The 72,089-nt window shown below is 34.1% G+C and overlaps 1 pseudogene; it reads left to right on the top strand.

Annotated features, from left to right (window-relative positions):
• The first annotated feature begins 37,348 nt into the window (after nucleotides 1-37,348).
• On the top strand, nucleotides 37,349-71,132 carry LOC114498513 (annotated as a pseudogene).
• Nucleotides 71,133-72,089: the final 957 nt, after the last annotated feature.

Here is a 72,089-nt window from a genome sequence, read left to right as displayed (position 1 = left end):
GGCACTGTTGTGAAGATTAAATGAGCTATTATACATGAACAGCTTAGACTCTTTCCTGGTATAGACTGAACAATTAATAAGCATTAGCTATTATTTTTACTGAGCCATGGAATGGAAAAATTACAAATGTGAAATATTTATTGAAATGCTGAATTTACAGAAACAATTATGAATATAATTCTCTCACTAGTTTCATAGATTCTCTGTTATAAAGCTAATGACCTAATAATAAATGTGTTATAAATGCTTTGAACAGCCACTATTGATTTAATGTAATATTTTATTCTTACTTTAAGCATGGTGTGTTATTTGCTGTTTTCAGTTGTTTAAATTTTTGACTGCAAAAGTTGAGACTTAGCAGACAATTGCAGAGAGCATAGAATGCATCCACAGCAATGAATAAACAATTTTAGGCATTACAGAAGGACTATAAAAAGAGTTTTTACAAAAAAAATTGAGTAACTCATTGCAGAGATAAGACTTCAAATAACAAAAACAGAATGCAGAAAGAAACATTGATGGTAACCAGAGCAACACCATTTTATGAATGGAAAACTGAGGCTCAGCTCTACTGATCATCAAAGACTAGTCATTAGTGACTACATTGGACTGATGATGTGCAATAGAGTTTTCTTTACCTATTTTTGAAGTAGAGATCAATAAAAAAATAGTATGGTATATCATAGTTTTACACATGACAATTTTCAGAGAGCTTTTAAAATTCAGTTTTCAATATCATTTTCATTGCTGGCTTTCCTTCATTACATTTATGTATTCACAATAAAAGGCTACTAAAATGGCATGCTTTACTTAATGATTTATTCTTTATGGCTATTACAATTTTCATTTAAAAATCTTTGTGTGTGTGTGCATGTGTATGTGGTTCATGATAAGTTGTACCTCAGATGGTAAAGCCAGTCTGCAAAATGTAGAGTAAAACCTAATTAAGTTTCTTGAGTGAAAGGTGTATTTGAATTGAAACACATTGTTCTTTCTTTCCACCTAAATTGAAAAAAAGAATCTAGAGAAATGCTCATGAAGGAGCCCTTTTGTGGATACAGCTGCATGGTTGCAGATTGAACCTTTTGCAAATACTTAGTTCTGTATTTTTACACAATTACAAATAGTTTTCCCTGATGAAACAAGTTAAATTTGCCAGTATGATTGTTAAAAGATTCTTAAATTTCCCCATCACATATGTAAATTTCAGAAGCTGTGAAATGAATATAAATGAGAACATCTGAAGAGAATGGATTATGTAAACAAGCCATTAAATCCAACATACAAAATTGCTACTTTCTTTAGGGTTTAAAGAAAAGACCTGGGCATTTTCTATGACTTTCATCTATCCCAATAGGTAACTTTATATTCTTTAAAAGAGTTGGAGTCACTGTCTTCTGTTCAAAGCCAAGTACAGGTTTTTATAATTACTGGCATTGCAGATTTATTTTTAATTATTCATCAAAATGATATAAACAATGGAATCCCCAAATGAAAACACAGAGTACTGATTTAGAAGTCATCTGTTTGTTTCAAGCACCAATGAGATGCCAGTTTTGTTTTCCTATCAACTCAGGAATATATCAAATTGATGAGCATTTTTTAAAATATAATTTTACAACAGGGATAGTAAACATTTTATATATAAGATAAAAATATCAATGCTGAGCGCGAGCTGGGAACCAAAGTGTCCCAGGTTCGATTCCCAGCCAGGGTACATTCCTGGGTTGCAGGCCATAACCCCCAGCAACCGCACATTGATGTTTCTCTCCCTCTCCCTCTCTCTCTCTCTCTCTCTCTCTCTCTCTTTCTCTCTCCCCCCTTCCCTCTCTAAAAATAAATAAATAAAATCTTTAAAAAAAAATATCAATGCTCCTGTGATGCTTCAATGGGAAACACTTAATAGAGATTTGAAAGCATGAGCTCATTTGATGTATTTAGTAATAATTATTTTCTACTTCAATGTTGAGATTTGGAAAATGTCAAAAAAGAATGGCTAAGAGTTTAAACAATCAACTGGATGTAAATTATTAACAAGTATTTCCCCTTGTCTACTGGAGGAAAGTTTCAAATGGGTCAGGGAATTGTCATGAGCTGCCATCAGGCAGCAGGGCGATACTGAGCCTGGCATGCTAGTCAACAATATGCCGAGTATGATGAGATCTGTTTTTACATTGCATTTTTTTTTTACATTATAAGTATAAATCTTGCTTCTTAAATTAAGGGAAAAACACAGGAAAGTACATGAGAATAAGTATAAATAATCTACAATAATGGTCCCATCATCAAGTTAATTAATCTTAATAGTGTGATGTATTTTTCTCGGCTTTTTAATATGCAAACTATACATGTATATTTTGAGTAGATTATTTTTACAGAAATTAAATAGTTTGTTTAATATGCTTAGTATAAACATTATAGTGAAATGTCCATGTTATCGAACAGTCTTTAACACTCTTTAATAGTTTTCTCATAGAGAGATGAATCTAATTCATTAATAATTTTTATTAGAAATTTTTACATTTTAATAGATAAAACTTCTCTTCAATGAATATCCATTTATATAATCATTTTGACATTGTGTTTTCTTTGGATAAAAATTGTATGAGTGAAACTAGGATCAAAATGTTTGTGTGTGTGTATATACACAGATTTTATTTGATATCAGTAAATTTTCTTAAGGAGAGTTTATATTTATTTATAGTTCCAGCAAATCTGTACAAGAGTTCCTTATATAAGTATCATCTGTTCATCTTTCATACATAAAATGTGTACATGTCTATTTCATTAATTGAATTTACTTTCATATGTAAAGTTTAAGGAACATGATACTACAGGGGAGAATATCACCCACAGAAATAAGAACACCTAACCAAGAGCTGGATAAAGAGAAGACTGACAGCTGGAGATGGGAACTAAAAAATGAGGAAAGGATATTGTGTTCAATAGAGTGTTGGGAAAACTGCTTATCTGTATGTAAAAATAAAATTGAAAATTTTTCTTATATTATGTGTGAAAATTACCTTTAAGTGGATTAAGAAGTTAAACACAACATCTGAAACTATACAGTTCATAGAATAAAATAGCAGAAAAGCTTCATGACATTGGTCTTAGCAATGTATTTTCTTTATTTTTATTTTTGGTATGACATCAAGCTTAGGCAACAAAAGCAAATAAAGATAAGATTATATCAAACTAAAAAGCTCTGCACAGCAAAAGAAAAAATACTGTAATAGACTGAGAAGGAAACATACAGAATGAGAAAATATTTGAAATCTATACATCTGATAAGGGATTAACATTCAAAATACATAAGAAATTCTTTGTACACCCTAGCTGGTGTGGCTTAGTGGATTGAGTGCTGGCCTGTGAATTTAAGGGTCACTGGTTCAATTCTCAGTGTAGAACACATGCCTGGGTTGTTTGCCAGGTTTCCCAGCAGGGGGCACATGAGCGGCAACCACACATTGATGGTTCTCTCCCTCTCTTTCTCTCTCCCTCCCTTCCCCTCTCTAAAAATAAATAAATAAAATCTTTTGAGAAAAGAAATTCCTTATACTCAATAGCAAAAACAATGAAACAATAAAATAAAAATAACAATGTTTAGAAAATGGTCAAAGAACTTGAGTAGACTTTCTTCAAAGACATACAATTGGACAACAAGTATACAAAAATATGCTCAACATCACTAATCATCAGGGTAATGCAAATCACAACAATGAGATATTACTGGCAACTGTTAGGATGTATGGAAATACCATTATTGTGTTATGAAAAAAAAACAAACAAAAAGATAACATCTTGGCAAGAATGTGGAGAAATCTGAACCCTTGTACTCTGTTGGTGGGCATGTAAAATAGTGCAGCTGCTATGGAAAACTGTGTGGAGGTTCCTTAAAAATTATCTAATCATAGAAGAGGGTCACTCAGTCTTTTTTCTGTTAAATGTGTTGCTAACTGTAAGGCTTTTTTTGAGTCCTTATATCAATATGTGGATCTTCTCTATTACTATGTTGATGAGATGGATGAGGGATTTTGTCTATTTCTTGTATCTCTTGAGAGTCATAAGGTTTTTCTCCATAAATGTGTTAAAAAGTGATTTTCATTTATTAATTTTAAGATGTTGAACCAGCCTTGTGTTCTTGGGGTACATCCCATTTGGTCACCATGCATAATGTTCTTTGAATATGACTAGATTTACTTTATTAATACTTCATTAAGGAGTTCTGGAGTAATATTTCTAAAAGGTATTGGTCCCTAGTAGTTTTCAGATTCTCTTGTAAAATCTTTGAATGTATTTGTATTAGGGCAACACTAATTCTAATCCTTGTTAGGTAAGCTATGGCAGTTTATGTCTTTTAAGGAATTTATTCATTTCACTTGAAAAATACAAAATTCACTGGCTTCACTACATTACTACATTGGTCATCTTTTAATGTCTTTAAGACCTACAGAAATTTCCTTTCACTTTAATGTTAGCAATTAGAAAATTATTATTTGATCTTAATAGAGATTATCATTATTGACCAAAGAAGAAAATGTTCAATTTCATTGACTTTTCTATTATTTTTTTCTTATGATCTTAGTGATTTCTGCTCTTATCTTTATTATTTTCTTTCTTCTGCTTGCATTGGATTTAATTTGTTGCTTTCTTCCCCTAGATTTATAAAGTGGAACTTTAGATTGAAATATTTTTCTTATTGTATTACATAAGCATTTGAAGTAAAACTTTTTTCTAAACACTATTTTTTTCTTTTTCACAAATTGTAATATTTTGTGTTTTTATTGTTGAATTAAAATATTTAAATTTTTTCTTGTATAGTGTGTCTGTGTAAAGAGACAGACACAGAGATACACACAGACCAAGAAGAAGAAGAGCAAGAGGGATTCCTGAGTACATAAAATGTTGAATTGCCAGCCTTTTGAATACTGCAGGTGTTCCAGCACCTATTTTACATTCTTCATGCAAAGAATTCTCACAACAAAAAAAGGTGTAGATGCTATAAATACCCATGTTATATAAATGAATAAAAGTAGACTTACCTAATGTCCCATAACTAGTGACTAGTAGAACAGAACATTTTATCTTAGTCTTCTGTGCAGCCCATTCTTTTAGACACTGCAGAACAGTCTATTGCCCCACTTCAAGTTCAAATTCAGGAGTTTCATCTGCTTATGTCTATTTGCGGGTTCTGCTCAAAATTCCTGTCTTGACATTGGTAGATCCTTAGAGCAAGAAATTTAAATATTATTTCAGGAAAAAATTCTTTGATTATACCTTAAGCCATTATCTTCTGGGAATTATACAAATATTTTTTATCTTTTAGATTAACTCATATTTTAATACTTATTTCTGTTTATTTGTTATTTTAATTTTGATAGAAATTCTCAAGTTGCTTTCTAATTAACTCATAAAGTTTTCAGGAGTACTCATTTTTATTCTGGAATTTTATAAGGAAGAAAAAATAGGAAAGAAGTAATAGAAGTTTATTTTCTGATTTCCATTGAAATATCTAATGATGGCCACATGAGGCACATGGTAATGCAAACGTTAAATGGATGGGATTGGTTCCTATGGGAGGGCATTTCCCTGGGCCTGGTGTCATGTACTCAGCATTAAATTATTAAAATCCGGTATTTAAAATTGCTCCCATATTGTTTTTGCTCAATATTCTCTATGATTTGTCTTTTCATTGTTCTCTAATTTCTTCTACTTTATTGAAATCTGTTTTTTAAAGTCAATATATCCTCTTCTTCAAATTACAAAGAAAGTTTTCTCATGTTCTCTGTCATGGTTTTTTGTTCAATCTTTTCCTCTTGCTCTGACTTTTAAAAGTTTTCTTAAAGCACTATGACTATTCCCAGAAGATCAAGAAAGTAAAATGGTTTTTGCATTTTTTTCCAAAAATATTGTTCAGCTTATTTTGAAAGAAGGAAAATAAATTCTGACTCTTTTGATGGAGAATGTGGAGTGAATCCAAAATTGTTTTGTACTAGTCAGTAAGACATGACCACATAGAATTTTTTAATTATAGTACTAGTAAAAATATCTTTTATTTTAATTAAGAAAACATACCTGTGCCCCAAACTCACTAAGATGAAAAGGAGACTGCCCACCTCCACCCTCCAACCCACCCATTTTTGAGGGAAGTTCTGGAGAAGTTTAGGTATGTGAAAAGATAAAAGTAATTTGGGAGACAAAACATACCAATTATCTTATTTGTATTACTTCAGCTTGCCCTAAACTCACAAGACCTCTTTTTAAGAAATAAGAGAATGCTCTTCTGTAAGAGATATTTCACTTTTCTGAAATGAGAATATTTCATCCTGTGTTCCTGTTGAACTGTAATTCATATACCATGTTCCTATAATTTGTAACCATTATAGACATATTCTTAGGAACTCCTGTCACTTTAGTATTTTCATCCCTTAATCCTATTTCAGGTGGAACCATTACTTTAAAATAATTATAATAATTATTGAATATTTTTATTAGTAAATTGGTATTCTTATTTTTTGTCCAGAAATTACATGTTTCATCAAAGATTATACCAGTTAATACTTTTCTTGGCTTATTCCTGTGTTAATGTAGATGTTATGACTAGTATTTAAATGAAGTCACTATTTTTATTGTTAGTATTAAACAGTCTATAGTTATAGTCATCATCATAACCACTTTGTTTATAAAACTTAGATCTTTGCCATTCTTTATTTATCATCAGTCTCTTAAATCTATTTTGTATAGATTATATATGTATATTTATAAATTACTTCTCCATATGTTTTCCTATAGTAGGTGTTCAGGAAATGTAGTATTAAGCACTCCATAAGCTTGAAGATTATTTGTTGATGGGTTGACCATATCAGGCATAAGACCTCTGTAGTCTATCTGTGTCTGATATTTGTTCCACATTCCTGGAATCTGACCTTTAGATCTCTATTCATATTGAGTGAATGGTGGGATATAAGCTGAGTTTGTAAAGCACGCCCTGCAGGGATCTTTTTCTGTGGAGTGTTTTCCTTTGTTCCTCAAAGCCACTGAATCCAATTTCTGTATTTTTTTGTTTTACTCTTTATTTTTTTGGTTTTGATTTTATACAGAACTTAATTTTTACTATTAAACTTATAGCCATGAAGAAATCAGCCTTGCTCCTTTTGATACTGCTAGATTTGTCCTTGGGTTTTCTGTGGCTATTGATTTTTGGTTTTCTGTGGCACATACACACAAATGAGAAATCTTCATTTGTCCAATGGCTTCCACTGATGTCTGAAATTAATGATTATAATGGTGCTCAACCATAGTCTCCTTTGTTGATATAATACCATATAGAAACACTGTATCACACTTGGAGAGTCATTTTAATATTTTCTTCCATTTGGAGTCTCTGAATCCAAGTCTAAAATAAACTATTTAAAGCAGATTCTGTCTGTGGAATTAAAAAAAAAACTACTCTGAGAGCTTATCTATTTTAATGTATTCCTTAGTCTCTTATCAGTCAGGATTTGGGGAGAGAGAATTTAAATGCTTGCCCTTAAGTTGTCATTTTTCATAAAAGTATAATTTTTCTTGTTTTGATGTCTCATCATCAAACACAAACATCTATTACTAGTCTGTGCTGTGTGACTACAGTGACAGTCCCAGGAGCTGTTGAGGTTTATGGAACTATTTTATCTTTCCACAAATTGTTTCAGAGCCGTGTGCTTGTTCCTGTGTCCAAGCTGCCACTTCTCAGTGCTCTCGTGTCTCCAGACACCAGTCAATCTCCTCCTACTATTTTTCTGATTCTAATATGCTGAGGGATTAGAGAATAGATATCAAATTTGTCCTTCTTAGAGTGAGCTTCAAAAGCCTCTTCCAGAATAAAGAACATTTTCTTTAACATATACACTATTATGTCTATTTCTGGTGGTTTTTAATAAGAATTTTTGTGAAGACTTGTTTTTTTTTGGTTGTTGTCACATGAGGTTTTGATCAAAACTCAGATCTAGTTTGGGGAAATATTATACAGTTCTTAATTACAGTTCATAATGAGCAAATAGTAAGAGATATGGAACTTCATCTGTGATAAGTGCTAAAATAGGAATGACAAAATACTGAAGTTGATTCAATACTAACATGTCCAAATGACTGCTCAAATCTGTAGTAATCAGTAATCAGTGAAGGAATTTTTACACATAAACAATCTTATTTAATTTAATAAACAACCTTGTAATTATTGATAATACACTGTCATCAGGACACATTTTGCTAGGTAATGGGGACACAAAGATAAATAAAATAAAATGTATCTATATCTTATGAACAGCTAAACTGCTAATGGATGCTGTTAGTTAAGGTTATTCATAGAAACAGAACCAGTGATGTATGTGATCACGGTCCACACTGAGAAGGGCAATCTACAATCTACAAGGACAATCTGCTTTTACAGCAGTTATGGATTTAATATTACTCTCAATTGGAACTGCCGTCAACACACACTCGGAAACAATGTTCAATCTGGGTATCCTGTTGGCAGTCAAGTTGACACACAAATTTAACCACTACAGAGAGTTAGGTACATTTAGTGAGTGAGCATTTAAGTACAAAGAAGGAAAATTAGCAATACAAATGGCTTATTGAGAAATAAATTAGGCTCCTGGTCAAGATGAAGGAGTAAGCAGCTAAACACAGCACTGGCCTCCTCCACAACCACTTCAAAATTACAACTAAAGTACAGAACAACCATCATTCAGGGCAGCCTGAAATCTAGCTGAACTGAAGGCCTATAAATAAGGATATACAGAAGAAGCCACACGGAGTCTGGTTGAAAGGGCAGAAATGTAATGAGGCTGGTCCCACATCCCAGTGGAGCAGTTAAAAATCAGGAAGGATATCTTGGCTATGGAGGTCTCCTCTGAGGAATGAGGAGTTCCAGCCCTATACCAGGCTCTCCAGCCCAGGGATCCAGCACTGAGAGAGAAGTGCCCATAACTCCTGGCTGTGAAAACTGGCAGAGAGCATGACTGAGAGAGAGGTCTACTCAAGTCCCAGGTATTTCTCTTAAAGGGCCAGCACATGAACTTGCTTGCATTCACTCACTCTAAACTCCAGTGCTAGGACAGCAGCTTGACAGGCAGCATGGACACATGCAGAGAAACTAAATTGGCTTCATGCAAGGACTGGAAAGGCAGATTTCTCCTATTGCTCAACAGTGCAACAACAGTGCAGCAGAAGCCATTGTTATTTATTCAGCCCCCTGTCCTGCAGGTACAGGCTGGTGCAATATCTAAGTCCCCATCAACTCAACACGGTTTTCTGCCATGGTAATTCTCTGAGATGCTACCCAACTCAACTTTCAGGTGCAACTAAGTTGAGTGACTTTGCCACACAAACACAAGCAATAATATTGTAAAATCTGTGTAGTGTCAGATGGGTACTAGCTTTTGGGGGTGATTCTTTTGTAAGCTATATAAATGTCTAGTCACTGAGTTGTACACCTGAAACATAACATTGTGTGTCAATTGTAATTAAAAATAAAAAAATTTCCAGTCAAGCTGGTGGTATAGGTAAATGTAGTACTCAAATCTTCCTATAGTCACATCAAAATTACAACTAAACTACAGAACAACCATCATTCAGAACAACCTGAAATCCAGGTGAACAGAAGTTATATGACTAAGGATATAAAGAAGAAGCCACATTTAGACTGGTAGAAGGGGAGAAATGAGTAGGGCTGTTCTCAAACTTATACATGCTGGATCAAAATTGGGAGAAATATTTCAGCCGTGGAGGTTCCCCTGAAGATAGAGTCTCAGACTCATACAAGGTCTCAGTCCAGGTGTCCAGTGTCAGGAAGAGGAACCACCATATCTTCTGGCTGTAAAAACCAGCAGGGATTGTGGCTGAGTGAGATGGAAGGCTTCTGGAGTCTTAGCGTTTCTCTTAAAGGGTCCAACTTATTCAGACTCACTCACTCTGAGCTCCAGCACAGGGGCAGCAGCTCCAAAGGCACCAGGGATTTATGGGGAAGAACTAAATTGTCTACCAGCAGGGTGAGGGCTCAAGAGATATCTTTCTCTCAGACACAGGTGCTGAGAGAGGCCATTCTTTCTTTTTCAAGCCTGCCATATCTGAGTCTCCATAAATCTAGCTAACACTACTGGCCCTGCTTAGTAATTCTGTGAGAGCTGGCCCCACCCAATTTGTGGGACGACCCAAGATTTTTCCAGGGGCTTTTCCATACAAATGACCTGTCTTGGCTCATGCTTCAGATTTTCCTAAAAGATCTCAAACAAGCAGAATCTGGCCTTGGCTTGCCCAGTACATCTCGTTAAGTGGCCCTGGGCCTGACACTAGCAGCAGCTGGCCTGGATTCTCAGCTTGGCCTCTTCTGGGCACCTTCAAAGGAAGCACAAGTAGCAACCATCTATAGATTGCTTTGTAGCTCATACTGGGTGCCCAGGCAAGGCACAGATGGCAGCTGCTTGGCCTGTTCTTTCAGAGAGGCCTCAAAGCCAGCAGACCTGGCAGACAGCTTCACACCATGTCAATGAACCACCTAATCACTCCCACAAGTGACACATCAAGGGGAAAATTCAGTGGGCACGAGAACCACACCAAAGTAAATCCTGCACTCTGGGGTCAACCTTGGCACAGCTGATCCTCCACAGTGGTTGCAGCCAGTCCTTGCCCATTGGCCTGGGGCAAATTCCTCATACTGAATTGTCAACAGCAATCAAGGCTAAACTATAACAAGAAATGTACACAGGAAGGGGGGTGTACCTAGAGTGCTTAGCTAGGGTGATCAGGGAGGCTGTGTCACTGGACACTAGGACACCTGGTACGTAAGACCACTCAGTCAAGCCCAGAGACTAGCAGCTTTACCTGATACATAGAAACAAATGCAGGGAGGCTGCCAAAATGAAGACACAAAGAAACATGGCCCAGATGAAAAAACAGAACAAAACTCTAGCAAAAGAACTAAACAAAATGGGGAACATCAATCTACCAGATACAGAGTTCAAAACACTGGTTATTAGAATGCTCGCTGAATTTAACAGAAGTACGATGAACTTAGAAATTCACTAAAGAGATAGGAAACATAAAAATGGAAATAGAACACAAAACAAACAAGACAAACAAATAAGCAAACAGAAACAAGCTCACATATACACACATCATTTTGACATTTGACAAATGGGAAGGGGTTGGGGGAATGAGTAAAAAAGTAAATTGAGATGTACAAATTAGTAGTTACAGAGTGGTCACAGGAATGTAACAATGTACAGCATAGGGAATATAGTCAATAATAGTGTAATAACTGTATGGTGCCAGGTGGACACTGATTTTTGGGGGTGAACACTTAGTGATATAATGTCCAATCACTGGCATGTACATCTGAAACAAGTATGGTATTGTATGCCAACTGTAACTGAAAATAAAAATTATTTAAAGTAAAAACAAGAAAAAATATTTCAAAACAATAAAACAAATAAAAGAGGTTCAACGTGTAGGGGAAAGAAAACGGTACCAAATGTCAGATTAAATTACAGAAAGCTGAAAGTAATCTCCAAAGAAATTCTAGACTCACTTTTTCTTTTGTTTTAATTTTGTTTCATGCTTAAATAAATGTATCTTAATAGCAGAAAAAAGAACTTGAGTAGAAGAAATTAAATCACAAGAAAAAAGGATAATATATATTTTTGAAAATAGCAGATAACTAGAAATTCAAGGTTTGAATTAAAAAAAAAAAAACATATTCAGGTGGCCAGTTCAAAGGCAAAGGATTTTGAACAGTTTGTGGAAAATAGATAATAGATTGGATACATGGAATGGGACCAATAAGATGTTGGTGTCTTTGAAGTTTTGTTTTTTTAATCTTCACCTGAGGTAGAGAGAGACAGACAGAGAAAGACAGAGAGAGAGACAGAGGGAGACATTGATGTACTCACCCTGTCAAGGGATTGAATCCATAACCTAGGTATGTGCCCTGGCTGGGGATTGAACCCACAAACTTTTGGTGCATGTGACAATGCTCCAACCAACTGGGCCACCCAGTGAGGAATAAAGTTTTTAACAAACATAATTCGGTGCTTTGGAATGAGCATTAACTAGATATTGAAGGTGAATTATATTAATAAAGCAGTACGGTAAAGAACAACCTACTAAAATTAATCATGGAGAAATAGAAAATCTGAACTGAATAATAATGAGTAAGGAGTTTGTGTCAGCAATCTAGTACTTCTCAACAAACAAAAAGCCTGTAGAGGGTACTTCATATACAACAAGTGCTTCTAAGCAACTTGCTTTTTTAAAAAATATGTACTGCATCTTATCAATTTTTTTATTGATTGATTTTATATAGAGAGAAGGAGGACAGAGGGAAACATCAACTTTGTTGTTCCACTTATTCCTGAATTTATTGGTTGGTTCTTGTACATGCACTGACTGGGTTTGGAACCTGGAACCTTGGTATATCAGGATGATGCTCTCACCAACTGAGCTAACTGATGGGGCCTCAGAAATTCTAATAGGGGATGGTCCTTCTCAGGTTTTCCTACTTACACAAAGGCTTCATACAAATACTTGATCCTTTTTTAAAACTGTGTTTTTCATTTACTATAAAAATAGAGCAGTTTGGGGAAGAAGTTTAAATTAAAAAATACAATTCAAGTCACTGTCATCCTACAACTCAGTTAAACAAACTATTAATATGTTGTGAATCTAGTGCTAGTTTTCTTCCTCTTAGGATATACAGACAAATACAGAGGTTTACATATTATAGATAGGTATATTTACAAGATTGATATCATATTGTATTAAACTACTTTGAGATATGTTTTTCCCACTTACATGACGAAAATTTCCCTGTTAATAAATATTTTTTGAAAATAAAAAATGCTCAGGACTAGATGCCTTTAATGACACTATCTGCAAAACATTTACAGAAGAATAAATGCCTATTCATCTCAATCACTGCATAAAAATTTAAATGAGTGAACAATTCCAAGTTAATTTTTATTGGACAAGCATCATTCTTATACCTAAGCCAAGTAAAGACAATACACAAGAAGAAAATTTTAGGTCCCAAACCAAATGAACATAAATGCAAATACCCTTAAAAAAATACTAGCAACCTAAATTCATCAGTCCATTAGAAGAATTATGCGTCACAATCATGTGGGCTTTATCCTTGGGATACAAAATAGTTCAACATATGAAATCAATTAATTAATGTTATATACCACACTGACAGATGGAAGAATAATAATTATATGGCCATCTAAATAGATGCAGAAAAAGCATGTGACAAAATGTAACATATTTCATAATAAAGGTTTTCAAAATTTATTTATAAATGTACAAGGGATACCCAGAAAACCCTAGAATTCATTTATACAAAATGTGTATTTATTCTTTTTTTAGTTTACTTAAACCTTATTTATTTATCCTTAATATATAAAATGTATATATTTAAAGTTTGCAATATGATTTAAAAATTTTTTATTGTTGTTCTATTACGCTGTCCCAATTTTCTCCCTTTGCCCTCCTCCATCAGCCTACCCCCAACTCCCACAGTCAATCCCCACACTGTTGTCCATGTCCATAGGTCATCCATACATGTTCTTTGACTAGTCCCTTCCCCTTTTTTCCATCATTATCTCACTTTCCCCTTCCTTCTGGCCACTGTCAATATGTTCTATGTTTCCATTCCTTTGGTTTTATTTTGCTCATTAGTTTATTTTATTCATCAGATTCTGTTTATAAGTTAGAGCATATGGTATTTGTCTTTCATCAATTGGCTTATTTCACTTAGCATAATATTCTCCAGTTCCATCCATGCTCTTGCAAAAGGTAGGAATTCCTTCTTTCTTTTTGCTGTGTAGTATTCCATTGTGTAAATGTACCACTGTTTTTTTATCCACTCATCTACTGATGGGCACTTAGGCTGTTTTCAGCACTTGGCTATTGTAAATAGCACTGTTATGAACATTGGGGTCCATAAGTTCTTTTGAATTGGTGTTTCTGGATTTTTAAGGTATAATCCCAGCAGTGAATTTAATGGGACAAAAGGCAGCTCTATTTTTAGTTTTTTTGAGGAAATGCCATACTGTTTTCCACAGTGGTTGCACCAGCCTGCATTCCCACCAACAGTGCACTAAGGTTCCATTTTCTCTGCATCCTCTCCAACACTTGTTTATTGATTTATGATGGCCATCTGACAAGTGTGAGGTGATATCTCATTGTGGTTTTAATTCGCATCTCTCTGATGGCTAGTGATGTTGCACATCTTTTCATATGTCTATGGGTCCTCTGTAGGTCCTCCTTGGAGAAGTATGTATTTAAGTCCTTTGCCCATTTTTTAATTTGGTTGTTTGTCTTTCTGGTGTAGTGTGTATTTATTCTTTCATGTTTAAACTTCAATCACCTTCCAAGTACTCTTCATTTGATAAAATACGCCTATCAAAATGTTTTTCCACCCCGGCTGGCATAGCTCAGTGGATTGAGCGTGGGCTGCGAACCAAAGCATCACAAGTTCGATTCCAGACAAGGAACATGCCTAGGTTGCAGGCCACGGCCCCCAGCAACCGAATATTGATGTCTCTCTCTCGCTCTCTCTCTTTCTCTCTATCTCTCTTTCTCCCTCCCTTCCCTCTCTAAAAATAAATAAAAAATAAAATATTAAAAAAAATGTTTTTCCTACTACTCAAAACAATTTTGAACTCATCAATTTTGATGCCTTTAGTCTTTCTGCCATTTTTGTTTCAACTCTTCTACATTGGCAAAACATTTCCCTTTGAGAACTTTTTTCTTTTTTTTTTAAGATTTTATTTATTTATTTTTAGGGAGGGAAGGGAAGAAGATAGAGAGAGAGAGAGAGAGAGACATCAATGTGTGGTTGCTGGGGGTTATGGCCTGCAACCCAGGCATGTACCCTGGCTGGGAATCGAACCTGGGACACTGGTTCCCAACCCGTGCTCAATCCACTGAGCTATGCCAGCCAGGGCTTGAGAACTTTTTTCATTTGAGGAAACAAACAAACAAAAGTTGCTCTGGGTGAGATCGAGCGAATAGGGATGGTGGGACACAGCAGTCATACCATTTTTGGTCAAACACTGCTGAACATTCAGTAAAGTGTGGGCAGGTGTGCTCATAAATCACTCATCACGAGATGGCCAAACACCTTGAAAAAGTCTTCAAAAAATTCAGTGAAGCCTAACACAGCCTCTCGCAGCAATGTCAGCTGGCTCACTGATACAGATGGGTTCCTAGAATACTCACTTAGTGGGGGAATCCTGTACTACAATGGACCCACCCTCTAGGATATAATTCCACTTCTTGGGGCCCCCACTATTATGTATCTCAACATAATAAAAGACATATATAACAAGGCTATGAGCAACACCATAATCAATTTTAAAAATGTGAAAGATTTTTTCTAAGATCAGAAATAAGAAAGAGGTTTCCAATATTTCTATTCGACATGATACTGGAGGTCTAGCCAAAGTAAAAGACAAGAGAAAGAAGATAAGAGGTATCCAAATCAGAAAAGAAGAAATTAGGTGTTCTCTGTTAGTAGGTGTTAAAATTTTATAAATAGAAAATGCTAAAGATTCCACAAAAATAAATATTAGGAATAATAAACAAATTCAGTAAAGCTGTAGAAAGCAGAATTAAAATACAATAATCAGCAGTGTTTCAATAAACTATCTAAAAAATAAAGAAAATAATTCTGTTTATAATATCATCAAAACAATAAAGTACCTGGGAATTAGTTAAACCAACGAGATGAAATATATGTACACTGAAAGTTATAAGATATTTATGAAAGAAATGAAGACACAGATAAATGGACAGATATAACTTTTATAGACTTAAAATATCCATACTACCCAAAATGGTTTATGGAGTTAATGCAATCCCTATCAAAATCTCATTGGTATTATTTTTAAAGAAATAGGAAAAGTGTACCATTCTGACATACATGATCTGCATGTTGCATTTCATGCTTACCACTCCAAGTTAAATCTTCTATCACCATATATTTGACCTTACCCTTTACTACCTCTCCACCCCTCTTCTCTCTACTGCCATACTGTTGTCTGTGTCTATCAGTTTTTGTTTGTTTTCCTGATTTGTTTATTTGATGCTTTCATTTTTATATTCCACATATGAGTAAAGTCATATAGTTTTTGGCTTTTTCTGCATGACTTTTTTTAACTTAGCATGATATTCTCAAGATCTATCCATGTTGCCACAAATGGCAGTGTTCCAACATTTCTTATGGCTGAGTAGTATTCCATGGCATACATGTACTACATTTTCTTTATATAATCATCTATTGAAGGACACTTTGTTTCCCTGTCTTGGCCACCTTGAATAATGCTGCAATAAACATAAGGGTACATATATCTTTGCAAACAAAAGTTTTTACATTTTTTTGTGTAGATATTCAGAAAAGGGATTTTGGCTCATATGGTAATTCTATTCTTAATTTTTCAGGGAACCTGCATATTGTTTTTCATAGTGACTGCACCAGTTTACATTTCCCCCAGCAGTGAATGAGTGTTGCTTTTCTTCACAACCTTTCCGGCACATGCTATTACATGTCTTATTGATAATAGCCATTCTGAGGCATGTGAGTTGGTATCTCATTGTAGTTTTATTTGCTTTTCCTTAATAGCTAGTGAAGTTGAGCATCTTTTCATATGTCTGTTGGACATTTGTATGTCTTGCTGGGAGAAGTGTCTATTCCGGTCTTCTGCCCATTTTTCAATCAGATTGTATTTTTGGTATTTATATGATTTCTTTATATATTGTGGATATTAATCCTTTTTCAGAGTTGTTCACAAATATCTTCTTCCACTTGATTGGCTGCTTTTTGTTTCATTTGGTGTTTGGTTTTCTTTTTCTGTACAGAAGCTTTCAGCTTGGTATAATCTTATTTATTTATTTTTGGGGTCAAATTCATAAAATCCTAAGATGAAGGTCCATAAGTTTAATACTATGTTTTCTTCTATGTAATTATTGTTTCAGTTCTTACATTTAAGTGTTTGATCCACTTTGCGTGAATTTTTGCATATGGATACAAACAATAGTCTAGTTTCTTTCTTTTGCATGTGGCTATCCAATTTTCCCAACATCATTCATTGAAAAAGTTTCCTTCTTTATTTTTTTTTTTTGCCATTTCATGTGTTTGACTCCTTCATAAAAAATTATTACCCATATACCTGTGGGTTCATTTCATGGCTCTCAATTATGTTCCATTGATCTGTTTATCTGTTTTTCTGCCAATACCATGCTGCTTTGATTATTGTTGCTTAGTGATGTAATTTGAAGTCAGAGAAGTGTGTTACCTCCAGCTTTGTTCACTTTTTCTCAGGATTGCTTTGACTCTTTGAGGTTTTTTGTGGTTCTATACTAATCTGATGGTTTTTTATTCTATTTCTTTACAAAATGCCATTAGGATTTTGATGGGGATTGCATTAAATATATAAATTGTTTTAGGTAATGTGGTCATTTAAACTATGCTGGTTTTTTCAATACATTAACACAAAAAATCTTTTTTTCTGAAATTTCATTTTTAGTATACAAGAATGCAACACATCTGTGGACATTGGCTTTGTATCCTAAATCTTTACTGTATTTGTTTAGTGTTTCTTTTAGGTTTTATTTTTTGGTGCAGTATTTAGAATTTTCTATACAAAGAATCATGTATCTGAAAAAAGTGACAATTTTATTCATTCATTTTCAATTTGGATGGCTTTTTGATGTTTTTTTTGTTGTTCTTTTTATCTGAGTACAATTTTATCTATCTGTCTATCTATCTATCTATCTATCTATTTATTGTTGTTCTATTAGAGTTGTCCCAATTTTCACCCATTACTCTTCACTGCCCCACACCCCCTGCTCCCAACATTGTTGTCTATATCTGTGGGTCATTTATACCTCTTCCTTGACTAGACCTTTTCCCCTCTTTCTGTCCTTCTCCCTTCCTCCCTCCCCCCAGTTGCTATCAGTCTGTTACTTGTTTCCATGACTTTGGTTCTATTTTGCTTGTTTGTTTGTTTTACTCATTATATTCCTCTTATAGGTGAGATCATATGGTATTTGTCTTTCACTGTCTGACTTATTCCAGTTAGCATGAAAGTCTCTAGTTCCATTCATGCTGTCATGAAAGGTAGGAGTTCCTTTTGTCTTTCTGCTGTATAGTATTCTACTATGTAAGTGTACCACAATTTTTTGATCCACTCATTCACTGATGGGCACTCAGGCTGTTTCCAGCACTTGGCTATTGTAAATAATGCTGCTATGAACATAGGGGTGCATAAGTTCTTTTGACTTGGTGTTTCAGGATTCGTAAGGTATAATCCCAGCAGTGGAATTGCTGGGTCAAAAGGAAGTTACATCTTTAGTTTTTCAGGAAATTCCATACTGTTTTCCACAGTGGTTTCACAAGTCTGCATTCCCTCCAACAATGTACTAGGGTTCCCTTTTCTCCACAACCTTGTCAGCACTTGTTGTTTGTTGATTTGTTTATGACAGCCATTCTGACCAGGTCGAAGTGGTATCTTATTGTGGTTTTAATTTGCATCTCTCTGATGGCTAGTGATGTTAAGAATCTTTTCACATGCCTGCAGATCCTCTCTACGTCCTCCTGGGAGAATGTCTGTTTGGGTCCATTTTTTAAAATTGTATTGTTTTCCTGGAGTGGAGTTGTATGAGTTCTTTATATATTTTGGATATCAAAATACATTGGCAACTATGATTTCCTATACTGTTTTGTTCCCTTTTCATTTTAATGATGTTTTTGTTACCTGGACAGAAGCTTTTTAATTTGATGTAGTTCCATTTGTTTATTCTTTCCTTTATTTCCCTTGCCCTAGAAGATATATCAGCAAAAATATTGCTGCATGGGATATCTGAACTGAAGCAGTAATCAAAAAACTCCTGGCACACAAAAGCTCTGGACCAGATGTTTTCACAGGTGGATGGATTTTATTTCTTTCTTCTGCCTGATTATTCTGGCTAGGACTTTCAGTACTCTGTTGAAGATGAGTGGTGAGAGTGGACATCCTTATCTTGTTCCTGATCTTAAAGGAAAAGTTTTCAGTGTACCACCATTGAGAATAATATTAACTGAGGGTTTATCATATATGGCCTTTGTTACGTTGAGATACTTTTCTTCTATATTCATTTTATTGAGTGTTTTAATCATAAATGGGTGTTGTATCATGGCCAAATGTTTTTTCTGCATCTATCAGTATGATTACATGATTTTATCCTTTATTTTGTTAATGTGATATATTACATTGATTGATTTATGTGTGTGTTGAACTATCTTTGTGCCCCTAGAATGAACCATCCTAGAATGTAAATTGTGGTAGAGAAATTGAGAGGTGGTAATTCTAATTTTGGTATTAGGTATGACTAGTTTTAAGAGAGAAGGATGAAAAATTGCACTAGCACACAATTTGTGAGGTGTAATTGCTATCTCAAAAGGTAGGGGAATTCTCTAGAAACCCTCCTCCAGATATACACATACAACAATACAAAGGGACATTAACAAAGGATCAGGCCTGCAGCTCCCAGAAGTCATTCAGGGAGTGAGCAGATGGGGTTTAAATGGTCAGGAAATGGTATAATAGTGCCTAAGGGCCAGGTAGGAGCAATAGGGAACCAGCTAGAACACTGAGGTTGTAAGATAGGTGTGGGGGTGACAAGAGTTTCAAGGAGACAGATCAGAAGAGGTGAATATGGGCCACAAGATCCAGTAATGAGGGAGATGCCCCCAATGGCACTGCTGTGGGATTCAAAACTTGTGGTAACAATGTTGTGAGAAAGGTGAACCTGTGAATTGTATACTGAGCTAAAACCAGTAAGGAAAAGAAAAGACCATGGATTGGGAGACATTGACAGAGGAAAAGCAAATTCTCTCTGAAGGTTTACTTCCCAAAGTTGTCATCACTGACTGCTCACACATACATTTGCAAAAAAGATGGCTACAAAAAAGAGAGGACAAGGGAAGTTATTATAATGGAAAGAAAAAAGTATTAGTTTGAATATGTGAGAATGAGAGGACAATTAAGTATTGCTATAAGGGAAGTAGATATATTTATATATGTAAATATAATTACTGTTATATATGTATATATAATTATCACTATATATGTGTGTATACATATGTATTATACACACACATATTTATACATGCATACCCATACACAAATAGAATAATTACACATATGTATTTGTGTGTGTATATTGGAAGAGGACAAATTGGAAGGAATAAGAGATAGAAGGAAAAAGTAGGAGGAAGAGAGGCCAGGAGGAAAGGGAAAAGGTGAGAGAGATCGCTTGCACTTATGTTGAAGAAAGTCTTCAGTGCTGAATTGCTGATGTTCACCATGGGAACAATTACCTTTGAGAGGTTTGCTTTATTGGTACTGCTACTTTTAACCTCTAATTTAGTGGAAATCAATGTCTATATATTACCACAAGCTTATGAACTTTGATTGCTTGCTTCTTATTTAATGACAAGTGTAAATAAGTAATTGTTTGTTATTTACTTTTAAAATAAATTAGGATCTATTATTAAATGGATTGATTCTAGGCTCTGGCCCCACGATGGTCATTTAAGTCATTAAGGTGATTGTTTTGTCGATGGGTGATGATGTAATTAATGATTTAAGTAGGCTTTATCAATCATATTCAGGGAGTCAATTCTTAATTTTCTCAAAACACAAATGGGATTCTCACTTCCTTTTATTCTGTCCTATCTGCTGATGAAAAATAGTTCAGAGTTTCCTTGAAAGGAGATGAGAATGCTTCCCCCGCTTTTTTTAAGCCAGTTAAGTGATACAAGCAGGCACACGGTTATTGTATAGAAAATGATTGTAGAATTGATTAAGTCATATCAGTGTTAGCATAACTCCTGGAATATTCTAAGATGTATTTCTTGAGGACAATTATTTCACAACTTGTGTAGTCTTGTAGCTAATTGACAGTAATATTTATTATACTGCATTCTGTTATTTGTTGACATATTATTCTTATGACCATTTAATATTCCATGTTTTTATGGAAATCAATGAAGTAAAATGTATGCAAAGAGTGTATAGCACTCTACATTAATTCTTTTATAGCTGTCCATAATCACAAAAGTACATCTGATTTATAAAGGTTCATGGCCTACATTTAAAATTGTTGATCTGATACAAGTGAGGGGCATTTCAGTGTGATTTGGGAATCAATGCCAATATTTCTCTCCTATTCCTCATAAAAATATTCAGTATCCACTTTTTAAAGCTGTGACATATCAGAACTTAATCTGATAGTTTAATAATGGATATAACAGTTTTTCTTTAAAGGAAGCTTTGTGACATCTTTCATTGGCCTCAAATGCTTCCTTTAGTTTTACTTATTTCAAAATTGAGAGTATTTCACAGAATTTTTAAAATTTTAATGGAAAGAAGACATTTAATAGTATGAAAGATAATGAAAACTAAATATTTACAGATAAGGAAGATTTCCAATAACAGAAAATGGCATGAGAAGGTGCCAAAAGAAAGAGGAATATCTAGGAAAGAGATACGTAGTTTAGTCAATGTTTTAACAGTTCAAGCAATAAAATTATCATAAAATACCTGTTAATTCTTTATTGAGCCCTTACTCTATGCCAGACACCACTCTTACATGTTTTACTTGGATTAATTCATTTAAGCCAGTATTTCTCAATATTGGCACTATTGACATTTTGGGCCAGAAAATTCTTCATCGTGGACAGTTGTTATGTGCATTGTAGAATGTTTAGCAGTATTCTTAGGCTCCACCCATTAGATGCCCATAGCAACCCCTTATCTCCAGATGTAACAAACAAAAATATCTGCAGACATTGCCCAAAAAGCCTGGGCATCAAAATGTACCCACAGTTGAGATCCATTGACTTAAACTCTAAAACAACTTTATGAAGTATATTATTGTTCTGTCCATATAACCTTTAATGAAATGGAGATAGAGTCTCAGTTCCTTGCCCAAGGTAACCCAGAGAGTAATCATACACATAGGTATTAAATCCAAGCACTTAAATGCCATTACCCATGTTCTTAGGTACTACATTATATATAATAGTGTTCTCCAGGAGAGGCAAGGGTTTATGCAAATGAAAAAAGAAATTAACAAAATAAATATTTAATTAAAATCAATTTGTGTCACTTCTTATGCTTGTCACATGTATTCTAAGAAGGGAGAAATTAGTGAGAGTAGGGGCTGAGAAAGGTTTGAGATGTCACTTGGGCTGAATCTGGATGAGGAAGTTGGACAAATTGGGCTGGGACCCAATAAGAGAGACGGGTTTAGAAAACAACTTCTCATTTTATAGCTATCTTATGCATAGCTATTGCCTAGCTATTTGTGAGCTGCATGTACTTCCGTAGGCTTTATGCAAGTGAAAAATAAAATAAAAATAACAACTAAAAAAATAAAAATAATCTCAAGGTCAAAACAATTGGCCCAGTTATATTTGGCTTATCACATAAATTACATTGTTTAACTTCCTTTTTCTAAAAGATTTTATTTATTTATTTTTAGAGAGAGAGGGAGGGAAGGAAAAAGAGAGAGAGACTTTGGTGTTTGGTTGCCTCTGCCATGCCCCATACAGGAACCTGGCCCGCAATGCAGGCGTATGCCCTGACTGGGAATCAGACTGGTGACTCTTTGGTTCACAGGCTGGCACTCAATCCACCGAGCTACATCAGCTGGGGCCATTGTCTAACTTTCTATCATTCACACTATAGTCTGGAGCTCTGAAAGTAATACAGGTGGTGGCATAAGTTGTACTTGTTAATTTTTTTCTTTTTTGCTATACTGATTTTTAAAGCAGTTCATACATTATGTAGATATATTTTTTCCAGTCTAAGTAGTTATAAATCCCTGGGGTAATGTAAAAAACTTAAAGCACTAGCTTTTAGTTCCTAAATGACATGCATAGAAAACATTATAGACATTGATGAGTGATAGTAACACATCCACAAAACATTCTGAGAAACTAATTAACGAGGAGCTACAATGTCAGCCCACTTTGGGATGGAATGCAGCCAATTCTTTCAAAATTTGTATTCTAAACATAAAAGGCTTCCTGCACTCACTTTTAAGTTAAGGAATCTCTATCACTTGCTATTAGTGTTGACAGATTTCTGTCTGTTTTAAGTATGGAATGAGATCAGCATCGAAGTTTACTTGTCTGATCTTCATGTGCTTGGCAAATATGCTGCAGTTATGAGTGGAGGAGAGATTACGCACAACTGAAGTGGTGAAAGTCAATCTACATGCTCAAACAGCAAACAGGCTGCTTTGCCTCCATTTTTCAAAAATCTGGCAATTAAGGGATCTAGGTCCCAATTTCAGTTCCACAAATGTCTACATGGGCCATCCTGAGAATAGACTTGACCTCTTTGAAATGCAATGTCCTCATCTTATCACAGGAGTTTGATTTTTGTATTTTTAAATTTCTAAAATGTTATAATATATGGTTACTCATATCTTTCAGTTTGAAGCCTTGTCTCACCTTTCTTTAAGGTCATTTCTGAATATGTATACACACATGCACATATATAAATGTGGTACAACTGTATTTGGAGGAAGAGATGACCTTTGGAGGAAGAGTCAAAATGGTAACATGGTATTGTTGAAATCTTAGGTGAACAAAACATTGAGTCACCAATCTTTAACAATATCTAAACTTTCAATCACAAATCTTGAGTTTCTTTTTGTTTCTAAGACACTGAATTTTTATGAATTTTTTTTCTTGGACTCTATGCTGGGGAATGGATTTTGTTATTATATTATTCTGTATTTTCATTAACTAAAAGTCTGGATCTTGAGAGAATAAAAACATTTTTAAGAGCCTATTAAAACTCTTCCATAACAGAATTCTGTAAAATACTAGTCCAAAGTAACCTCAAAAGAGGTATGGATAAAAATAAATATTGAACATGAGTCAGTACCTGCTTTTGATATTGGCTATTTCTCATTAGTTTCTAATTCACCTTCATGTTGGAAGTTAAAATTTCTGACTATAGGAAGCCACCATTACTCCAAGGCTGAAGTAGGACCATTGATCACTAAAGAAACTAAAGACTCTGTTGCAAGATATCTAGGACTCCTAATGTGGGTGATGAATCCAGGAAGTAAGGTCATCCTCAGTGTAGCACACAAGATACAGGAAGGGCTAAGGGAACAAGTTTTAAGTAAGCCTTTAAGTCATACCCAATGGGAGGAAACCAGCTGACTGCTTATATTAAACAAGTAAGTCTTTTCATGTTAATGGCATATTTCAATGATGCAATCAATTATACTGTAAAATAATATACATCCAGCAAAGTATCATTCAGATTTAAAAAATTAAAACTAATTTTTTCACAGTTGCTACAGATATTTTTACAGTAATAAACATTACAAATGCACTTACGTACCTTTGAAATATTTCCGAATCTCCTTTTCCTCCATTACTGCCTTGATATTTTACTCTTTTTACTGTTCTTCTGCTGCCCATAATTTATCCACAGTTTAGCTAGAGTAAGCCAACACACAACTTTATATTGATTTATGTTATTAAATTTATATTAAAGGTATAATTTTATAATTTTTGCACTCAACATTGTTTTGGGGATGTATTCATATTTATATATATATACAAAATTCAATAATTATATACCTGTATAGCATTTAGTTGTATGAAGATACTGCAATTTATGCATTTAAATATTGGTAGGTATTGAGATTATTTCTAGTTTGTTGATTTAGCAGATATTGCTGTAGTGAATATCCTTGTGCATACCTTTTTATTGGAATGTGTGAAAGATTTCTATAAAGAACAACTCTCAAAATCACATCTTTGGTCATAAGGTAAGCACATTTTTAGTTGTAGGGTGAGTTTACAAATAGCTTTCCAAAATGTTTTTGGCAACTTGCACTTCCTGCAATAGACTGTTAAAGTACCCTCTCTCTCTCTATCAGATCCTTATCAATAATTGGTGTTATCAAATATTTAATTTCTCCAAATCTGAGAGCTGTGAGATCTTATCTTGATATTAATATCTCACCTTGATATTACCTATACTGTTATAGTTGATTTCTTATGAATGTTAAATTCTAAACAATTACTTCAATGTTTTATTTTTGAATTTAGCTAAGAGTTATTTTACAAAAAAGAATTTGTACTTCCACCAAGAAGTAGATGAACAGCAAAACATGACCCATACCCCCGGAGCCCACCATGGCCGTGGCTGGCCACTGAGTGTGGCGCCTCAGTGTGCCTGCATCCCTTCCTGGGGATCCCAGAGACATGTTGGACTTGAGGGCAGCACTCCATGAGGACCCAGGGAGAAGAAAAATAATGGGACACTGGGCAGAGCAAATCACCCTTTGGGAAGGTTTACTGGTCTTTTCTTGTGTATAGTATAAATAAGAAAAACTTCCCTTAACTTTCCTCCCAACTTTTTAAAAAGAAACTTACTTTGCCACATGTAGGCCTTCTGTATCTAAATGATCAGAAACATATGATAAAAAAGTTAGAAAAATCACCTTGTAAATACTCTCTTTAAAAAAAAAGATCATACGAACCAAAGTGCCGCAGGTTCAATTCCCAGTCAGGATACATGTCTGGGTTGCAGGCCATGACCCCCAGCAACTGCACATTGATGTTTCTCTCTCTCTCTCTCTCTCTCTCTCTCTCTCTCATCCTCCCTTCCCTCTCTAAAAATAAATAAATAAAATCTTTAAAAAAAGGATAATAGAAAACAAATTCATTTGAAAATAATTATTGGAGATGGAATTGTTACACCATTTCTAGAAGAAACACGAGGAGCTATAGCACAGTGTTAGAGGAGATGGGGCAGAAGGTGGCAAAGAGGAGAGAAGCAGAGTTCTGGGGCAGACTGCTCATACTTAGGAGACATTTTTCTGCTGTGGTTATTGCTGTGCATGTATATTTTTTCTCATGACCATGCATGTGGCCAAAGCTAGGTATCTAAAATACACATCTAATATTTCTAGATATTCTGAAGTGCCTGATGTATAGTAAAAATAGATGACTAATATACAAATTTTGTAGATATCCCTTTGTTTAAATTCAAATGAAATACCGAGTTTTGGATATAGATTCCCTTGATGCTGACCTAACACAAATAGGTGTGTACAGTTAGCTCCAGCTCATGGGCTCCCAAATGCTCCTAGTGGCTGGCCAAGTCTCTCAGAAGTGCCCTCTTTCTTCCTGCTGTAGTAGCAACAGACCTCCTAAACCTTGCCAAGTTAGGAGCAGAAGCTGTCATTAACCTGGTGGGGGTGCTGATAGATCTTGATCTGATTTTAGTGAGTCCAGTGAGTGGTTCAATGTTATGTCTTAATGTGGTACTTGGTACAAAAATTTGTCTCCTTCCTCCATATGCTGTGTGGATGTTCTAGTCAGTTCTCTAATTGTCAGAAGGAAAATTAAGCCCTGGCTCACATCTGCCATCCTGGCAAGTGCAGAATTTGTTACCCTCTCAAAGTGGAAACTCTGAAATGTCTAAATAGAAAATGTCGAGGAACACAGATGAGTGTCGATACAGGTGCAGAGAAAGGGAATTTCTCTTTTAGCTGCATTGCATAGCCAAACAAAACAAAATCAAAACAAATCACAAATTTCATGTTTATTTTTGGTGGGTGAGTTTGGGATGAGTGAGAGACATTGAAGAGGCAAAAGCCATTTCTAAAGCATAGCAAAAGTTCCCCAACAGCCTTCCACTTTGGTAACAGTTTCCTAAAAAGACTAGAAAATAGAAGATTTGCATATATATCATTCAAGGAAGAACTTTTTGGTAAATATGCCATCCACAATGTCTAGCATTAGAAAGAGGACATTTCCTCAGGTTACAGTTCAGTTTAGTAGAGCAGAACAGAGTGGACGTGTTATAATGGATGCTCCAGGGAAAGTTTTTGTGCAGGGCGGGGAATGCAGAGAGAGGGATTCCCACTAGAAATAGACCTCTTCTCACTCATCAGCCAGTCACAGAATAAAAGCTTGACAAGTAAGTCCTGCATAATATCTCTGAGGATTGGGGAGAATGATACACAAGTAACTTAGTGTTTTCCTGTATTCTATACATGTAAATAATAACATGTTAGAATGGAGATTTTTTAGTTCACAATCTATTTTTCTCTCAACATTGTATAGCTATGCTCCAGATTGATTCTTTTGCCTTGTGTTTGTAACCATTGTCCAAAGTTGTTTTTTTCCTTTCATTGTTTATTTTTAGCATATGCATGATTTATTTCTTTAATATTGCAATTAAAATAATTCAGTAAGGAATGTTTCACAGAAGTGTCTCTTACTGAGTTTGTCTTATAAAAATTGCCTATTTTCTTCAGATAAAAATTGTTCCCCAATTATTGCTTTAAATATAGTGTCTCTACCTGTTCTTTTCTCCCTTAAAACTATAATATCTATATATTGAATTTTTTGTCTCTTTACTCTATTTTATATTTTATATGCATCTATTTTCTGAGTTTAATTTTGTCTTCATAGTAAACTGCACTCCATTCATTATCTCAATTTTATTTTTCAGTGCTGTATTTATATTTTTATAGGAAAGACATATCTTCTGATTTCTGAGTCATCACATTTTATGGCTATAATGACCTTCAGGCATTGTTGAGAAACATCCTTTAAAAAAAGAGATGGCTACATGTCACAGGAGGGTGTCTTGATCTGACACTTTTGACTGTTCCCCTTCTTTTGAACTAAGTATTTTCAGGAGTCTGACATTTTTTCCCTCTTCTCTCATTCACATTGGCTGTGTCCAAAGGATATTGCATTCATAAAAACTCTACTTAAGACTGAAAGTAAAGGAAAGATGTTTTCACATACACAGGGTCACTGCACGTGTGCTACTTTCTATGTAACCTTCTTGAAAAAACTGTATTAGTGTATCTTAGATATAAGAACTCAAGAATAAGAACTTGAAAAGAAAAATATAGCTATTGTTTTTGTCAAAATAAAGGTATGTTTAAGATGAAGAAGATGAGATTAAGTAAGAAATGATAAAATGTTTCCTGAATAGTTTGATTATGGACTAAAATACTTTATTTTATTTTTTTAATATACAAAGCCTAAATTTTGAGACAAGGATGAATTGCAGTATCTTGTTACCTACAAATTAAAAGTCCCCCTTTTTAAAAATGTATTATTGATTATACTATTATAGTTGTCCCATTTTTGTTTCTCCCCTTCATTCCCCTCCACCCTATACTATCCCACCAGCACCTCCCCTCCCTTAGTTAATGTCCATGCATTATACACACAACTTCTTTGGCTTCTCTATTTCCTATACTGTTCTTAACCTCCCCCTGTCTATTTTATACCTAGTATTTATGCTTATAATAAAAGTCCCTAAAAATAGGAATTATTTTTTAAAGTGTTACTGTGGTATTTTAAAAAAAGGCAAAACCACCTACCTCTGGCCTTCTTAGGTATTTCTGGTGGTTCTTTAGGGAATATGGTTTATTCTGTTTTTAAAAACAAGGTGTGAATTGAGGGGCCTTTGAAGTTATATTACTCCCATGTTTGAGGTCCTCATTATAAGAATAATGCTGATTGCTAAAGAGAGAGCAACAAAAATGATGAAGATGAACACGACCTATACCAGCTACCCTGAGGAAAGTAAAGCAGGGGAATAATAGAATAGCTATCATCAAATATTTAAAAGGGATAATAAATTTATTCTACTCTGCTCCAAAGGGCAGAAGTAAAATGAAAGATTGAAATTAAAGCAAGAATATTTTGTTTAATAAAAGAAAGACATTTGCAACAATTGAACCCTTTGCTGCCAGAGTTGTTGAAGCAGGGGCTAATTGAACAGGGAAGAGATTTTATGGTGTTCACTGGGAGGTTTCTTACAGGATCTTTACCGGCCTTTCCCCTTGAAGCTCCCGTGGTGTTTCCACTAAATATCATGTTTAATTTCACCAGAGTTTGAAGGTTAGAGAGCATTTGTTCTATTCCATTCAAATAAACCTTTATAATTAAAGGAGTGTTTGAAATGTAAAATCCGCAAAGTTAAATTTCATTGCATTTCATTTAGTAAAATTAAAATGCCTAGTGACATCCTGAGTAGAGCATTAGCTGTATTTAGACTGGTAATTAATGTCTAATTGGACACTAGTACTCAATTTAGTAGTAATGAAATAATCGCTAAAAATATCAACCGGTATTTAAAAAGATATGTGATATATATCCTGAAGCAATTATCTTAAATGCCAATTATAATTTGACATTTAGAGACTGAGCGATGTGATTGCTGATGAAAGTTTTACTGTGATCCTGTGGCATATGGCTATGCATTTTTATCTGAAGGATATAAAAGTGTTTTCATAATTCATAGGTATTTTATAAATAAATATTTTATTTCTGGGAAATTTTTAAAATTAAATATACTTATATAACAAAGACATCAATAAAAATAAATTATTTTTTAAAAACTGTTCTGATATTTTATAAAGAACTTTAAAATAAATTAACTTTTACCTGAAGCTGAGCATAATTGGAAGGCTTCTGTGTCATTTAACTAGGATAAGCAGGAGGAAAGAACACATTTGTATAATTATGTATCTTTATTTATGCAAGGAATCTGAATTTGAATTTGATTTGTAGTATCAGCTATAAAAAAGTTATATATTATTGGTTAAATATAGACTCATATTCTTTGATAATTGAGAAAAATATTATCTTTGTATGATATGTGATTAATTTATTCATATGTGTTGTAGAAACTTACAATAATGTTACTCAGAGATGAGCCAAGAAGTAATAGTATTTATCTCTATCTATCTATCATCTATCTATCATCTATCTAAATTGCTTTATTATAAGGAATTGTCTCATGTGGTTGTGGAGGCTGAAAAGTTCTGAGATCTTCAGGGTAGGTTAGCAAACTAGAGGAAAAAGAAAGGAGTTGATGGCGTGTTTTCAGCTTAGAGGCCACAGACTTGAGACCCAGGAAAAATCCTTTTTGTCAGAGGACAAGAAAAAACTGATGTCCCAGTCCAAAGGTATCTGGCAGGCATTTTCTCTTACTCAGAGGATTTTTAGCCTTTTTTTTCTTCTTCAGGTACTTGGCTGAGGACCATCCACAGTAAGGCAGGGAATCTGCTTTACTGAGTGCACTGATTAAATGTTAATTTCATCTAAAGACAGCCTCACAGAAATGTCCAGAATAATGTTTGACCAATTATCTGGACACTCCATAGCTTAGTTGAGTAGACAAAACTGACTACAGCAGGTAGTATTTGCAGTAAAGGCCAAACATAATCATGGAAAACATTTAAATTGATCCAACTAGACTCTGTATGTTACTATATGCACTCCTGTGTATAATAGGCACCTATGTTTTTGACCCAAACTTCTAGGAAAAAAACTGTTGTTTTAATTTTCTAATTTAATCATTTGAATTTATATTTAGATATTTGTTTTTTATTATAAATGAATATTAGCATTTATTTTTGAACATATTATGGTACAAGAAATTTTATGTAGCAAATAATTACAAAACTAAAAAATGGATACAAGGTGTTTCAGGTACTACCCAAGTATAATGCACATTCTTGTTTTCCGCTCAAAATTTTGGGCAAAAAATTATGCATTATACAGGGCAAAAAAATGGTATTAAATCCTCAATACATATTGTTGCAATTACATTGTCTACAATTTTTGGATATTGACTAATACATTATCACAACCAATTAAAAATCAAAAAATCAAAACCAACAAGGTAAACAACAACAACAACAACAAATTCTAAGTAAATCTCATATAGGTGATCTGGCTTTGAATAATGCTCAAGGTAAAAAGGTAAAACAAAACAAAAATAAAATCATCATTCTCCTGTCTTCATCATCATCACCATCATCATCATCATTCTGATATAGTTCATTGTATTTAGAAAACCATTATGACATTGTTTCCATGATAATATCCATTTATATTAGAGCACTTTTGCTCCAAAATATTTCCAGAATTTTAATAAATATTATGATTAAATGGCCTATCAAGAACTGGAGGCATAAGATCATAAAGAGTATTGCATTAGGCAAAAATTTTGTAAGAACTATTTGTACTAACTGCTTAGTATATACTTTTAAAAATGATACTTTCAGAAAATGAAAGCTTGTTTCTCAAAAATCAAACATTTTGCTTCAAGGTTAGTATGACTTTGATGATGAGTTTTTTCCCAATGGGTTTATCAGGTAATGCAGAGGAATAATGGCTGTTAATATTCAATGGAGAGATAAAAAGTAATTCTATCACCACATCATTTAACACTTAAATATACACTATTTATTTTGGCTAGTGTTTCACATGTATTTATTTAGAATACTCAGGATTTATGTACTTTAAAGGGTTCTGGGTGGCTCATACCAAGCTCTATGCTCAACACATAATAGGAGCTCAATTAACATTGGTCATTTGTTAAGTCTGTAGACATACAACATAAATGGCTATTATTTAGCAGACAAACAAGTGAACAATAGAAGATATTACTTTTTCCCTAAATCTGGATGTGTCTAAAACAAAATTATGGGTGTGGTCCCAGAGGAATACTCTTTAAACATCACAGTAAGTTTGGATGCTACAACAGGCAATGCATTTCGGTCAGAATTAAGCACAAAAAAATATGAATGAAAGACATTCAACAGTAAATATGGGAGAGAATTTAGAGTAATTATTAATCAGAATTTTTAGTAAAATCAAAGTTAGAGCTAGAAAATGTGGAGTGGATTATAAAATTTTCTGTCAAGAAGAATAAATTATTTTAGTTAATTTATTCTGGAATCTTGGTGATATCATGTTTCTCTTAAAAACCATATTGCAGGCTGCATTTCTACCCTTCCTGTAGAAGCTATCTGATTTTTGACAGGGATTATCTTCAAGAAGAAAACAAAGCAGAGTCTCGAGTAACCATATCCCTCTGTGTGTGATCTTTCTTTTCATTATGTCAGAAAACAGCAGTGCCTTATGCCATCAGTAGAAGAGGAGGATGTGCGTGAACTTCCTACTCATTTCTTACCAGATAGGATAGGCAAAGGTGGCTCTTATACCTAAAGTAAAGAGGAATTTTGATAGCTTTCCAATAAATTTGATTATGGTTACATGATTAGTTGGATTGTTAAGGCTTACAAGTTGATTTTGTATTTTTTGCTTAAACTATTCTGCCCATGCATATTTGGAGGCTGTATAATGTACAGAAAAATGCCTTAAAGAAAAATCTTCATACTTAGACTCTACACACTGATTTTCTGCTAGTTGCATTTTCAGCTTTCTACCTCTGTTAGAAACTACAGACTGAATGTTTGTGCCCTCCTCCCAAATTTGTATATGTTAAAAGCCTCATGTCTTGTGTGATAATATTAGGAAGTGAGCCCTGAGAGGTCTTTAGGTCATGAAAATGGAACCTCAAGAATGGGGTTAGTGGTCTTATGAAAGAGGCCTCAGAGAGGTCACTAGTCCTTTCTACCATGTGAAAAGTCAGCAAAAAAACTGTCATCAATGAACCAGGCAGTGGGCTCTCACCAGACATTGAATCTGCTGGTGCCTGGATCACAGACTTTCCCAGCCTCCAGAACTTTGAGAAATAAATGTTTGCTGTTTAAGCCATCCAGTCTATGTTATTTTTATTATGGCAGTCTGAACAGACTAATTCAGTTTTCTTATTTACAAAATGAAGGCAATAATACGTCTACTACCTATGCTGCAAAACCTATATGCGTATGCTTTCTTGGAAGGTAGAATCCCAGGGGAATAAAAGTGAGGGTGAAAGGAAAGTGAGGCAGGGCAGCAGGGAAAGTAAATGTAGGATGATGCCTTTCTGAGCTAGCCACAGCTCATGAGGAAACATGGCCATTTGATACATCAAGCGCATTATCTTCAACAGGTCATATATTACCTCCCTCTCAATCATTAGTTCATTTTGGGGAAAAAAGACAAAATATATTCAACTGCTAACCCCCTTCCAACTCTTGTCTCTGAGTGATCAAATTTCGCCTCATGACTCATTAATTCCAGTATGCTTTCAAGTTGAGTTATTGACTACCCTCATGCAGCTGCTGCAGGAACTAGATCTTATGACTCATAGTGTAATTTTTATCTGAAACTGACAGTGAAGAGATAAGCCACAATCTCCAATCTAGAAGGCTAGGACCTGGATTCTTGTGTTTGTGTATCTCCTGTAGCAGTAGACGTAGTAACCCTCTCCTGACAGAGGCCCAAGAACGGGATGTTAGGCAATGGGGACTGTGACAGTGGCACCCAAGGCCTTCTGTTGAGCAAGAGGCCAAGATCCAAGAGTTTTGTGAGACCAAGTAAACTGTGATTATAAATAGAACTGAAACACATACATTAAGAAACAGTGGCTTAACATTTCTAAGCGTTTGTCAATCTTTATTCTTTTGAGGAATGTCTAACAAATTATACTGTTTCTCTGGTAAGATCTGGCATCTTAAGATCTATAGGATTTTTTAAGAGCAGAGTGTTCCTTATCTTGTTTTTATTTCTCTGATATTTTAGGAAGACAATAGATGGTCCAGGTAGAACTTATACATTAGCAAAACTATTAAGCATTGTCCTAATTTTGCCAGACAGAAAAGAATAAAGTGAGTATTCTGGCAGTATCATGTGACATCTCGCAACAACTCAAGGGATGGTTTAAGTCACCATTTCTGAGCTGTGTGGGTATGCCTCTGCTTCATTTATAAAAGATTATTTTTAGCTCTGGATTAGGAGACCTCTAATATTGCTGGATTAGGATGTAAAAACACTCATCATAACCATTAGCATTAAGTAGGCTAGAAACACCTTCTTATGTATACCATCTTTTCATTTGTGTGAGAGAATCCAATCTCCCAAAACCCAAATGAAGCTCAATGACAAATGACTCATTTACCTAACAAGAATGCACACCTTTCAGATTTACTTTTGGGGTAGTAAAAAAGTAGATTTTTACTTGAATAACTTTTGATTGATAATAGGTGATCTACTGAGATAATGAGAGTAAAGGATCAATCTCAGAAAAGAATGAGAAGAGAAAAAAAGTGTTACATTATGATCATATTTACTAGAAGAGCTGGAATTCCTTCCTTCTTTCCTCTCTTCCTCCCTTCCTTTCTTCTTTCCTTCTCTTTATCAATTATCTGTTTTCAAATCTCTTGAAAATGTTGCAGAACAACTACACTGAAGGAAAAGGAACTGCAGAAATCAGCTAGGCTGGTAAACTCAGCTTCAAATTAAAGTTGCCTCTGAGTAATGCCATCTAGTCAGAATGGAACCAGATTATTATATTTCTGGGGATAAAATAATGAAAAGTAAATTGTATATTTTTCTTTTAATGATTTTATGTCCTTTCTACTATATTAGATAAGAAGGCTAGTTATAAATGCCCTGGAAAAAATACCTTCACACAGGGTGAAGAAACAACAGGACATTTGTAGAATTATGAACCTAGGAGCTGAAAAACACTCCAGGAATAGGACTCAAAGCTGGATATAAATTGTATTGAAGTCTTCAAAAGTTTTCAGCTGTAACCAAATGAGTGAAAGTTTACTTTTTTTTCTGTCAAAGTAGAGGTCAAATAAAACTTATTTCCTGGGAGGCAGGAATATTGCTGTCAATCCATTATTATATGGTGAATTAGCATTTACACAATCTATTTGTTTGAGAAAGTGATGCATACTTTATATAACTATTTTTAGAAAAATGAAGAGTTATAAAACTTTTAACAGTGTTAATGTGTGAGTCAACATGTTTAATATACATACATGTATGTGATAATATTGGTCTTAGAAATATTTAACATGCTAATGAGAATTTTCGTTTTTCCACATTATATTTTGCAATTAGTTAAAGATAATTTGAAGTTATTAAACAGCTTGAAGATATTTTTTAGCCCTGGCTGGCGTAGCTCAGTGGATGGAGCACGGGCTGCAAACCAAAGTGTCGCAGGTTCGATTCCCAGTCAGGGTACATGCTTGGGTTGCAGGCCATGATCCCCAGTAACCGCACACTGATGTTTCTCTCTCTCTCTCTCTCTCTCTCTCTCTCTCTCTCTCTCTTTCTCCCTCCCTTCCCTCTCTAAAAATAAATGAATAAAATCTTTAAAAAAAAAGATATTTTTTGTTTGGTCTTTTTTTTAATTCAGTTTTGGAGGATGATGATTCTGTGCACTGCAGAACCAAAATAAAGAATTATAGACATATTAATGCATGTTTTGTAAGTTGAATTTCATGTTGGAGTATCAGTTTTGTACTTCAAGTTTATGAATTTCCCCATTTTATTTGTTTTTAAATAAATAGAGAATCACCTCACAATTCCAAGAAGAGGTTTGTTATGGTTTGAATTGTGTCCTCCACAAAATATATATGTTGAAGTCCTAACCTCTAGCACCTCAGAATGTGACCTTTTTTAGAGACAGTTTTTTAACAGAAATAATTAAGTAAAAATTTGATAACTAGATTGCGCCTTAATAAATTATGACTGGTGTTTTTATAAAAAAGGGTAATTTGGGACACATCAGAGAGGAAAGATAATGGGAATTTATAGGGAGGACCACATACGAGCCAAGGAATGCCTGAGGCTACCGGAAGGTGAGAGAGGCAGAAGGACCAACCCTGCTGACATTTTGACTAGGGACTCCTAACCCCCACAACTGTGTGACAATGCAAGTTTATTGTAAACTCACTTAGTTTTTGTCACTCAGTTTTAGTGGCTCCAGGAATCTAACATATAGTATTGTCCAAAATTATTCTCAAGATGATATATTTGGGTTCTAGGGGCTTCGTAGATAATCCTGAGTTTAACCATTGTTGTTGATACCAAGAAGTTTTGGGAAGGGTGGTTACTTTCAGAGATTATTACCACAATGAATGCTCAACCTTTGAGTAAATGTAAACAAAAATGTTTATTTACTCTCTGTAGGAAGCTTTCTTAGTTAAGAAAGAAGTCCAACATATGAAAATGTGGCAATAAAAGAAATAAGATTATAAAAATATTGTAAAGCTTAGGGTAACTATGTAACAAAAAAATGAGAAAGCATTTTAAGCCAATTGTAAAGAGGAATAAATGATAATCAATTAATCAAAAAAGGCATAAAACAAACATGAACAGTTAAAAGTATTTTAAAACTTCTGGCAGTTATATAGATTTTAATCAAGCATATATATAAGTGATTTCATTAAAATAGAGGTGTTCAACCTGCAGCCTGCAGACCACTTGATGCCCAGGATGGCTGCGAATGCAGCCCAACACAAAATCGTAAATTTACTTAAAACATTATGAGATTTTTTTGTGATCACATGTTGAAATGTCATGTAAAATAAATGTTGTGAGCTCTCACTATTTGCATGTATGTGTGGCTTCAGTTTTATGGTGGTGCGTGGCTTCCAGTGTGCTCTCTGTTCCAAGCCCAGGCAATAGAATTTACACCATCATACGTTACATGTATGCACAGTGACTTAGCAGCGGTCATCAATAGTATTTCAACCTACCATTGCAATGTTAGGCATTTAATGTTATTCAGAGGTCAGGTCAGCATTCTTATTTGATTACTAAAGGTACTTCCATACCTCTGCTGCACCTCCACACATGGCCTGCCATGCTTTACAATTGGCCCTCTGCCTAGCCGTGCAGTGGCAGCCGAGAAGACTGTGAAAGGGCCAAAACCTTGCTATTTTCCTGTCAATTAACTTGAATAATAAAAGTAAATAAAGTTCCTTATGTATTATTACTTTTTTAATCCTAACATGTCTTTTACAGAATCTCAAAAGAAAAAAGAACCCCCCAAAACATGGACGAAGGAAGATTGTTCATTGAAAAATAGACAGATGACTACTTTTTTTGTTGGGGCAAATAGTAAGGCACTCTACTTAATTTGTGCAAGTTTTCAAAGACTATAACTGGAACAGGCATTATGTACAAAAACATGCTGCCAAATTCAGTGCGTGTGAAGGACTGTGTGGTCAGGACAAAATAGCAGAACTGAGGAAAAGTCTGTCTTCTCTACAAAATTTTTTTTCAAGAGTTATAATTCAGGCAGATTCCATTGTAAAAGCTAGTTATGTGGTAGCATATTTAATAGCAAAAATAATAAAAAACATTTATTGATGGTGAATTTGTTAAGCAATGTATAGAAAGTATGACAGATATAATTTGCCCTGCAAACAAGGGAGATATTTCTAAAATCAGTTTGTCTCACCAGATTATAGCCAGACAAACTGAAGAAACTGGAAAATCTATTGAAGAAGTTTAGAAAGTAGAGCTGCTAATTTCAAATTTTATGTTTTGGAGATGGATGATAGCACTGATGCTACAGATACAGCTCAACTTGCCATTTTTATTAGAGGTATTGATGATGAATATAAACTCACTGAAGAAATGGCTTCTTTAGTGTCATTAAAAGACATAACTAAATCAAGAGATTCATATGAAGCAGTAAAAAATATGTTAAAGCAATTTTCTTTGTCCATTGTTAACATATCTGGTATAGCTATTGATGGTGCCCTGGCGATGGGAGGTAAAAGAGAGGGACTTGTAAAATTAATAGAAGACCATGCAATTGCTTCCAAACTCACATTTGATGAAGTAGCATTGAATTAGTACATCAAGAAAATTTATGTGCAAAAGCTTTAAAAACGGATAACATCATGCAAATCATCATCAAGACCGTGAATTTCATAAGAACCAAAAGATTGAATCTTTGCCAATTCCAGGAATTCCTTAAAAGTATTAATGCTGACTATGGCAATATCATTTATTTTTTGGAAGATGGCTAAGTCAAGGCCAAATGCTGAAAAGATTTTGTGATTTGCAACATGTTATCAAGTCACTTATGGTATCAAAAAACAAATTTGTGCTGGAACTTGATGATGAAAACTGGCTCACACATTTAGCATTTTTAGTGGATTTAATTGCACATTTAAATGAGTTAAACATGCATCTTCAAGGTGAAAACCAATTTACCGATACCATGTTCAAACAATAACAGTGCTCCAAATGAAACTGAAATTATGGCAAGCTGAAATTAAGGCAAACAATGTTAAAGCATTTTGACACATTGGCTAAACGTATTCCTATGAACAGCGAAAAATATGCGGCCTTGCTTTTCTATTTGATACAAGGATTTGAAAACAGATTTCAAGATTTCTGTGAAAATAATCAATATTTTGCTATATTTGCAACTTCATTTTCAGTCAGCATAAATATGTGACCTGCCAATTTTTAAATGGAATGCATAGAGATGCAATCTGACATTCAACTTAAAACTTTGATCGTATCTCTCTACTGGACTTCCATAGGTCTTGTCTTCCCAGAGACAAATACCCCTTACTTCACAGTCACACCTTATTCCTGTCATTGATATTTGGCAACACCTACATTTGTGAGAAACTATTTTCAAGAATGAAACACATTATGAGTAAAATTAGAACCAAAATATCTGATGAGCACCTGGAGAACTCACTGAGAATTGCAAGTACTTCTATAAAAACAGAAATTAATGCACTAGTGTCTCAAATACAATGTCAAACATCCCACTAGTTTTGTGTTGCCCTCTTCTTTAATAAAACAAATTTTTAAAAATCAATGACTTTTTATTACTTAGATATGTATGTTTTCTGTATTAGTGATCACAAATTTAGGACCTGCTCAATGACTTTAAAAGATTATTGAAAGGGCCGCTGCATAATTAAGGTTATTATATGAGGACTTTTTTGCTTACCTGTAGTGGTGAATATCATGAAAATTATGCATAGACCTTTATATTGTTCATAAGTTTTAGTTAGTGTTTGTGCATTTAATGTGTGGCCCAAGACAACTCTTCTTCTTCCATTTTGGCCCAGAGATGCCAAAAAGTTGGACACCCCTGCATTGAAAGATACAATCTAAACACACAAATAAAATATATTTTCAAATTTAATAATAAATAGTCAACTATCTACAATAATATCCAATTATTTACTATTTATAAGAAATCTACTTTAAATATAAATATATGGATATGTTCAATTAAAAGGATGAAACATATTCTTACATTAATTTATTTAAAAGCTTAAATATCTACATTACTATGAAAGAAATATATTTCAGAGCAAAAATATTTCTAAAGCTAAAGGAATTAGACAATGATAAAAATCAATTCTTATGATATGCATATCAATAATAATAATACTGTACTGAATATTTCAAAGCTACTGAGAGAGTAGTTCTCAAAAGTTCTCATGACAGCCCTGGCCTTGTGGCTCAGTTGGTTGGAACATTGTCCCATGCACCAAACTGTTGTGGGTTTGATCCCAGATCAGGGTTGTATGGGAGGCAACCAATGAATGCTTCTCTCTTGTGTTGATATTTCTCTCTCTTTCCCTCTCTACCCCTTCCCCCTTCCTCCCTCTGAAATCAATAAGCATATCCTCAATTGAGAATTTAAAAAAATAAAAAATTTTTCCTATGACAACAAAAAGAACTGTAACTATGTATGATGACACATGTTAACTAGAATTATTTTGATGACAGTTTTTCAATATATGCCAATATTGAGTCATTATGTGGTACATTTGATACTAATACAGTGTTGTATATCAATTATACCTCAATAAAAACAACAAAAATATATTCCTATTGTGGTGGGAAAATTTAAGTCCAGAAGAAGAAAGTCACTTGACAAGTTTGCTCAGCTAGTGAGTGGTGGAAATATGTTTGAAACCCAGGTTTATCTCTGACTTGGGGTCCGAAGTCTCTCTCTTTCTTTTTAGTTAAATAAAGGTGCATGGGTATATATTTTTTTATTCTCACCCAAGTTCATTTTTTTCATTACTTTAGAGAGAGAAGAGATAGAAAAAGAGAGAAACATTGATGTGAAAGAGAAGCATTGCCCAGCCTCCCACACACACTATAATCAGGAATATAATGATCAACCCAGGTACAACAGCTTCCCACATGCAATAGTTGCATAGGCCTATTAGTTAAGGCTAAAACCTTTAACTCTAGTTATTCTATCATTGCCCCTTAGTTTTTAAATTTTTTATTTCTATAGGATTAGTTTATAAACTAAAACAGCATATGATACAAAAGCTACACAATTTTGGAAGAATGGCAGACTTCTGCCTCAAAGCCCATCCCCCTTAGAACACCTGGAGAAGAATAACCCTGCCACCCTCTGCCTGGCTAGCCTCATCCTACACTGCACCCACAGTCCCTTCTTCCATCCAAAACACCGTCCTTTGGGAAATGCAGGCAGCTGCAGCATGATGATCCAGGCATCCTTGAAAAAGAGAGCCTTCATGTGTCTGTTTTTATGCCCATATCACCCTGTTTTGATTACTCTGGCCTTATATTATAGTTTCTTCTTTGGTGGCATGATTCCTCCAACTTTGTTCTTTCTCAGGATTGCTGTTGCTATGAGGGGCATTTTGTGCTTCTGTATAAATTTTTGAAATATTTGTTCTAGTTCTGTGAAATGTGTCATTTGTGTCTTGATAGGAATTCCATTGAATCTATAGGTTGTCTTGGGTAGCATGGACATTTTAACTATGTCAAACTAGAAGTTTCTGCACAGCAAAGGAAACCATCAAAAAATAAAAAGACAACTCCTGGAATGGAAAATGTATTTACTGATATATCTGATAAGAGACTAACATAAAAAATTTATGAAGAACTTATAAAACTCAACACCAAAAAAATCCAATTTAAAGATGGGCAAAAGACCTGAACAGATGCTTCTGTAAAGATGACAGATAACCCATAGACATATGGGAAGATGCTCAATGTCTCTAATCATCAGAGACATGCAAATTAAAACAGCAATGAGATATCACCTCACATTTTCAAAATTACTATCATCATAAATCAACAAAAACAAATGTTGGCAAGGGTGTGGAGAAAATGCAGTTATTGGAAATGCAGACTAATGCAGCCATTGTGGAAAATAGTACAGAGGTACTTCAATAAAATTAAAAGTGGCATTACCTTATGATCCAGAGATTACACTTCTGGAAATATATTTGAAGAGATCCAAAACAGTAATTCAAAAGAATGTAAATGCACTGATGTTCATTGCAGCATTATTTACAATTGCCAAGAGATGGAAGCAGCCCAAATGTCCATCAGTAGATGAGTGGATAAAACAACTATGGGAATTAACACAGTGGAATATTACTTGGCTATAGAAAAGAAGATGTTATTCTTTGTGACCATGTCATCGCAAAGCATAGATGAACCTGGAGAACATTATGCTTAGTGAAATAAGCCAGTCAGAGAAGACAGATATGATATGATTTCACTCATATGTGGAATCTAATGAACGAACTGAACTAACAGGTAAAATAAAGAGAGATTCGTAGATAGGGAGCAGGTTGACAGTTACGGGGGTGTTAGGGAGTGGAGGGTCAATCAAAGAGGAAAAAGGACTCATGGACATGGGCAACAGTGTAGTGATTGTGGGGGGTGAAAAGTGTAAGAGGGATAAATGGTCATTGAAAAACTGTAGTAAAAATAAAGAAAAAAAAACACCACCAGAAAAATATCTCAAAAATTCAAAATATATAAAATTAAACAGCATATCTATAAACATCACTTGGTTCACAAAAAAAATTAGAAAATATTTCAAATGGAATAAAAGTGGAGGCAAAATATCTTCATTTTGTGTAGTTTTCTCTATTGAAAGGTTGTAACATTAGAGGCATAGGAACACAGATCCCCCCAAAATTAGGAAATATTTCAAATGGAATAAAAGTGGAGGCAAAATATCTTCATTTTATGTAGCTTTCTCTATTGAAAGGCTGTAACATTAGAGGAACAGGAACACAGATCCCAGTTCGTTGATCTTAGTGATGAAATTAGAAAAACAAAAGCAAATTAAACTCAAGGCAACAATAAGGAAAGAATTAAAAAATATATTAGAGCAGAACTGTTGAAACTGAGGGTAGAAAACAATAAGGAACATTAATTTACTAAACCTAACTTGTGAAAAAAATAAAATTGATAAACCTCTTACTATCTTGTCCAAGAAACACAGAGAAAGCAGAAATTACAAATATTAGAAAGGAAATTGAGCCTGTCACTGCCATACAGAGTTAACAAAGAATTAGGAAATGCTACCACAACCCTATAACCATGAATTTGATAATTTTAATGAAAGAGACAGTGCTCTAAGCCAGAGTGCTAAATTTCACATTAAAAATGGATGCATTCTCTTTTATCTAAAATAATTTTATGATTTTTTGTAATTTGTTTTTCAGAGATCAAATTTGTCACAGACCTGATATTTTGTGTTTTTCAAAAGGCCTCATCTATTAATGTTAGATTAGTTTGTGAAAATCATATAGGTGGGCAATGTCTTTAGTGTAAGAACACAAAGATTCTCTTTACTTAAGGTCTTTCACACAATGATTGGACAGATCAAGATAAGGTTCTTTTAGTATATTGGGTGAAAATCCCTATGAACAACTGCACTTTGTGGGCAAGTGTCCTTGACCTGGAATTTATGCCAGTAATGAGCTCTTTTTTGCACTATCTCCTAAAAGCACACTCTTCAATTACTGTAAGTTTATGTTCAGTGATAATGAATGATGTATAAAGGTGGCCTAGACAACTATATGTTGTGAAAAATATTATGTATGTGTATCTTTTTTTCATATTTTACACATTTAATGGGAGTTAAGGCATTGTTTTACTAATTCCTATGCTGTTGGAAAACACCTTGAGTTCAGGGATGTTTCCAAGATTCTGTGAGAAAGTTATTTTCCATGTTCATCAAATTAATCTAATATCCCTAGGAAAGAATGTTTAATAAAAGGGCACTGATAATGGTCACACAAGTTATATGAGCATTTTCTGATATCCATCGGCTATTCTGAGTAATAACAGATATCTGTCTAGTTTCCTTAAATTAGCTGCAACGGAAATGCTTTTCTTCCCCCTTCTTATTCACAATGTCAGCTACTTTTATAATAGCTGCATTTGGAATATACTTATCTTGTCATAAAAAGTAAATCTAACATCTATTGCTGAATGTAAGACTGCAAAGAGGTTTGATGGTATTCATAGACCATATCGTGCTTCTTTTGAGATGTCTTTACCATCAGAAAAATAATGGGACTAGTTTGAAAAGATTCATTGAAAAACCTCTAGCCTGTTCCTGAAATGTAGTTTACCTCTGTGCTCATGTTGATTTTCATAAAGAGAACTGAAGTTTGAAGTACTATAGATACTTTGATTCTCCTGTACTTCTTTAAGAACTATAAATGTTACTCTTAAAAAGTTTTCAAATATTGACACATTCTGAAAATATCATACATACATTTTATGTATAGTTTGAAAATAATTCATGAGAATTGACTCTTAAATCTGATTTTTCTATGTGTTGTATTTTTACAGGGAGAAGAATGAACACCAAAAGTTTTAATTTTTTACCTACCTAAAAGACAGTTTTTGTTCCATCAAAATAATAGATAAGGGGAAAAGTTTTAGAACAGATGTTTTATGTGTACTTCCCAAAATATGATAATTATATAAAAATAATATTTCTTTGTGTTCATTATTTTATCCAACAGAATAATGAATGAAAGAACCTAATGTGTGAAGTTTAAATAAAGATAAAATATTGCTCAATTTATGGATATGAATATCAGTCTTTTTATATAATGTGTTTTTTGTGCTCTGTGGAATATCATTCCCCGATGCTCACTCCAAAAGGTGATGAACATGTATCTTATAGGATTTTTCCCCCATGACACAAAATAATCTTATAAAAACTAAATTCATTATTAAAATGGTTTTATTTTTTATAAAGCTCAAGATATCAATAGATCTATCCTCTCCCATTCAGGGTTAGTATAATCTACTGTGTATTTATTAAAACATATTTCATTGTAAATCAGCATCAATGATTTAAAGTAGATTGGAAAGAAGAATTCAAAATTCTTCTTATGTGTCACAAGTCAAAACAAATCTCTACCTTTTGAAATTTTTAGAAACATAAATGTGTCATGTTATGGGAGATATCTGTATAGGAGATATCTTCATAGGAATTCCAAAGAAAGGGGAATAGCATGAATATTTTGAAGTCCCTATGTGATTTGATGTGTTAGAACATTTGTAACAACAAATGGCTGGTAGATATCTAAGGTAATCATCAAAATAAATATGCCCAACAACTGTAACATAAAAGATAAAACATTATAAAAAAGAGAAAAAGAAAATAAGTTCAAACTTCAGTGTGGAGGGAACAAACAAGCCTGTTTGTTTCTGTCACACTCAAAGTCATTACCTATGGCTTACCCAGATTGGTACTCTGCCATCTTTTTTCTTTGTTGTCTCAGGAATCAGGTGACTTTTCTATTTTTTAAAAAAGTTAATATTCGCTTTATAACACTTTCAAGTTTTATTCTGAATTTATTCTCTTTTCTGACTCCCAGAATAGTTTAGTAAGCATACTCTAAAAGGCACGGATCATTAAATCTTAACCTCCCTGACCTTTGGATGTGCAAGGCAATGTTTATTATCACTAGAAAATGTTTGGATGCTATAGCAATCCATTTAATTTAGACCATATTGAAGTAGGGACTCACTTATGTTAAGCTTTTATTTACTTATTTTTAGAGATAAGGGAAGGGGAGGGAGAAAGAGAGGGGAAGAAACATTTATGTGAGGGAGAAACATCCATCAGTGGCCTCACATATGTGCTCTGACCAGGGGCCTCTGGCATGCACTGTACCAGGACCTGAACCCACAATCCAGACATGTGCCCCGACTGTGAATCAAATGGGCAATCTTTCACTTTGCAGCACGATGCCCAACCAACTGATCCACACTGGTCAGGACAAGAAGGGACTCTTTTAAAAATATTTTAAAAATATCTCTTTTATGAATCTATTTGACTCTTTCTTAGCCATCACCAACAAAATATGAGATAACATTGACTCCTCATTTATGTAATGAAATAGTTGTGCAAATGGTTTCCACCCATCCATGAAAATACACACTTTTTGCTTCATGCATCCTTTAATAGAAAATGATTTCTGAGCAATGTCTCAATATGTGCCCTTTGATTCATCATTTTAAAAGCATGGGAAATGGGACATTAAAAGAATGAGACTAAATAGTAGCTCTAATTTTTCTTCCCCTGTAATCTATCAGATTGCATGCCTTACTTTGTAGACCCCTGCTGCAAAGCAAACTCCACTGTTAGTGAACTACTTTGTTTTAAAAATAATGTTGTTTAGGCAAAGGAGAAAAATTGGGTAACTGTAATAGCATAATCAATAAAAAATAATGTTCAGTTAGTTGAAATCTTTCAATACTATCCTACTGCGCTTAGAATAAAGACTTGAGTCCTTAATATGGCAACAAAGTCTTGCATTATTTGACCTGGTTCAAATACTTCAATATTTTTGTCACCCCACAGTCTCTCAGTGCATTTGACCAGTGGTTTCTATCAGTGTCTGATCCTCTCATGTTCCTCTCTGTTACAAGGTCTTCATGTATTCTGCAAAGGGAAATCACATCTCTTTTGCAATCTGTAGAATACATTGAAGAGAGTCTCTTTAGTGGAGAACAAGAGACTGGTGAGGACATTTTATAATGCTGGAGAGAGATGATATTGGCCTGAATTGCAATAGGTGAGAGGGATAAATAGATCGTAGATATTGGAAATATCTAGTATATACTAGAGGTGTCAGAACTTGGTAGTTGGTTGAACATTGGTGGTGAAGTGAGTGCTGATTTAAGAATGATTTTCAGTATTTGGACTTGGGACCTTTTATTTGGATAAGAAGTTTGAGAAGGTAAACATATTTAGAGAGGAAAGATCATAATTAATTTTATACATTCATACTCTAAGAATTTGTATGCCAATAATCAACTGTGTGTGAAAGAAGAGATTCTGGCCCAGATATTTGGATTTCTTAAATAATGATAGCAGGTGATAATTGAACCTATTCCAATAGATGTGATTGTCCCATTTGAATGTTTCTATTGACAAAAAAAAAGAAAAAAAGAAAGACAGGGGAATAAGAAAATAAAGAGCTCACAGATGAGATGTGGGAAGGTCTAAGAAACATGAAAAGTGTGAAAATCCTGAAAATTATGAGGCATGAAAGCCAAAGGAAGTGTCTTTACAAAGTCTAGGTGATAAGGTGACAAATAAATGTTAGTAAGAGGTCAGGTATCTCTAAAATAGAGAACATATGTATTTGATAATCTAGGACTTTGCAGTGACTATAGTTGGACCATGGGCAATATAGTTATGGCAAAACCTCCTGTAACCTGGTATGTGCTTGTGTATGTGTTATATATGCACATTCTTTATTTTTTTTAAGTATGATCATTTTTTAGATTCATTTATTTTTAGAGATAGGGAAAGGGAGAGAGAAAGAAAGGAAAAGAAACATCAATGTGTGGTTGCCTCTCCCTTACCGCCTACTGGGGACCTCGCCCACAACCCAGGCATATGCCCTGACTAGGAACTGAACCAGTGATTGTTTGGTTCACAGGCTGCCACTCAATCCACTGAGCCACACCAACCAGGGCATATTCTTTAAATATATAATTAAATGCATGAAATTAAATAGGTGTAAATTAGGGAAAATCACAATAAATGGAGACCAATTAGAAGGTAAACCTGGAGTAATCTTAGTGCACAAAAATATTATGAAAATTTTTTTCTTTTGATGACATGGGTTATAAATTTGACTCTGAGGTCTCAAAAAAAAAGAGCCCAAATATGGTGAGGTATAAGATATAATGAATCCCTGAGTTAAACACATGAAACATCTTAAGGATAATACATGTAAATAAATAATACATATAAATAATGTGCCATTTTAAATATATATATTTTTTTAAATTTCCTTATTTTTATTTTTAGAGAGGGAAGGGGAAGAGAGAGAGAGAGAGAGAGAGAGAGAGAGAGAGAGAAACATCAATTTGCGGTTGCTGGGGGTCATGGCCTGCAATCCAGGTATGTACCCTGACTGGGAATCGAACCTGCGACACCTTGGTTCGCAGTCTGCACTCAATCCACTGAGCTACGCCAGCCAGGGCCATTTTAAATATATTTCTATTGTATGTATACATATACACATTATAAAATTAAAATAAATGATTTATTTTATTATTTTTAAATTTCAATTAATTAACCTTTTTTTTCCAGAGACTTCATTTGTTACATTGTGGTGATCCATAGCAAAAATATTCCTTTTCCTTATAATATTCCTCACTGCTAAATACAAGCTAAAAAAGCAACTTTATAAGAATAGGCCAGAAATTTTAGTGCAGGTTCACATAATTCTTAAGCTGACTTTCCCTAAAGGGAAATTTGAAATATGATGATAAATGAATGTGCCTCTTATATCATGAGTCACCTTTTTCAACATTTTCTATCTCTCCTGAGACTTTTACCAAAGGTGTGTAGCTGAGATTGTAGATTACATTCTATGGCAAGAATCCAAAGTGGTTATGTGAGGTTTCTGATTAGAGGTAGATTCATACAAATTAGTGGTAAAAAGAAAGGACGAAGAGGCAGGCATATGCCTATGCAAATTCAGGAGCCTAACCAGTTACTAATGACTAACCACTCTGATTCAGCATTAAATTGGATACAAAGACCATCTCTGGACAGAGTAGACTTAAGAAATATTCATGGATGATTGAGATCCTAACAATATATGTCATAGAATTTAGGCATGCTAATTGTAGCCCAGAGATTTTTCATAGCAGATATTGTCAGTTGCTCACCAAGGATACCAAAATAATGCAATTTCCTATTAAAAATGAGCAGATAAATTTATTAGAAAATGCTGGTCTAAGTCTGTAATTTAAGCTGTTGGATAATTATATCATTAAGTCAATAACTTTTAAGGTAATGTTTGTCCAAAATGTTGATATTATTATTGAATCATCTATTTGGGGATCTTTTGAGATTTAGTCAATTGACCAATAAAGCTATTTTTGTTGTAAAAATAAAATTATTGTCATAAACTTGGAGAAATTGTTTATCTTTAGTAATAGGCAGGCATGCATGCAGTTAACTCAAAATGATATTTGACCAATGAAAGTATAAATTAAAAATAGATGTTCCCAAGTATATATTTTTTACACTTAACATTATTATCTGATTTTTTAGGACACTATAACAATAGACATTGTCACTCAGGTGATATCGAAGTGCAGGTCTTATAAAGGTACAAATTACCACTATCATAAAAATGATTCATAGACTTTGGTAATAACCAGTTCTATTTCATGCAGTTCTATTTCTAAATTTTATAAAAAATAAAATTTAATAAACTTTTAAAAAATCTTGTATTTCTCTTGACATATATCTTTAGCAGGTGAAGATGAAATTAACAGAGTTTAATAATGGAATACCTATGCTGAAAGCCCTCTGATTCTTCTTGAAAAACATCAGTTTCCACATTTTAAATTATGCTTATTGAACATCCATATGTTGGAACACCTGAAACAGATTAAGGACAAGGGATCATTCAAAATCCAATATAATTATATTGCTGTTATCAACAAGCAATGCTTGTGGACAAGACACTGTATTTATTAATTCATTGATTCATTAATTCATCAACTAACTCATTTATTCTATTAAAATCTAGATGGGTTTTTCCTGTGTGTCAGGAACTGGGCCTGGTGGAGTTCTGAAGATACAGCAGTTAGAAAAATATTCATTTGCTCTAATGAAGCTTATCTAATAAATCATTTAAGTACATGATTTTTGGATGAATTTTGGATGATTTTCATGAGCCAGGAATTGTGGTAAATGTTTTATGTAAATTATGTTATAATTTCCTTAGTAAATCCTTGAGTGGATATTATGTTTTATGCATGTTTTGTTTTTCAGGATATTGACAGGCAGACAATTTAAGTAAAATTTGCCCAAATTCACATAGATAGCAAATGTCAGGGCTGGGATTTATTTAAACCTGAGTAGTCAGACTCAGAGTATTCACATTTTATCAACTGCCATGTCATGATTTGAGGGCAAATCAAATTGAGTCTACAACTCCAAAATATTCTCCCAAAACCTTATTGAATGCAAATGATGTGACAAGAAATTTTAGAAAGAGAGAAAAATAATTGGAGGTTGCACCTCTGAATCTGGCAATTTTTAGTACTGCAACTTTAACGATGTTGGTTAATTTTTTTGTTTTAATTCTACTTCCCATTAAAATTTTATTGCAAAATGTTCAAGGCAGGGTTCTGGCAGGTATGTGATGAAATATTATATGTGGCATTGGATTCGAAATTAATGTCAATTCAATTTAAATTTAATATCATAAAAGAAATTGGATTCTAATTAGTGCCTCTTTTGGAAAACACCATATTAAAATGAAGTATTTTGAACATTTGAATGGTGAAGAAAAGCACTAAAGGAGGAAATTGAAAGCTATCTTAGACAAACCTCTAACCTCTTACTTTGCTTAAGGATGGACCTGCAAGTGATACTTAAAATTGTACAGGTTATTCTGTTACAGATGTCTATAAAACTTAAAGTTTAATTGATTAGTCTGCAATCTATCATGGGTCTGATATTTGATTATTTCTCCTGGGTATGCGTCTATTCTTTTTTGATGTCTGGTGTGGATTTCTCATCAGGATGATGTAATATCAGTTTTCTGTGAAGTTCAGAGATCTATAATATAGCTCAAAGCATTTTTCACCTTATAGGACAAAATTAAAGATGAAAGGGGATAGAGGGAGAAGTGCTTATTGAAATATAAACATTTCATCTTCATTAATTATTGAAGTAATTACAATGAATTGAAAAAAAGGAATCGTGTTATGTAAAACCTTGGTAGTTCTGATGTGAATGTTTTTCCTACAGTTGATGACTTCTGAAAAATCTGTCATTTATATTATGAGTCTTAAATGAGATCAATCAATTTGGGATATCCTTTTAATTAGCTTAAAGCAGTGAAGATTATCTCAGATCAGAAAGTTTTTGTAGAAAGTGCCTGAACATTTTACATTGCAGAAATATACTGAAAATGTTTACAGAAAACAATAAAGCACTAATATACACTCCCAATGTTCTATTCTTTGATCTTCCTACAATTGCCCATTCTCTCTTTTTATTACTAAAATTCTCTTGATGACCTGACAATAACATTAACAAAACAATAACCATCACAACATTAAACTATAAAACTGATAACATAATTTGAGGAATTGGAATGATGCTCTAGTAAAGGCACCTGTTTTGAAAAGAAAAAACAAACAAGTTTTTGTTTTATCTCAGAAGTGGCCTAGACATTACTTTGGAAACTATCCCCATCTTGAAGTGATATTTTAAATCACATTTTCCATTGCAGACTCAGAAACATGGATTCTGCAGCTCTAGAAAGTGGAACAATATTCATTTGTGATCCAGGAAGATGGTTAGTACCCCTCTTCCTTTTGCTACCATCTATTCATGAATACTCAGTTCTCAGAAAAGAACTTGGGAGGGCACAGGGACCAACTGGGGGATGAGTTAAAAGTTTTCCTTTTGAGTTATAGCTCCTAAAAATAGTAGACTTTTCCATAAGTAAGGGAGAGCAAGAATCCATATCATTTCATGTGCAATGTAGTTTTCCAGGAAATAAGCATACATGTAGAACACTCTTTTCAAACTTTATGATAATCCCATTACTACAAAGTAACTACTCATCTGTATTATATGCATATTTATTTATGAATGTTATAGGTACAAGTTTATTGCACTGTATTATTTACATTTTTATGCAGGTGCAAATAAATCTTTAAAATATTTATTATGTTTTTTGATGGAATAAAACTCTTCAATAATTTTTAGTGAGAAAATTTGATTAAATTTATTTTGTAGTTTGAAACTATTGATTGGATGCTTTGGGATACACTGTCTCCCATGCCTGATTCTAAGTTAACTGAATTTCTCCACATGGTTTTATATTCTGTCATAACTGACAATGATAGTCTATAAAAGGACATAGCTCTAAATAGAAATAATACTTCTCTGGTGCTACTTAAGAAATCAGGTTAATTTTATTCCTCTCTACCTATTACATAAAAAAAGTTTTATGAAAGAAATCTGTTTGAAAATCTTCCATAATGATATCTAGAAACTTTTCTTACCAAGTCAAAAAAAAAAAAAAAACACATTGCATTTTTTGTGTTGTTAAGAAGTAAGTTTAAAAACCACAGTAAAACTCCACTCGAAGGACCTTCACTGGATGATTTTGGATAAATCAGAATTTTTGTTGTTTTTGTTGAGCATGCAGATGTGATTTTTTATAGATTATAAATCTGCTTTATTTTTGTGGTAACAAATCATTTAAAACACATTATCAAGCATTTGTAAACTCTTCACAGAATGGGTTTATTTTTCATTTTTTTCTTAAGTTACTTTCTCATTTGGGACCACAGTGTCACTTTTAAGTTAAAAGAACAGATTAGATGAGTATTTCTTTTTGGGGGGTAAATATGAATTATTGGTTTTGTCACTCTAAACATTTTTTAACTTTTTCCTATCTTTTTTATTGTTGTTCAAGTACAGTTGTTTCCATTTTCCCACCACTACTCCCCCTCACCACACCGATACCCACTTTCCACCCTCAATCCTACGTCCGTTTGGCTTTTTCCATGTGTCCTTTATACATATTCCTTGATTTGACCTTTCCTCTTTGCCCCTCATGTTATCCCCCCTTGTGTCTGGTTACTGTCAGTTTGTTCTTAATTTTAATGCCTCTGGTTCTATTTTGCTTGCTTGTTTGTTGTGTTGATTAGGTACTGCTTATAGGTGAGATCATAGGGTATTTGTCTTCACTACCTGGCTCATTTCACTTAGCATAATGATCTCCATATCCATCTATGCTGTCTCAAAGGGTAGGAGCTCCTACTTTCTTCCTGCTGTGTACTATTGCACCATGTAAATGTGCCATAGTTTTTGATCCACTCATGCTGATGGGCACTTAGGTTGTATCCATCACTTGGCTGTTATCTATTATAAATTGTGCTTCTATGAACATTGGGGTGCACAGGTTCTTTTGAATTGGTGTTTCAGGATCCTTAGGGTATAATCCTAGCCATGGAATTGCTGGATCAAAAGGCAGTTCCATTTTTAGTTTTCTGAGGAAATTCCACACTGTTTTCTACAGTGGCTGTATCAGTCTGCATTCCCACCAACAGTGCACCAGGGTTCCCTTTTTTCCACAGCCTCAACAGCACTTGTTTGTTGATTTATTTATAATGGTTATTTTGACCAGTGCGAAGTGGTATCTCATTTTGGTTTTAATTTGCATCTCTCTGATGGCTAGTGATGCTGAGCATCCTTTCAATTTTCTCTGGGCCCTCTCTATTTCCTCCTTTGAGAAGTGTAGGTTTAGGCCCTTTACTCATTTTTTAATTGGGTTGTTTGTCTTCCTAGAATGGAGTTGTGTGAGTTCTTTTGTATGTTTTGGAGATCAAACTCTTGTCAGAGGTGTCATTTACAGATATATTTTCCCATGCAATTGGTCCCCTACTCATTTTACTGATGTTTTCTTTAGCTGAACAGAAGCTTTTTATTTTGATGAAGTCCCATTTGTTTATTTTTTCCTTTTGTTCCTTGCTCTAGGGAACATATTGTTGAAAATACTGCTCAATGGACTACCCCCCCATGTTCTCCTCTAGGACTTATGGTGTCAGGACTTATATTTAAGTCTTTTATGCATCTTGAGTATTTTTGTATGTGGTGTTACCTGGTGATCAACTTTCATTTTTTTTTTTTTGCATGTAGCTGTCCAGATCTCCCAACACCATTTGTTGAAGAGGCTGTTTTTACTCAATTTTATGCTTCTGCCCCCTTTGTTGAATATTAATTGATCATAGAGATTTTGATTTTTTTTCTGGGCTCTCTATTCTGTGCCATTGATCTATGTGTCTGTTCTTATGCCAATACCAGGCTGTTTTGATTACTGTGTCCCTGTAATATAGTTTTATGTCAGGTATTGTAATCTCTCCTATTTTGTTCTTCTTTCTCAAAATTGCTGCAGCTATTCAGGGTTATTTATGGTTCCACATACATTTTTGAAATGTTTGTTTTATATATGTGAAATATGTCATTGATATTTTAATAAGGATTGTATTGAATCTGTAAATCACTTCTGGTAGTATGGACATTTTGATGATGTTAATTCTTCCAATATGCTTCCATTTATTTTTGTCTTCCTTAATGTCTTTCTTCAGTGTTGTATAGTTTTCTGAGTACAGGTCTTTTACCTCTTTGGTTAGGTTTATTCCTAGGTACTTTATTTTTTTAAAGATTTCATTTATTTATTTTTAGAAAGGGGAAAGGAGGGAGAAAGATGAAGATAAACATCAATGTGTAGTTGCCTTTCACACGGCCCCTATTGGGAACCTGGCCCACAACCCAGGCATGTGCCCTGACTGGGAATTGAACTTGTAAACTTTTGGTTAATGGGTGAAGTTCTGACCACTGAACCACACTGGCCAGGGCTGACATTGCTCTGAGCAACGTTTTTTTCTAATATATCTCCTTAGGAATGGGAAACAAAATAAAAAATAAATAAACAGGACTACATGAAATTAAAAGCTTCTGCATAGCAAAGAAAATGATGAACAAAACAAAAAACAACCTGTAAGTGGAAGAAGATATTTACCAATGATACCCCTGATAAGAAGTTAATATCCAAAGTTTATAAAGAACTTATAGAACTAAACACCAAAAAGTAATCAAACAATTCAATTTAAAAATAGGCAGAGGGCCTGAATAGACCCTTCTTTAAAGAGGATATACAAATGGCCAATAGATTTATTAAAAGTTGCTCACCATCACTAATCATCAGAGAGATGCAAAATAAAACCTCAATGAGATATCACCTTACACCAGTCAGAATGGTTATCATTAATAAACCAACAAACAACAAGTGCTGAAAAGGATGTAGAGGAAAGGGAACCCTCATCACTGTTGGTAGGTTTACAAATTGGTGCACACAAAAAGAAAAACAATATGGAGATTCCTCAGAAAATTAAATATAGAACTATTTTATAATGCAGCAATTTTACTTCTGGGAATATGTTCCATAAACCCAAAACACTAATTTGAAAAGATATATGAATCACTATGTTTCTTGCAGCATTATTTACAATAGCCAAGATATGAAAGGAACCCAAGTATCCATCAATAGCAACTCAGCTGGATAAAAAAAATTGTGCTACATATGAAGTCAGTCCAGAAGGTATCAGCCATATAATATGAAAAATGGAGATACTTATTGAAGAAGGTACAAGAAACATTGTACATAGAATAATGACACCTCAGTCCTCTTCAAAGTAGGCACCTTGGGACACCACACAGTTCTCCCAATTGCCATCAGCTGGCCCCATTGTATTTTCCTGAATCTCATTGATGATCTAAAATCTCTTCCCTCTCAAAGATGATTGTAGTTTTGGGAAAAGCTAGAAGTCACAGGGCACCAAGTCTGGGCTGGAGGGGGCTGAGACACCTGGGTGATTTGATGTTTCACCAAAAAACTCTTCAGGAGATGTAACGTATGAGCTAGAGTATTGTCTTGATGAAGCTGCCAATCACTAGTTGCCCATAGGTGTGGCCTTCTGAATCATTCTTACAGTTTCCACAGAGGAATGTTTAAGCTTAATGCAAAATTTGATACAGATTTGTTACTCTACTTGCTCAGTCATTTTGCATGTGATGGCCACACAATACACATACATGCTCACTCAACAGGCCTACCACCCTCACTGACTGGTGCAGTGAAGTTATCACTGTTCACACATGTGCATTCTAGTCCACTCCCCTTGGCTGCCAGGTTACATCCATGTTGCATAAACTGTTCATATTATATTAAGAACGGCTGGGCTTTTTCCAGACAGATTTTATATATACAATGAAATATTAGTCATAAAAAAGAATAAAATCTTGCCACTTTCAACAATATGGATAGACCTAGAGGAGATTATATTAAGTGAAGTAACTCAGACAGAGAAAACCAAATGCCATATGATTTCACTTCCTTGTGGAATCTAAAGAACAATAACAAACAAATAAAACAGAAACAGACTCGTGGATACAGAGAACAAACTGAAGTTTGCAGGATGGAAGGAGTTTGGAAGCCTGGGTGAAAACGTGAAGGGATTAATAAGCTACAAAATAGTCGTTAGCATATAAAATACAGCATAGGAAATATAGACAATGATATTGTAATAACTGTTTATGGTATCATGTGGGTACTAGAATTGTCAAAAGTATCACTTCGTAAATTACATAATTATCTAACCACTGTGGTGTGCACATGAAACAAATATATAAAATAATATTGAATGTCAACTGTAATTGGAAAAAAAAACTGATATTATATCCTAGACAGACCAATTCTGATCAATGCTAGAGCTTGTTGAGTATATCCTTGTTTATTTTGGTCCGGGCCTGATACATCTGTGTAAGATCAAGGTCAAATTAGCATGGAAGCTTTAAAATATTTCAATTCATTCTGCAGGCCAAGAACATAGCCACCTATGAGCCAGACATTTCAAAATCAAGTGCAAAACCAATATGTGCTTATTACAGATATATTGAAAAATAAAGAACATATACAGTAAAGATAAAAATTACCAATAGTCCTACCACCCAGAAATAAGCAATATTTGCAGAGTTGTTTGGGGTTTGATTGTATGTATTTGTGCAGGCATATGTGTGTTTATAGGTTCATCACACTGTTCATAAATTTCTGGTTCCTGCTCTTTTTTAACCATGCAAAATGTAAGAATTTTTGAAGTCATTAAATATTATTTGTGTATCTAAACAAAAACAAAACAAAGATAAAAAATCCTTTTGGTAAAATGTAGGTAGATTCCTTTTAACAGAGAAAAGGAGGACACATTTGTATTATGCATCTTTGTTAAATTAAAGAAAAGAGTGCCCCTTATTTGAAGAGTATTTTATGAACTTCACCATGCAATATCAGTGAACACTGTGCTGTACAAAAGATTTTCATGGTCATCCCTATCTCAACTCATAGTGCCATAGAAATATTCATATTTAGAAAGTTTTAATTTTGTAAACTGAACTATTTTCTGTGATAACCTCTAACACTTTGTACCTTCTCACTTCATCTTTATTCCTATAATGCCTTGACTACTAATAAATTACCCATGTTACCATCTTTGAATTGTTTTTCCAGACAGTTTCAATTCACTCTATTTATAATTATAAGCATCCCACTTTTATCATAAAATCATTAATGAAATATCTTACTGTTGAGAATATATTTCCACTGTTAATCTTTCCTTTACAAAATGTAGTTCTTTGTTCAGTATATTATTAAAATTTATGAATTGAATATGTTAAAGAGATCCATGTTAGAAACCTCTGTACTTTTATTCATGTGTAGAACAAACCTTCCAAAATTCATTTGTACTAATTCTTGGTCTTCTAGTCTTTAGCTGAGTTTTCTGTGATTCTTCTAACAATATTTGCCAAAGAAATAAAATATCATCAATTGTCACCATATTATTTTTTGTGTATTATTTCTGTCTCTGTCACAATGGTACAAAGATCAATAATTTACCAAATATGTTAAGTTGTTTGTCTTTTGCTATTATATGTCATTGCAAGAGCAGCTTCATAATTTTTACTAAGTTGAGTATCAAGTTAAATTAGAAATTGGTGGTTGGGTTACCAGCTTGGTCCTTGTGAGCTGATTGGGAGTTGATAGATCCCAGCTACTCCAAATGCTTCATATGGCCATTGGTGTCTATCTCTGTCTTGATATAAGTCCAGGGAAGGGTCTGTTCTAATGATAGTACTAATAACCTCAGAGGTTTGCTCATCTTCTCTTCAGAATGTATGGTCATCACTGTTTCCTAATAATGAGGCTGGTGTAGAACTCATACTGGTAGTAGAGGTGTTAGCTTGATCATTTTCCCCTCATTTCCTCTTGCTTGTATTATTAATACTTATCTTCTCCCAGAAGTCTCTGCCATTTCACTCTGGGTGTGTTAGTTTTTGTGATTTTTCCACATGTGGGAAATTCAACTGCATTATTTGTTATACTAAGACTTTGTTTGCCCTTTTCCCTAGAAAAAAATTCTTTGCCAGAATGTTTACACCATCAGTCTCAGTTTTGTGAGGTTTGGGCTTTAACAAGGAGATAACACAATCTGCACACTTATTTGATCATATACTCACATTCTCCTCTATGAGTCTTATTTCTAAAACCCTCAGTGTTGGAAGATTTCTTTTCAGAACCCCTCTGTCTTTGCAATCCATGCCTGCTTGGGGACTTCCTGACGTTCAGAAAAAATGTGGGCAACAATGTCAAATCTCACATCAAATATTAATAAGTCTTAATTTATCCCCTACTTTTTAAACTGTAAGTGTAAATTGTAATATTGTCTTTAGAACTCTAATAGAATATCTTTCATACCTCCTTTCCTGAGTATACATGCTCTACTTTGTAGAAAAATGGTTTAGAGCAATCCAGAAAAGAAGGATAATCTTTATTTGGCAGTAGAAGAAGACATTTAAATTTGGCTTGCAGTAACTGAGAATTGAATTGAGATGTAAACTCATTAGAACTCCACCAATATTTGTGAGAATTGATAAACACAGCTAGCTCTTAGAGTGCTTACTCCTTGGTGGGTGCTCTTCCAAGCACATTACAGGTATTCATTCTGTTAATTCTCATAATTAAGATATGTATGCTTTATTTATCTCTTTAACAATAAAAAGATGGAGAAATACAACAGATTAGGAAACCATAAAATTGGGTATTGAGAAAATAGCTGAGACCTGTGGCCTGGGTCCAGATGAGCTCCTGTTGGTGATACTACATTTGGCTGCCTCTGGAACATTCATGAAGAGATGAAAAGCAGTCAGAGTAAACTAAACTAAATTTGGACATATTTTTTTCTTACTGAAGGCAGTGAAAAAATATATAACCAATGAAAATATCCTAAAAGACAAAAAATGTTAAAGGTCATTATTTATGAAAAGAGGTCAATAATTGGGGAATGAGAGAGGTGAGCATTTAATCCATTTATTGCCTTCTGTTGAGTTTGATATTCTAACTGAGGGGCCACATTCTCTTAATTTTGAGGAAATAAATTTGAGAGAAACAAATAAGATTAGCTTTTACTGTAAGTCTTTCATTATTTAACAGTTTTAGAAGTGTTAAGAATTGAAATAGGCCATTCAAACCAAGATTAATAATATTTATGCAAATTTTCCTTATTTGCTGGTACCATTATTGCTTATGTCAAACCAAACAAAGGGGACTTAAAAAAATAAACAGAATAAGTAGTAAAAAATAATTTTTTCAAAATATTTTTTCTTATATGCCAATGATAATCAGTTGCATGTTATGGAGGAAAAAATGTCATTCACAATAATTGAAAAAACAACCAAAGAAAGGAACAATTATAAATACACTTAGCAAGAAATCTGAAAAAATTTTAGAAAACACAAGGAAAATTTGATTTAGCTGGGGCCATACCACAAAGTTTAAAAATGTGGAAAACCAGCCAAGCATTAGTTTTGACAGTGTTGAAATCACTTTACACAATCAGCATGATCCATTTTATACTTATCTTCTTGCTCTTTCGTTTTTCTGCCTTTCCATTGTTCTCTATTGTGGAGTTTTATGTTTATTAACATAGTACATATTCAATTGCTTCTGTTTAGTAAAGTTTTATCATTTTTATAGCAAGAACAACTAACAGACAGATGGTTTAGAAGGATATTCATTCCATTGAATTATATGTTTCAAGACATTTAAGATAATAGGGTTATACTCCATTTTATAATACATAATGATATGTAGTATCATTACCATATTGTTATAAACTTTTCTTTTGGAAAAAAATAGTGAGTTGACAAACTGACTAAAAAGTCCTTGATGTTTTATAAATAAGACAAATTAGAAAAGTACACCCACATGCATAAAAGCACAAAAAAAAGCACTCCTCTCACTCAGAAAATGCTATCTATTTCATCAATGACTATTAGAAATACACTTATAATTACACATATAATTTAGAAATACAGGTATCTTAATTGATTAAACAAGGCTCATAAAAGGGGATTAGAGGTAAAGGATCTGAGTATGTACAAATATATATTAAAAAAGGATAAGAATTTCAGGTAAACTTGTAAGTGTATAAAGTGATAAATGAGTACAAGCTCTGTGTAGACATGCATTAAAAGAGACCACAGGCCTTCTAATTAAGCCTGGCTTGATCCTTGGCACCATTATTCTACTCCACCTACTAGTGAATTATCTGCCATGTAAACACCCTTTCAGCTTGAAGAACTCAATACCCACTGCTGGTTGTTGACAGGCTTGCATTCTACTGTTCTGGGGACTAAGGGTTAGTCTCAAATTCCTTCATCCCTCTTCTCTTATTCTGTAGATCTCTGCACCTCAAGAAGCAGTAGCCATCCTAGAGGCCTTTCCAGATAGAACCAATATTGCAGGCGTGAGCAGTGGGAAGAAATCCCAAGAATGTCTTTATTTTGCAAAATCACAGAATCTTCACCTTGCAGAAAGTGCTTGAGGATATAGTTTAAACCTGTTATTTTTAAATTAAACATCCCTGACTCATAGATGAAGAGCAGAATGACAGCCAGCAGGGGTGAGGGGGTGAGGGATTAAGTAAAAAGGAAAAAGGGTTCATGGACATGGACAACAGTGTGGTGATTGCTGCTGGGAGAGGGGTGTGTATAAGGGGACTAAATGGGAATGGGAAAAATACAATAAAGATTAAATTGAAGAAAAGTCCCTGGAGTGTTTGTGTGACACCCCTATGGTGATGGGGGTGATTAATAGCAGATTTCTTCTATTGACTGAGTCACCATATTTCACTTGACACTACTAACCCTTTCCCGTGGTAACAGCAAATGAATTGCCTTTTGTGTTCATTGCTGTATTTATTGATCTCTACTTTTCTCTTTCCCTACCATATCTCACATGGTTTTCCTGATGACAGCAATTGTGACAGTGTGGTGCCCACTTCAGGAGGACTGCAAGGTGAAAACTACTTTCCCCATAATAGTAAAATGCTTTTTTCACTCATTCTTTCATGGGTGTAGAGAGTTGTCCAGAAACTTCATGGTGTGAGATATTGAACCCCAGTAAATGCAGAAGCAGATAGGAGGATTCAGAAACCTGACATCAAAGACATTTATAAAAATATAAAACAAAACAATGTCACTCTTTTCACAGTTATTGCTTTAGAAGATACAGTCATTTTCACTAAAATAGCTATTTTTTGTTAGTGTGTAATGGATTATAGTATTACTTAAAAGTGAAATTCAATGTAAATAGTTTTCAAATGTCTGTTTTAATTCCTAATATGGTAAATATCAGTATATGTAACTTATATAAACAAATATTCTTTGGAATTCTCAATAAATTGAGGAGTATTAAAGTGTCTTCAGATGAAATGGAATTACTGCTTTGGATAGTTATTTCCCATTACTCCTGAGTAAGGGAAAAAACACCTGGAAATGTGTTATAGTGATAGAAGAAATATTGTAACTAATTTGTACACATTTATTAATAAAACTTTAATATATGTATCATCTATTGTAGTTAGGATCTGTGTAGAAAGTCATCTTGTATAAAGCTTTTATTACTCTATCCCCAGTAGTGTCCAGTATATATTACTTTAGTTAAGTTGCTTCATGTATCTGGATCTTAACACCCTAGTATGTAAACTGAGGTTAGCCCTGCCAATTCCAAAGATGTTTTAATAAATATTAAATAAAATAATGAATGTGAAGTCTCTCTTACATGAGAGATAATAAGTGCTCAAAAGGAAACTTTGAATGATAGGGTAGAGGTCAGAGAGGATGGTGATAGCAGGGGATATAATGGAGATGTAGCAGTAGTAACCCCCGTCACTTTTTATTTTTTAATTGAGGTATAACATACATAACTTAATGTGCACACTTCTGATATTCAGTTGAAAGGATTTTTACATAAGTAGTTACCCATTTTATCATCACTCAGGTTAAAATATTTTTTTGTTGTTTTTGTATTTAATTGCAATATTTTATAAGAATTTCAAATTCCAGAAATTAATTGTAAAATAAATTGCAGTGTTCTGTTTGGTGAATTAATGCAATAAAATGGTAAAAATATGTGATATTGAACAAGTATATAATTAAATATTATTTGTGCAACTAACCCTTTTTACTCCATCAGGTCTTGATTCAGAAATTAGTTTTATGTTAAAAGTTAGCTTATTTTCTGACCAGCCTTTGCAAAGTTTTATACTGCTCTTTTATAGCATCCTTCCCTAAATTTAAATCGTCTTCTCTTCTGCTCTTTTTTTTTTTTAAATTGTCAGTTTTTATTAATTTCTTTTTTTTAAAATATTTTATTTATTTATTTTTTTAGGGAGGGGAGGGGGGAGATAGAGAGAGAGAGAGAGAGAGAGAAACATCAATGTGCGGTTGCTGGGGGTTATGGCCTGCAACCCAGGAATGTACCCTGGCTGGGAATCGAACCTGGGACACTTTGGTTCCCAGCCCGTGCTCAATCCACTGAGCTACGCCAGCCAGGGGTCCTCTTCTGCTCTTAAACTATGTCACATATCATGTAATTGACTTATCTGTTATTCTCATTGTGTGTCTTCTCCACTAGAATGAATGCAAGTTGAATGAGGGCAGAGTGGCTTATTTATGCTTTTGTGCTCAGTATCTAGATGATATGACTTAGTAATTGCCCATTAAACACTTGCTAATTATATGTTAAATGACTGGTACATTTTGCCCTGGTTAGTGTGGCTCATACTTATAGACACATATGAAAGGCTGAATAAAAAGTTAACGGAGCCCTGGCTGGTGTGGCTCAGTGGATTGAGCACCAGTCTGCAAACTAAAGGGTCACTGGTTTGATTCCCAGTCAGGGCACATACCTGGGTTGCAGGGCATGTCCCTAGTAGGGGGCGTGCAAGAGGCAACCACACATTGATGTTTCTCTCCCTCTCTTTCTCCCACCCTTCCCTTCTGTTTAAAAATGAATAAAGAAAATCTTTTTTTAAAAAGACCAGTAAGCCCTGGCTGGTGTAGCTCAGTGGACTGAGCTCAAGCTGCGAACCAAAGCATCGCAGGTTCCATTCCCAGTCAAGGCACATGCCTGGGTTGTAGGCCACGACCCCTAGCAACTGCGCATTGATGCTTCTCTCTCTCTCTTTCTCCCTCTCTTCCCTCTCTAAAAATAAATAAATAAAATATTTTTAAAAAGTAAAAAAAAAGACCAGTACATTTAAAAAATATGGGTAATGCAAGTATAAAATAACCACATTATAATGATAGGTTTGAAAATATTAATATTTTTGAGAAATAAGAAAAATAAAAACAAGAAATGATAGTTTTCTTTTTATATATTTGTTCTGGATTATCAAATATTATTTATTGAGTAAATTAGAATCAAGGAAAAGCATTAAGAAAAATGAGAGAAAAAACAAAAACATGATTTCTCCCAGTTGCTATCTGACCTTAGAATAACTGGTGATAAAAGCCAGTTGGATAATTAATCCATATAATTTGTCAGGTTTACACAATATAGGAATATCTTAACCTCTCAATGCTTCAAGATCCAATATATTTCAACTGACATTTTGGAATTTTTTTTTCATACACAAGTAAATATATAATGACAAGAACTTGACAATTTATGGGCAGTACAAATGAATGGTTGCTGAATTCTCCTATAGGCTATGGGAAAGCACAAAATGTACTATGTCAAGAATTTCAAACAATGAATACAGAGATCAAATAGAAAAATTAATAAATTAGAACTGCTCTATGAGACTTTGACCTACAATAGGAACTATATAAAAATGGGATGGAGAAAGTCATGGTGAGAAAAAAAACACAGACTTACCTCAGAAGAATAAATCTATGTTATTGTAAAACTTCACCCACTCATTTTTATGTGAGGATGCAGACCACAAGTCATTTCCCCCTACAGTTTTCTTCCCATAGATGACACATACCTATGCTTTTATATTAAATCTTCAAATTTTTAAAAATTTAACATTTAATTCAAATATAAAGTTATGTTTAATTAACAATTCATAGAGGGAAAAGAAAACAAACAAAAAACATGTCCTAAAACTGAAATGTGATCAGGACTACCAGTTTTGACTTCGGGTCTCAATTTTTTTAACCCAGGGTTTAGTCACATACCCACGTATGTATTAAATGTCCATTCAGGTGAGCACAGGCTCAAACACATAGCACACTGTCCTCTACAGTTGTATTACATTATTGAGTACTGCATCCACATAATTCAGTTACAAGTTTAGGGGAGATTTTTGTTATTGTTTGCTTTTAATTTATGGCTCTTCACTTTGATAGAGCTCCTAAAATGTTACTTCTTTTGGTTGCCTCTAGCATTTTTGTCAGGTAGTGAATGATATATTTGCTCTTAAAAGAAATTCTTTAAACAAATTGAAGAAAACTACTAACCCAAATTTGTTTTTTTCTGACATTCAACTTTTATGTCACATTTTAAAAACTAGTGTATACTTACAATTTTAATCAGTTTAATCCCATATTTCTTTGTCTGTCTTTATAGAATATTAAGAAAAATTAATTATATTTCTTATGCATACATTTAAATTTCACTTGAAAACACACATTGCTGTCACTCAGTCTATCTGATTCCTTCTCTTTTAATAACAGAGCCAATTTCCTAGAATCTTAATCATTTTCATTGTTTCTTCCTGGATAGTCTCCAAATTATCTGCATTCTTGAACTGGTAGAGCCTATGAAAGAATACAATCTATAGAGATAATTAAAGCAAGAATTAAGTATTGCTAAATTGTCTTTTGACAGTGATTGTGAAAGTTTATATTTCATAAAAAGGATATAAAATGCAGTAATTTTTTACTATCCCACACTTGCCCTTCACCTTTAGAGTTATTATCTATTCAGAATAATTTGATACTTTGAATAGCATGAGTTCAGAATGTAGAGAACTTAAGTTGAAAATGATGAGGAAAGAGAAATGATTAAGGGATGGCTGGGGGAAACTCTTTGTCTATAATAATCAGAGAACCTCTATGAGGCAGAATCATCTCTAGCCACAGTTGATACTTTTCATTATTGCTTCAGCATCTCTTATGTATAATCACTCAGACATTTATTATGCATCTTCAGTGATGGAAACCTTTTGGCCTCCCAAAGCACTCCATTCCATTCTTAGTTAAATTAAAAGATCAGAATCTTTTTTTCCCCTTAATTCATGCCTTATATTCCTTCCGGCAAGTAGCACCCAATAAGTTTGGTGCAAAGTTAGGATTCGAACTCAGGGCTTTATTCTAGAACCCAATGTTCTTTACCACTTAATGTGGACACTGGCCTGTAGTGTCCACAGCATTATGGATGGGATACAAAGCAAATTCACATGGACTACTGAGTCCTGTGGAGGAAAATGGACGGCTTGGCGATTCTCTCAAGAGGAGAGCACCCTGACACTTGCCTTGATAGGCTTTTATTGGGTTCGTTTTGCACAAGAATACAGGTAAAACTCATCAATCATTATCAAGCAGTAAGAATCAAACATACAAAGAACTTTGAGGGCTTATTTTGAGTCAGGGTCAGATAGCTAAAGAGCCATAAAACTTTGAGGAACAAACTCACTTCTTGCTTGGACCCTTATCATTTAATTGAGAGTATTCTAAACAAAGCAGGTTTCACAGGATTTTTTGTATTCTTTCTTAGGTCTGATCACCCTAAGGAACCCGCCCTTCCCAGCACAGGGCGGCACCTACCACCAGCATTGAGGCATTGCTTCAGGCTTAAGTCAGGCAGGGGAAGTAAGGCAGCCAAGAGATTAGGAGACTTCTTGAAGACAGAATGAGGACTCAGGCTATATCAAAGCTGAGAGGTGAGGGTCCATCACCCCCTTTGGCTATAGCCCCCCAAGTCCTTTCTTGGGGCCTCCACATGGTCATACCTGTCTTAGATCATTCCTCCCTTGGGGAATCTTACTTATCATTGGCTGACCAATCAAGCATTGGGGGCCAGGCAAGATGAAGTAAAAGGAGCAGAAACAGCGCCCCTGCCAGGGAGATAAGCTTTGTCTCCTTAGTGCCTTATGGTCTGAAGGTTGCTCCCTCAGCCTTAGCCATGTGGGCGGTTACAACTTCTGAAACTGGGCAGGGTGATTCCCAACAACCACTGAGTGTTGCTGTATTGTACAAAAATACTACAGCACCTTAGACATCTTTGCTATATTCCACAATAGACATGCCACAAATTAAATGACTCACATAATCCCAAGCACAGTTTTTACATACATAAATTTACATAACTATTGGGAAATCTTAGGTTTTCTGGACTAATCTTGCAATCATATGGTATAAATCTGCCCACAAGAATCAGAGAACTACTTGGGAGGTCACAGGTTAGTAATCTGGTGACAACTCACTGACATATTAAATCCATCTAATTAAAGAGAGTATGTTTTTCATCATCCTTATCATAGATTAATCAATGGATGATTAATGAATACAAAATAAATCAAAACTGTATTAATTTTTTGAGGGTATGAATTGTTTATTAATTTTTTGACTTCCTGTCAAAATCATTTGATGTTGGGAGACATAAAATAGGTATCTAATTGAAAGCATAATATTTAATTTGCTAAAATTTATTTTTACACTATATGCTTAGAAACAAAGACATAGGAAACAAAGTGTTTTATCAATATAGATATTTTGTAAATAACCAATACTTTTCTTTTCTACCTGTAAAAGATATGTATATTCACCCTTTTCTAATTTACAATGTTATTAATTAATTAAACTTCAGCTTAATATTTGCAGTAATTAACAAAGTAAATTAATTCTACTGTACACAATACTTTATATAAAAACCTAAAGTACATGACTTTAAAGTATATTCATTTTTACATTTAAATTATAAATTAAAATTTAACTTCAGGTGCTATTGAAATGAATGTGTTTGATTAGTTTCCAAAAACATTAATAAATCAATTTATTCATAAATGAATCAATATGAATAATCTGGCCCATTTTAACTCATTTTTTACTTTTTAAATATTTGAAATAGATCTGTGGTAAAGTATTTCAATAGAAGAAAAGTATATTATTTCCTGGAAATAAACATAATATTTAATGTAAACAAACTGAAATAGCACAAAAAGTGGTATATGGTCTTGGCAGTTTTATTACACTGTGGGTGTCATGCTTTGGGAATAAGGTTCAAGGCCACTGTAAAAATATGGAGGGACATTTCCATGTGTTTTATCACATGCCACACTTCAGGTATCATGAAAATTCTCTATCTAAAAAAATTCATACTAAATTTCTGTGATCGTTGTACAGCAGTCTTTTCCTGAATGACTTTTTGATGACTACCATTTTTGCCAATATGTACTTTTAAATTATTTTTAAGTAAATGGACACATTATTATATATTATTTGTATAATGAAGAACAGTTAGTAATTTAAGTCAATCACCAGAATACTAAGATAACTATAACTTTCTAATATTGGAAATAAAATGACCCTACATGAAGTACTTGACTTGTATTTCCTTGTTTATGTAGGGCACAAGGTTATCCCTCTATTAGCTGACCTTGATAGATTTACAGTTATATGAATAAACTACAGCAAGTGCCTGGAAGTCAGGTAGCAGCTCTAGAAGCTAATTTGGTTGGCCTCTCATAGCCCAGAACTCTCCAGCAGTCAAGGATACAATCACAGACATTAGACAACAAGCGAGGAAACTCCTATTTTGAGTCAGAGAAAAACAAGCTGCCACGAATGTCTCACAACTTTATTATTGCAATTGATCACGTTTATGAAGACCTCATAAAGTTGCAAACAGTTATAATACAGAAAGGCAGTTATAACAATGCAAAGTGGTCTATCACCACCTCTTGATGACAACTTTATTACTGCTGTGGACCAATATTGTACAGGGGAGTCTAGTTGCCATAAGTTATTTTGAAGTGAAGCAGCACAGCAGGCTGGAGTACTACTGTGTAAAATTTATTTTTTATGAGACCCAATAATTAAATCAAACAGTTACCAAAATGTCTGAGAACAACAGGATCTATTAAGATATCACAACAGGGACATCTTCTTTATGTTCATTCAGAACGGCACTAAACATTACTGCCTGGGTAAGGAGAAGGGCTCTGTGACTCATCTTCACATTGCCTACAAGTCACTGTCCAGGTGACTGGCAAAGATGGAGTTTAATAACATTCATTCTCATAGAGCTCAACAGAGTGTAAAACTTAAGGGCCTCTAGCTGTGGAAGGAATTTGGCATTCCCCTGTATCTAATTATGATAGTCAGAAGGAAAAGTGTTTAATATTACCTGCGAACTCCTATCTCTTTTTTTCCGAACATTTATAGCTTCTTATTAAAGCACGTGACAAGCACAAAAAACAAAAATATAATTCATTTCTATAGAAAATTTCTTACCAAAAATCTGTTATTTCAGTCTTTGGGTTAATTAGATAATCAGAATGTCACATGTCAGTTTCAAATATGTTGCCTTCCCTTCAGACTATGTATGGGACACATCTTAAATATTATCAAATTCCTTAGATTGTGCTGAATTTAATTTGAATCTCTAGTGCTCTGTATCTTCTCCTAACTCTGGAATTATTTATTTTTATTACTCACTCAAAAATATTTATTGAATGTTTCCTCCTGTCACCCCCTCAGGCTAATGAGTGGCAAAGGCTGTAGATGGTGCTAGCCTCCAAGGTACTTCAATACCCTGGGTTGGTTGCATTTTATTTGCTCACAATTTTACAATAAAACATTTTTTTAAAGTTAAATCCTCCTCAATTATCCCAGAGCTAGGATCCTAACTGATAAATGTGCTCATGTTTACACATCAGAACTTTGTATTCTGTCTCTCAGATTGAGTGAATTTCTTGTCACATATTCCTTATCCTCAGTTCTTAACCTGTAAATCAAAGAATATAAAAGTACTAAATGAAAGTATTGAAATTAAATAAGACTTGTAAAATACTTATCATGCTGCTCAGGGCATCATAAAGTAAAATAATGTGATTATTTTTTTAGATGGAAATTTACTCTTGCTGCCTATTCCTTGCATGATCCGTAACATCAAAAGTGTTTCTATTGCAATAAGACACCACTGCACAGCAGTCAGAATGGTCATCATAAACAAATCAACAAACAATGAGTGTTGGTGTGGTTGTAAAGAAAAGGGAACCCTAGTGCACTGTTGGTGGGAATGCAGACTGGCATAGCCACTGTGGGAAAAAATATGGAAATTTCTCAAAAACTAAGAATGGAACTGCCTTTTGACCTGGTAATTCCATGGCTGGGATTATACCCTAAGAATCCAGAGACACCAATTCAAAAGGTGCCATGCACCCCAATATTCATAGCAGCACAATTTACAATAGCCAAGTGCTGGAAGCAACCTAAGTGCCCATCAGTAAAGGAGTGGATCAAAAAACTGTAGTGCATTACACAATGGAATACTATATAGCAGAAAGAAAGAGCTCCTACCCTTCACAACAGCACAGGTGGGTCTGGAGAGCATTATGCTAAGTGAAATAAGCCAGGCAGTGAAAGACAAATACCATATGATCTCACCTATAAGTGGAACCTAATCAACAACAACAACATCAAAAAAAAAAAAAAAAGCAAGCAAAATAGAACCAGAGGCATTGAAATTAAGAACAAATTGACAATAACCAGAGATGAGGGGGGCGGATAACATGGGAAAAAGGACAAGGATCAAATCAAGGAACACATATAAAGGACACATAGACAAAGCCAAAGGAAGGTAGGATCCAGAGTGAGAAGTGGGGATGGAGGGAGATGGGGAGTGGTGGAGGGAAAGTGGAGACAACTGTACTGGAATAATAATAACGAGGGTTTGTGTTTCATTTCTTACTACTTTGATGAGCTATTCCCATTAAACTATAAATTTAAAGCTAACCTGCCATTTTATAGTAAGGTATTCTTCTTGTAATATCTGGTTAAAATTCTGAATGGTAGCCCTGGATGGTGTAGCTCAGTGGGTTGAGCGCGGGCTGCGAACCAAAGTGTTGCAGGTTCAATTCCCAGTCAGAGTACATACCTGGGTTGCAGGCCATGACCCCCAGCAACTGCACATTGATGTTTCTCTCTCTCTCTATCTCCCTCCCTTCCCTCTCTAAAAATAAATAAGTAAAATAATAAAAAAAAAAATTCTGAATGGTAATGTCATAAAAATGTAATCTTACCTGGAATTCTAGTACAGATAGATATATCTATACATCTCTGTCTGTGTCTATCTCTTTATCTCTATTTCTATATATAAATATATGTCTATTTGTTTATAAATTGAACATATATTTTATTCATATTTAAATAAACAACCTGGAATCCTAGAACTGATATAGATATAGATGATATAGATATAAATATAGATATAGATGATATAGATATAGATATAGAAATGTATAGATACATACACACATATATTCTATTATTTTTCATATTTTTATTATATAAAATAAAATATTATATCACAATGGTAATTTTCAAATGTTTATTTTATTACTATAATTTTATTACTGTAGCTAGGATCCTTTTACCCTTCTTTTAAACATTTCTCAATTAGAAAGCTATGGATTTGCATATGTATTATGTAATTTTCCACATTATTGCAATTATTTAAAATTACATATAATCTTTAACTAAAGTTTCCATTTCTTTTTTATAAAAACCACATATTTCTGTATCTCTATAACATGACAAACTCTGTCCTAAAATTTTATCTTGGATCATCTTGTATGTTCTTTTGTGATGAATACAGTAGATCCTCAAAATAATGGTACTTCCCTTCACTTATTAGTCTTTATTTTTCCACAGGAATAACTCTATTTGGATATGAATAGTTTCTTTGGTCCAGTTTCTCATCAAATGAATGGCTTGTGTTCAAAATGCTGTGCTGTGTTCCTTCATCTAGTTCAATTTTGGTTTATCCTAATGAATATTCATCTGGTGCAGCTTTGTTGAGGTGACATGTTGTTTGCCTTTCTTAACCCAACTCCCTTAGAGTGCAGACAAACAAGGCACAAGGAAACAGATGTTTCTCAAGCCACATTATGAAAAAGAATGTATTCTTGCTCTTTCAAACTCGTTTGCAATCCCTGTTTTAGAGACACATACATCCCTTTCTCATGGAGTTCAGTCATTAATCTCATGAACTTCATTTTCAGAGAATATGAGCACTCTGTCCAAAATTACACAGCTAGTGATAAAGCTGGCAATAAGAACAATATAATGCATAGGACAGAAAATAGGTTTTAGGAGCCATAACATTGCAAAATAGCAGAGGAAGAGCAAATAAAAAGATCCCTTTGGTTCCAGAAAATCTCATGAAAAAGAGGAAGACTTATCAGGCCCTCAAAGCCACCCGGGCAAAGCAGGCACTTTGGGAAGAGGAGCAAAAGAAAGGACAAGATATCAAGTTTAAGAGACTAGAGTGGCTCCTATATAATGCCTGGTGGCAACAACATGAGAAGGTGTGCCTCAGATGACTAGAAGTAAAACCTCATGGTTTGGCAGTGCTCACTGAACATTCCATGGCCTTTGCTGTACCCATCCAAATGATTAGTGGAGTGAGTTAAGTGGGACAGAAGACTAATGCAAGGCTTCACCTGAAGGAGATTTTCAGTGGTGTTTTTGTCAAAGTGACCCCCCGGGACCCAAAACCATAAAAATACTGCATATAATGAAAACTTACGTAACCCGGGGATATCCAAATGTGAAGTCTATCTGGGAACTCATCTTGAAACGTGGACAAGCCAAGGTCAAGAGTAAAATCATCCCTTTGACAGACAACACAGTGATTGAGGAGCATCTGGGGAAGTTTGGTGTCGTTTGCTTGGAACATCTCATTCTTGAAATTATCTTCCTGGAGAAGAATTTCCAGGTGATCTCCAGGTTCTCATGTCCTTTCCTGTTCTCATTGGCCTGTCAGGCTACCAAGATAGAATACTCTTCCTCAAGGATATGGGCTCACCAGGCTATTGAGGTGAATACATCAGTCAACTCATCTGACTGCTGAAGTAAATAAACCCTGAATATCTGAAAGCACGATGCCTTGGAAGCTTGTGTTATCCAGTATCTTCAAAGATAATTATTTTCTAATATGTCCTCAGAAACTGGAGGGGAACAGTCAGGGATGTTCTTGGCAGGCACTTCTTATCACAGCCCAGTTCCAAAGGAAAAGTCCAGCATATTTTTCCCATTGGCCACTGCTGTCATCTTTGAAATCAGCAAAGGATTCATGCCATGGAGGAGAGGCATTTAGAAGAACACAAAAAATAGGTTTTGGAAATATAAAATTCTCATATTCTTGCTTTACTATTATCTGATTTATAGGTCAGATGATTTAGTAATCTTCTCTAAAGCTCAGTTTTCATCATTAATAGTAAGAAAAATTTAAAATATATTCACCATGAAAGACTGCCAGTTGAAAACAATTCATATGAAAACCTGCACAAATGTTATTCCTAGCACATGATTTTCTGTGTCATCATAATGCTGTCTCCTTTTTTCATTTATTTATATATTAATTTTAAGTACTAGCAGTCTTAAGCAAATAATCATTTAATATTGATACTATTTTAGTCATTATAACTTAATATGTTGCCCATATTAATATTTATCTTATGGAGTAATGAATAAAACATAGTGATGTCTTGTTTGATACATTTATACATTTTTATTTTGAAAAATCGATTTCAGTAAAATAATACCCACAGTCTTGGAACCCTCACATTATTCTCACATTCTCTTACAGCTTTTTTGTATAACTTAATCTTCTTGTAATCTAAAGTATTCAATCTCAAAAACTATATTATTTGAAAGAATATACATTTTTATCATTTATTTTACCAAAGAAAGGTGATTATTTATGAGGTAAGTACAAATTGCTAGCATTTGGAAAAATATAACATGGGCTCTGACTGGTGTGGCTCAGTGGATTGGGTATCATCCTGAAAACCAAAAGGT

The sequence above is a fragment of the Phyllostomus discolor genome, chromosome 6, assembly GCF_004126475.2.
Source record: "Phyllostomus discolor isolate MPI-MPIP mPhyDis1 chromosome 6, mPhyDis1.pri.v3, whole genome shotgun sequence".
In the NCBI taxonomy this organism is placed as follows: Eukaryota; Metazoa; Chordata; class Mammalia; order Chiroptera; family Phyllostomidae; genus Phyllostomus; species Phyllostomus discolor.
The sequence above is the reverse complement of the archived record's forward strand: the minus strand, read 5'-3'. Positions and strand labels throughout refer to the sequence as shown.